The sequence below is a fragment of the Pleurodeles waltl genome, chromosome 4_2, assembly GCF_031143425.1.
Source record: "Pleurodeles waltl isolate 20211129_DDA chromosome 4_2, aPleWal1.hap1.20221129, whole genome shotgun sequence".
NCBI classification, from domain to species: Eukaryota; Metazoa; Chordata; class Amphibia; order Caudata; family Salamandridae; genus Pleurodeles; species Pleurodeles waltl.
In genome coordinates, this window is record NC_090443.1 from 27,924,677 (window position 1) to 27,985,624 (window position 60,948).

Below are 60,948 nucleotides of genomic sequence, written 5' to 3' on the forward strand. Positions count from 1 at the left end.
GCAGGCAGGCACATTGAAGAAATTGGAGCGGTTCTGTGTCAGAGCCATTTTAATGTTTTTTTTTTTTTACCACACAATGTTGTAATAGGTCCTGATCTATCCTTTTGCCAAACGTTCTATCTGGTTTCCATTATTTTGAGGATCTGATAGTACCAGTGTTTTATTCATTTTATACATCTGAAAAGGAGATGAATTTATATTCTCTCGATTTTCGCTGAGCTGTTCAATATATGTGACCCAATGCATCAACCTTTAGTTAAGTTGATTCTCTTTTTTGTTACTTTTGGTGCTTCTGGTAAGGGTTTTCATCCTTTCATCTGCTGATTCACGTTGGTTAAAGCTATCTCATCCGCCCAGCTTATTCCTCAGAAGGAGTTGACCCTACCTGTTCTGTTCCAGGAAGGTCGACAAAATTGAGTACCAACTTCTTAGGCTGTCGATAGTGAGAAATCAATGAAAAACGTTTGCAATGCAGCAACATGGTCATCCTCCATGCTTTCAAAACCTGTTATAGTGTTCTGCGGGGGTGGGGGGGGTGGGGGTGAAATGGGAGGGTATGGTTGGTATGCAGATTTTGGTTCACATGTGTTACCTTCAGTATATCATGATCTGTGTTTAAATGATTTTGATTTGTTATATGTGTGTAAAGGAAAAATGTAATTTGGGGCATATAATGCCTGCTTAGGTACTGCCTCGTAGCATAAGGAAGGGAACAAAGTAAGTAATGACCAAGTTACTTACATGTAATCCTCATTACTCGAAGTCTAGGTCTTCCTCATCACAGTCCTTCCTTCCGGCTTAAAATAAATATTTTTATTTTTACCATGATCCTTTCTTATTTTTTTCAGGAGATTCTGGTGACTGCAGGTGGAGTCGGGGGTATAATGAAGAGGCGCCATATTGGAAAGGTGTGAGTTTTTTTTTTGTTCTTGGCTGTTTAGGATAAGCATGCGAGATTGGATATTTAGCCATAGCTCAATTAAAGCGGCATGGAAGACATGGACTAAGGTGAGGAAGATTAATCCAGATCGACTCGGTCGCCTATCTATTGTTCGGCCAGTTATAATCCAAAAGGTAGGTGCACGGGGTTAGGGCTGTCGAAGCTCTGTCTCTCACCGATCACATAAAACGCCTACTATAGCTATAAAGTGCCAGACTCTCGAATTCAATTCGCTTTTAAATACATGACTAAGGGATCTGGTTTAGCTAAGTCTTGCCTTTATACTAGTGCTTCCCCGGGTGCTTCTGGCTTTCTGAATGACCATATACACGGTTTCCATCTGGTATACTTTTTTGTTGTTACCTGCAGTAGGGTTGCTCGGACCATCAGAATAAACCATGATATGGCTTGAGCACTGGAATAACTGTTGGAAATCACTCCTGTGTAAGGAACTCAAAAACACAGGAGGCTCCGGGCAGACCTCTGTCAGGTGGCAGAGTGTGGCCAAGTGAATGTGTAATGCAAAAACAGTTTGGCTACTAGCACAAGCACGCTGCAAGGGATGTGTGTGGGAGGAATTCCACCTGACTAGGTACTATTGTATGGAAGCGTACAGTGCAAGTCTTGTCTCACTTTCTGCCCGAGGATCTTAGGATACATCCAATCCTAGGGTCAGAAGCAGTGCTAAGGCCTTAACTGTCAAAGGAAAAGCCTGTGAGTGCAGCCTGAAAGAAAAAAAAAACGTATTGAAAAAAAAAAAAATTAGCCTTTATACATTAGTGTCCCTCCTGCCCAACAGCCTCTTGTGTCTGTCTTCCTCTCTTGACATCATTTTGAAGCTGAGCTTGCTTGATGTGTGTGCTCATTTGTTGTTGTATGACCTGCTAACCTACAGCAGTGAGATAACTTAGGGAGTCCATTCTCAGCCATTCCTAATTGTTACATAAACCAATGTAGAATTATCTAGTAGGGCACATCGCTTCTGCTAGTTCATTGCCCTGCTGCCATCTAGGGCAACGCTGAAGACTGAGTGAGATCCGTGATATCACTACAGTATTTGGAAAATCAGGCCAGATTGACCTTGAAACCGTAAAAGATTTTGTTGAACGAAAACCTTAAGAACACTTGATGTGATGTTTTCTTCCTTATTTCCACATAACTTTGTCCTCCTGTCACGGGGGTTGATATTAATGGTATTTTGAGGTTTCCTTCGGAGCCAGAAGCCAGATTGCCGGATTCCTTCAACAAGTTTTTTTTTTTTGTTTCCAGGATTGAGCAAAATCTGTCACGCACTTTCTGATTTACAACAATCCCAAAAACAGCACGTTTCCAGTAAATTAAATTACAGAGACAGGTGCCTGGAAACAATAACTGATGCGTTCACTGCAGTGCTTTGAGGATGCCCGAGACATGCAGTTGCTGAAGAACGAGAGACTCCTGATGGATAAAAGACTCCAAAAAGGACAATCGTGACTCCCTCCACCAAATCCATCAGCGAATGACTGAGATCCAACAATGTGGGACAGGGGCGCCCGTCACCAGTGACTTACGATGTGGGTCACAGGGCGCAAATCTGAGACATGCATACACTGGCAGATAACAGAAGCCCCCTAAAGAACCATAGAGACCTAGTGGCAAACAAGATACTTTAGAGGGCAGCCCAGACACTGAAACCAAAACCCACCGACAGTCAGAGTTTGAGACATGCATAGTTTGGCAAATGAGACATCATAGGAGCTTCCATAAGGTAGGATGGAGAGCTGCAGTTGAATGAAAGATCGCACCCCCACTTGTGCCTCATGATACAGGCACTGAATGACTGATAGTTGTGACTCAAGATTCATAAGAGACCCACATCATTGACCAGAATGTTCCCTTGATTGACAAAAGGTAAACGTTCAAACACTGACAGAGAAAGGAGACCCTTCATCTCGTCATAAACTCTGATTCAGGCAAGAAGGACCCACTGGTGGACACACGGATGAGACTTGCAGACACCCAGGGATGATTAAGACGCCGCAGCCGATGAAGCAGACACACTAGCAGATGATACAGACCCTGTGACGGACAATACATGTCCTTTAATTGACACACGTGAAACATGAAAAAAGTAGTACATGATCGAGACTGTTGAAATACTGATGAAAACCTGATGGGGGGTGTAAGGAAATGCCTCCTTGGCATGGTTACCCCCTAACTTTTTGCCTTTGCTGATGCTAAGTTTTGATTGAAAGTGTGCTGGGACCCTGCTAACCAGGCCCTAGCACCAGTGTTCTTTCCCTAAACTGTACCTTTGCTTCCACGATTGGCACAGCCCTGGCACTCAGATAAGTCCCTTGTAACTGGTACCAAGGGCTCTGATGCCAGGGAAGGCCTCTAAGGGCTGCAGCATGTCTTATGCCACCCTGGGGACCCCTCACTCAGCACATACACAATGCCTCACAGCTTGTGAGTGCTGGTGAGGAGACAATGACTACGTCGACATGGCACTCCCCTCAGAGTGCCATGCCAACCTCACACTACCTGTGGCATAGGTAACTCACCTCTCTAGCAGGCCTTACAGCCCTATGGCAGGGTGCACTATACCACAGGTGAGGGCATATGTGCATGAGCACTATGCCCCTACAGTGTCTAAGCAAAACCTTAGACATTGTAAGTGCAGGGTAGTCATAAGAGTATATGGTCTGGGAGTTTGTCAAACACGAACTCCACAGTTCCATAATGGCTACACTGAAATCTGGGAAGTTTGGTATCAAACTTCTCAGCACAATAAATGCACACTGATGCCAGTGTGAAATTTACTGTAACATGCATCCAGCGGGCATCTTAGAGATGCCCCCTGAATACCAATCAGACTACTACTGTAAGCTGACCAGTTTCTGCCAGCCTGCCACAACCAGATGAGTTCCTGGCCACATGGGGAGAGTGCCTTCGTCACTCTGTGGTCAGAAACAAAGCCTGCACTGGGTGGAGGTGCTTCACACCTCCCCCTGCAGGAACTGTAACACCTGGCGGTGAGCCTCAAAGGCTCACACCCTTTGTTACAGCGCCCCAGGGCATCCCGGCTAGTGGAGATGCCTGCCCCTCCGGCCACTGCCCCCTCTTTTGGCGGCAAGGCTGGAGGAGATAATTAGGAAAACAAGGAGGAGTCACCCATCAGTCAGGACAGCCCCTAAGGTGCCCTGAGCTGAGGTGACCCCTTCCTTTAGAAATCCTCCATCTTAGTTTTGGAGGATTCCCCCAATAGGATTAGGGATGTGCCCCCCTCCCCTCAGAAAGGAGGCACAAAGAGGGTGTAGCCACCCTCCAGGACAGTAGCCATTGGCTACTGCCCTCCTGACCTAAACACACCCCTAAATTCAGTATTTAGGGGCACCCCAGAACCCAGGAAATCAGATTCCTGCATCCTGAACTACAAAGAAGGACTGCTGACCTACGAGCCTGCAGAGACGACGGACGACGACAACTGCTTGGCCCCAGTCCTACTGACCTGTCTCCAGAGTCGAAAACCCGCAACCAGGGATGCATCCAACAGGGACCAGCGACCTCTGAAGCCCCAGAGGACTGCCCTGACCACCAGGACCAAGAAACTCCCATGAGCAGCGGCTCTCCTCAAAAACAGCTACATCTTTACAACAAAGAAGCAACTTCCAAAGAACTCACTCTTCCCGCCGGAAGCGTGAGACTTCACAATCTGCACCCGACGCCCCCGGCTCGAGATCCAGAGAACCAACACCACAGGGAGGACTCCCCGGCGACTGCGAGCCCGTGAGTAGCCCGAGACGACCACCCTGGCTCCCCCTGACCGCGACTGCTTGTAACAAGGGACCTGACGCCTGGACCAAGCACTGCACCCGCAGCCCCCAGGACCTGAAGGAACCGAACCTCAGTGCAGGAGTGACCCCCAGGCGACCCTCTGCCTAGCCCAGGTGGTGGCTGTCCCAAGAAGCCCCCCTGTGCCTGCCTGCCTGCACCGCTAGAGTGACCCCCGGGTCTCTCCATTGTTTCCTATCTAAAACCAGACGCCTGCTTTGCAGGCTGCACCCGGCAGCCCCTGTGCTGCTGAGGGTGTGTTTTGTGCACCTACTTGTGTTCCCCCTAGTGCTCTACAAAAAACCCCTGGTCTGCACCCCGAGGTCGCGGGTACCTACCTGCTGGCAGACTGGAACCGGAGCACCCCTGTTCTCCATAGGCGCCTATGTGTTTTGGGCACCTCTTTGACCTCTGCACCTGACCGGCCCTGAGCTGTTGGTGTGGTAACTTTGGGGTTGCCTTGAACACCCAACGGTGGGCTGCCTATGCCCAGGAACTGAGACTTTTAAGTGTCTTACTTACCTCACAATCTAACCTTTACTTACCTCCCCCAGGAACTGTTGATTTTTGCAGTGTCCACTTTTAAAATAGCTTATTGCCATTTTTACAAAGACTGTATAGGCTATTGCTTTTATTCAAAGTTCCTAACTTACCTGTGTGAAGTACCTCGTATTTTATGTGTTTACTTCAAATCTTGAACCTGTGGTTCTTAAAATAAACTAAGAAAAGATATCTTTGAGTGTGTGTTCCTCATTCATTGCCTGTGTGTGTACAACAAATGCTTAACACTACCCTCTGATAAGCCTACTGCTCGACCACACTACCACAAAATAGAGCATTAGAATTATCTAATTTTGCCACTATCTTACCTCTAAGGGGAGCCCTTGGACTCTGTGCACACTATTTCTTACTTTGAAATAGTATATACAGAGCCAACTTCCTACTATCGGCACCACAAATCCAGATCTGTCCCAATGGAGGGTATATGGAGCATTGAAAAATTCAGTATTTTACGGGGGCAAGCCCAATGGTGGTAAGGTACACTACGACCTGATGTTATATGGGCTGGGCATGGACTGTGTCCCATTGTGGTACAAGAATTATGAGGCTTTGGAAGCCTAATACCTCGGTGAGCTGAGTCCAGCTCTAGGCCCTCTGGGGAAGAAGCACTCACTTATGTTGGGAGAGATTACCACATGTGGTCAGCAGCCTGCACGGACCTGAGTGTTCTTTTGAGTAAGAATTTGCTCCACTTTCGGTCTGCCACAGCTCGGTGGCCGTTCCTTAATTTTCCCCAAGATCCTGTTGGATTGGGCACAAAGTGTCATCATCTGTCTTAAGAAAGCTAACTGCACCATATCCACAGAGCATTATAGGTCTCTTCACATAAAAGTAAACTCAAAGCAGGGCGACCAAGCCTCTTTAGAGACAGGTGCAGTTGCCCTGGGGGGCCTCTCTGGCAATCCTTACATTAAAGAGCTGTGGAGATTTGTCTCTATCTTCACTACCCTGACAAAGCCCAGGCTGCCATTAAGAAAGTCCCTGCCTCAAGGTTCTGGGGATGGACAAGGAAGGGGCCCTTGTTCTGTCACTTCTACAACGCTTCTCAGTGCAGAGAACAGACCAAGGGGGGCAACTGGCAAAAGCAAACCAGGTTCAGCATTTCCCCCCAAGGGGCACCTCTAACACGGAACACTGCTCCTATAAGTCTTCCCCTTTCTTCGTCTGTAAGGGTAGAGGGCAGGTTGGTAAAGGTCATCCTCAATTAGAGATGTTTAATGTAGGAAGGTATCCTCTTTCTAGCCTTGTTACCCCCACTTTTGGACTATTTGTGAGTACATGTCAGGGTGTTTTTACTGTCTCACTGGGATCCTGCTATCCAGGGCCCAGTGCTCTTAGTGAAAACCCTATGTTGTCAGTGTGTTTGTTACGTGTCACTGGGATCCTGCTAGCCAGGACCCCAGTGCTCATAAGTCTGTGGCCTATATATTTGTTCCCTGTGTGGTGCCTAACTGCATCACTGAGGCTCTTCTAACCAGAACCTCAGTGTTTATGCTCTCTCTGCTTTTAAAATTGTCACTGCAAGCTAGTGACTAATTTTACCAATTCTGATTGGCACACTGGAACACCCTTATAATTACCTAGTATATGGTACCTAGGTACCTAGGGTATTGGAGTTCCAGGAGATCCCTATGGGCTGCAGCATTTCTTTTGCCACCCATAGGGAGCTCAGACAATTCTTACACAGGACTGTCACTGCAGCCTGAGTGAAATAACGTCCACGTTATTTCACAGCCATTTTACACTGCACTTAAGTAACTTATAAGTCACCTATATGTCTAACCCTCACTTAGTGAAGTTTAGGTGCAAAGTTACTTCATGTGGGGGCATCCTGGCACTAGCCAAGGTGCCCCCACATTGTTCAGAGCAATTTCCCCGGACTTTGTGAGTGCGGGGACACCATTACACGGGTGCACTACATATAGGTTAATACCTATATGTAGCGTCACCATGGTAACTCCAAACATGGCCATGTAACATGTCTAGGATCATGGAATTGTCACCCCAATACCATTCTGGTATTGGGGGTACAATTCCATGCATCCCCGGGGCTCCAGCATAAAGCCCGGGTACTGCCAAACTAACTTTCCGGGGTTTTCTCTGCAGCTACTGCTGCAGCCAACCCTCAGACAGGTTTCTGCCCCCCTGGGGCCTGGGCAGCCCAGTCCCAGGAAGGCAGAACAAAGGATTTCCTCTGAGAGAGGGTGTCACACCCTCTCCCTTTGGAAATAGGTGTGAAGGGCCTGAGAGGAGTAGCCTCCCCTGGCCTCTGGAAATGCTTTGAAGGGCACAGATGGTGCCCTCCTTGTATAAGCCAGTCTACACCGGTTCAGGGTTCCCCCCCAGCCCTGCTCTGGCGTGAAACTGGACAAAGGAAAGGGGAGTGAACACTCCCCTGACCAGCACCTCCCAAGGGGAGGTGCACAGAGCTCCTCCTGTGTGTACCAGACCTCTCCCATCTTGGATGCAGAGGTGTGAGGGCACAATGAACATCTCTGAGTGGCCAGTGCCAGCAGGTGACGTTTAGTGGGCTCCTGCCCCCTCCTGGACCCTTGCGTGACTCTTGACTTGGTCCCCTTCCTTTGCAGGTCCTCAGGTCCAGGAATCCGTCTTCAGTGCTTTGCAGTCAGTTGTTGTCCTTGCAGAATCCCCTATCTCGACTTTACTGTCTTTCTGGGGTAGTAGGGTAACTTTACTCCTACTTTTCTGGGTCTTGTGGTGGGGTATCTTGGACACCCTTAGTGTTTTCTTACACTCCTAGTGACCCTCTACACACTACACTAGGCCTGGGGTCCATTCGTGGTTCGCATTCCACTTTTGGAGTATATGGTTTGTGTTGCCCCTAGGCCTATTGTCTCCTATTGCATTCTATTGTGTTCTACAGTGTTTGCACTACTTTTCTAACTGTTTACTTACCTGATTTTGGTTTGTGTGTATATTTTGTGTATATTACTTACCTCCTAAGGGAGTATATCCTCTGAAATACTTTTGGCATATTGGGGGTCATTCTGACCCCGGCCGGCGGCGGAAGCCGCCGGCCTGGCTGGAACCGCCAGAATACCGCTGCGCAGTCAAAAGACCGCCGCGGGTATTCTGGGTTTCCCGCTGGGCTGGCGGGCGACCGCCAGAAGGCCGCCCGCCAGCCCAGCGGGAAACACCCTTCCATGAGGATGCCAGCTCCGAATGGAGCCGGCGGAGTGGAAGGGGTGCGACGGGTGCAGTTGCACCCGTCGCGATTTTCAGTGTCTGCATGGCAGACACTGAAAATCTTTGTGGGGCCCTGTTACGGGGGCCCCTGCAGTGCCCATGCCATTGGCATGGGCACTGCAGGGGCCCCCACGGCACCCCTTACCGCCATCCTGTTCCTGGCGGCCAAAACCGCCAGGAACAGGATGGCGGTATGGGGGTCGGAATCCCCATGGCGGCGCAGCAAGCTGCGCCGCCATGGAGGATTCCCCAGGGCAGCGGGAAACCGGCGGTACACCGCCGGTTTTCCGTTTCTGACCGCGGCTGTACCGCCGCAGTCAGAATGCCCATGGGAGCACCGCCAGCCTGTTGGCGGTGCTCCCGCGGTCGTTGGCCCTGGCGGATTTTACCGCCAGGGTCAGAATGACCCCCATTGTCACTAAAATAAAGTACCTTTATTTTTAGTAACTCTGAGTATTGTGTTTCTTATGATATAGTGCTAAGTGGTATAAGTGGTATAGTAGGAGCTTTGCATGTCTCCTAGTTCAGCCTATGCTGCTCTGCTATCGCTACCTCTATCAGCCTAAGCTGCTAGAACACTTCTAATCTACTAATAAGGGATCACTGGACCTGGCACAAGGTGTAAGTACCACAAGGTACCCACTATAAGCCAGGCCAGCCTCCTACAGTTAACAAGCAAGGCTTCAGTTAATCAGTGGATATCACAGAGTTTTATGGCTCACCAAGCCAAACTTCTTGAACACATCCACTGTCTTTTACAGGGGACGACTCACTATTGATAGACAGAGAAGTGGTGGACCTAGAAGGAAAAGGTACCATCTTCAGGCCTTATCTCCATCCACTAGGATTTGTACGCAATCTTTTGCTGCTAGAAAAGAAAAACGAGAGCCTGTACCTTGTTAAACCTGTGGCAGTTCAATGAATGGCTAGTGTTCTACCACTTTAAAATGGAGGGCATCTACCTATTTTGGGTCAATCTTCATCAAGGGGACTAGATGGTTTTTCTGGACCTCAAGCATGTATTGAGCAATCCCAATCTTCAATACACACTGAAGGTTCAACAGGTGTATTTGGAAAACACAGGATCTATAATTCAAAGGTCTTCCCCTCAGCCTCTACTCAACCCCATGGTGTTTCACCAAGGTTTTGAAGCCAGTCACTTCAGCCCTCAGAGAACTAGGCATCAGCCTCATGATTTATCTGGAAGACAGGCTTCTGATTGATCATTCCCCAAAGAGGCTAATGGTCTATCTCACGAGGACGGTTACCCTCCTGGGAAGCTCAGCGTTTGTCATCAACAAGGAAGAATCCCTGCTGAGCCCTTCTAAGGAAGTAATGTTTATGGGATTTGTAATAGACCCTGCAAGAACCATACTCAGACTTGACTTGAAAAAAGTAGCCCAAATTCGACAAGTTAAGGAGGACACTCTTCAAACCAAGAACCTATCTACATTAGATTGCAAGGATTGTAAGCCTGCTCTTCTCTTTGATATAAACACTGTACCCAGGACCGCTCCACTACCGGGCTCTGCACAGACTCAAGGTCTCGCACCCAAGAAGAGGCTTCACCTACTTAGAAGCAGTTTCACTTTTGCAGGATGCCAAAGAAGAAATCCATTGGTGGCTTGCCCACATGGAGGCATGGAATGGACATTCCATCTTCACATCAGACTTAGATATGGTAACCAAATCACATGCCAGCAGAACTGGCTGTGGTGCACCACGTGGGGAGTGATTGGTGTGAACAGGAGCTCAACCGTCACATCAACTGTTTAGAACTCTTAGTGGGGTCCTTTGCGGTCAAGTGTCAGACCATGGATAAGACATAATGCTGTGTACTGCTCAAAATGGACAACATTTTGGCAGTAAGCTAGAGAAACCACCTCAGGGGGCAACAAAATTGAATATCCTGACAGATAGCCAAGGATTTCTGCCGAACAATGAGGTGACTGTGATGGCGGGGTACCTTCTCAGTACAAAGAACAGAGTTCTAGACTGGCACATCAAACACCTAGAAGATTTAAGCATCTCAAAGCTAGACCTGGAAGCTTTCCACAAATTGGACCACACCAGGGGTCCTATTGTGGTTGACCTCTGCATCATGGCTGGGCCATCAGATTAACAAATACTTCAACTGGAGACCAGATCCCAGAGCAACAGATGGTTTCCTACAAGAATGGAGACAGGTCAAGGGATATGCGTTTCCTTCCTTCGCCATGATCAAAAGAGGTCATGGCTCGTGCCAGGAGGCAGAGGGTGATTGTCACTCTGATTTAGAAATCTCAAGTGTGGTATGCAGTTCTACTGGAACTTTCCTGGGAACCTCCAAATTGTCTTTCCCCTATCATCTTCATATTCTGCAGAATCCAGAGGGTCTTCTCCATCACATAGTGACGGAGGGCAGTCTGTGGTTGATGGCATGGAGTACTACCGGGACACAGGAATATTTCAGGCCTATCCGTACAAGTTGAGGAACGCATAGGAAAAACAGAGAACATGGTTAAACTATATAAATGAGCCTGGAAATGATGGCTTAGTTGGCGTATGCAACAAAACCTGGATCCTGTGGGGACATTTTGGATTCACACTGGCTGTCCTGAGAAAAAAGAGGGAGCACAGGAAGTTTGAGATCCTCTTGAGGGGATAAGAGGACGCTGAGCCTCTAAGAAACTACTGTCTGTAACCAGTGTTCCTTGGGATATGTAGTTTGTGTATGTTGAAGTGCTGAAGTTTAGCATGCTGATCAAGAAAATAAAGAAGAAATTATTGCTTAAGCTATGTCTCTGTGTCCTCAATAGAATTAAAATATTCCTTTACGTTAGCCAGGAAATTTGCCATTATTGTATACAAAGAGCAATGTGATTTTTCAGACTTTGAGTAAGGGCCGCTATAGTTATGCAGCAGTGGGGGACTAAATTGTGCAGCAGGTTTGTGAAATGTATGTGATAATAAAAGGCAAATAATGTGGCACATCCTGTGTTAGCATTATTGTATTTTATCATTGTAACAACTATTAATACTGTCTGGAGAAAGTTGCACCTTATTAGTATTGGTTTAACACCTCAATACAGTAACAATCAACTGAAAGGTGACAAGATAACATTTGTAAACGGAACTACATGTGGCACTTTTCATTTTGTAACGTTTGATCTGTTTGAGGTAGAACACCTTTTTGGCGAAATCTGCCATTGATGGATTATGTAGCAAATGCATAATTTTGCAGAAATATTCTGCAGCCGCCTAACTGTATAGTTCCAGAGTTTCCTTTCCTATGGGCAATACTTTTGTTATGCTTTAGGCAACATTAAAATAATCTAACCCTTTGAGTAGTGCCATATTGGTGCTGTTTTATTCTGCCCTCCTGATGGCAGAGCATTTATTGTCCTACGTGAGTGCAGGCTTTTTGTGCCCAGGAAGCCAACCTGTTTGTACAGGACAGTATTGCAGCACATGAGTTTTTTGTGCTGCGGGAGCCAATCAATTTATTGTGCCCTACTGGTTAGTCTTTGGTTCCCCCTGTACAAGAGGACGTCTCTGTACCCAAGCCTCGCGACGATACGTACATGAAGAGGGTACCTTTTCCTGCGCCGCCCCTAGACTGTCTGCACCAGGCCGCCCCGCCACAAAGGCCACACAACCCAGTTCCTTCCAAAACGAAACAGCTAAAAAAAATGTGGATTTCTGCAATTCTCCTAATTTATGCAATAACTCGACCTGTCATGCTTTTTTTTTTCCAAAGGCATCCCAGACCTGCCTCTGATCAGCTCTGGAATTCCATTCAAACATCCAAAGACTTCCTGAATGTTTAACCCTTTCAGACCTGCAGAGAAGCCCCGACTCAGAAACCCACCATGTAAACTGCCTCTGGTCGCCATGCAGACACACCACACACGCTGTGCTTCAAGAGGGCTTTCATACTGGATCTACAGCATACAGACTTTAATGTGGGCTGGGGGGAATCTCCATTTCGTTTGTAATATTTAAGGTTGGGTGGGCCAAAGGTTAAGTCTTACACACTAAACTTCAGGCCTGCTTGTGCCCACTGTGACCTCCCCAGAGAAGCATTTTGGAGGTCATCAGTTGGGTTGAGTTTGGTGGTCCATCTCACCATCTACCTATCCTGTCGGACAAGGAGGACTCCTACCTCAAGGATGTTTTGGTGCTGTGGGGGTTAACCACCGCCTCCAGGGAAGGATATAAATTCTGGGAGCCCGGACCGCTTCCTATTCACTCACAGACCAGATGAAACCAGGCAGCAACCATGGGCCCTGAAGTGCTATTCAGCATTGCTGTCGTGATCCTGGCCAGCCTGGTCAACATCAGTGCGACATCAAGGGAGTCGCCAGGGAGCCTCCTAGACCTACTGCGCTCATTGTCAGGTAAGGCATTTCCTGCCTTCCCTAGAAAAATCAGGCCCATGTAGCTGGCTGTTGGTGCTAATCTATGCTTGTTTTGATGGATCCTTTGAATCATGTAGTCATCTATGTGGATTCAAAAAGGGGGTGGCAATCTGTTGTCCAGCACGCATTTTAATTCTATAAGCTGTTGTGGAGCTACAGGTGACTATTCTAGTACGTGACCAGGGTTGTATGTAGTAGCAGATTTGACTACGCTTCTTTAAACCCAAAAGCTGGTCAGGCAGATTGGCAGTGACAAAATATGTATTTTCTCATATGAAAAATGTACTGTGTATACGTTTTATTTAATTAGCTCTATTTATGTAATTAAAGGCAGAAAATACATTTTCTCCAAAAAGCTGTTTATTTTCAGTCTTGAAAACATACTTTTGAGGTCTCGAAAGAATATTATGTTTATTTATTTGAATCTATCCGCTTTGTTTTGTCGGCTGAATGCCTTAGGCTGCAGTCAAACATCTGACACGCGGCAGAGTACCCACCATCCTTAATTAGCGTAAAGCCGTAATCAAACGGGAGTAATCCAGGGATACTCGGCGATGTAGTAAATAATCTAAACCGACTCGCTGGCTTAAATGCTTTCTGGCAACATCTGGTCATCGTTCCCCAAACAGTCTTGGCCATCCATCAAATGAAAACGTTCTGCTCAAACAGACGATCAGGCGCAGAAGCCAAACGTTTCCAACAGAAAGTGACGGCAGAGAATGTCCACCACATGTGCCGGTCGGCGCCCGTCCTGCCTCATCTTCCTACACAGATGCTAAAGAGTCTCCAGACTTACACCTGCCTCTGCAGTTGTACGCTGTCTCTAGAAGCGGCATGCAGCAGTACAAGGCAATGCATTCATCCATCCATCCATTCACTCGGTCACGGCTGTGCCTGCCCCAGGGCTTCTTCTGTTGGGGGCGGAGCAAGGTTAAGAATCCGGAGGGTGTATGAACTGGTTAGGGGACAATGGGAGGTTATCCGGAGCATCACGTACACGTGCTGCTGAACAAAAACAAGCGATGAATTCTCATGAAAGTACCACAAAACCGACCCCGCTGCGCATCCGAACACCTCAGTCAGATTTCACGGAGTCATCCGAGAGTCGAGCATTATATCGAGGTCTTTCATAGGCCCAGGTTTGTAACGCCGTAAACAGCAGCTATCCAGGAGGTAGAAGCACTTCAGTCTCCTGTTCCCACCTTAGCGGTCAGCCAGCCAATCAAGCGCTTAAATACAACTGCCAACAACACACCACCGATCATTCAGTGAGATTCAATTTTCTAACGAGGCATTAGATGGCATGAAGCGCTACATAGGACACCAACGTAACCTAGAAGTTGTGCCGTCAGTACCATCATAAAAGGGGCCGCCCAGTAAAAAGAAAAAACACAGTATGCTTTACACAGTCATATATAAGCAACATTCGTTGGTAGCAAGGATTCCAGAGTCTGCCTTATGGTTTTTGGTTGGGATTTGTGTTACAAACTCCTATTTCCAGGAAGGCGTTTGGTTGGGTTTGTTTGCAGAGTTACAACAAATTGAGTTTTATATTCAGGAATGTCCCTTTGGTCATGGTGGCTCAGAATGTCAGTTGTTGATGTCGTGCTGGGCTTTGTATTCCTGCTGTCCTTTGTTGTATTAAGAGTTGTATCTCACAATGTGTCCATAATGTCTCTCTGTTTTACAAGGTCATGTTGAGATTTGTATTACAGAACCTGTTTCATTTGAGGATACATGTTTATTGTTTGTACATTCTACAATCGCTTGCTAAGATTATTTTGGGATAAAAAAACAACTTTTGTTTCATTGTAATTTGTTTGTTTTTGAATTCCAAAATGTCCCTTTGTTTGATGATCTCTGGTACGGCTTTCAAAATGTTCATGCCATAAATTGCAGGTGAACCATTAACATTCATGCACAAGCCTATCCCGATGCAAATAAAATTGTTATGCAAAAATATACAATATATGCAGGTCTGGAAAAAAACATCATATTCTACCGAGCTAAGTATGCTTTTCAAATTTGAATTTGAAAGTAAGTCCAGTAAAGCTATGTTTGCCATTCACTGAAAGAGCTTCTAGAATTTAAATAAGGCAGATTTCACCAGTGCCAGAAAAATAAATCATGGCAATACTTTTTAAAAAAGACTCTCTGCTCGTGTCACAGTTTTACTAAATGTAGACTGCCAAATCCACGTGCATAAATCCCTTGTTATTGTTCTTCGACGCCTCGTCAGGGGTAGTAAGCGCTAAATAAATACTATTACAATTACAATTATGTCGTCGCTTACTTGTTCATTGAATTTTTTAATGATTGTGAAATTGTTCAATCTATTGGGCTGGTGACAACTGACCCGTTACATTGAGACCCCCCATTTACAAGTGATGCAAATTTTTATCCTACTCAGTAATCATCAGGTGTGATAAAGATTGCACAATTTTTACATTTTGTCAGGTCAAACCTGTCAGAATTTAACAATGCAAAAAGGTCCGTTGTTTACACGGATATGCAGATTTTGGTGTAGTAAGCACCGAAATCTATAGGTTATTCCCAAAAAGTCAGCACAAGAGAGAATGATCGCATCTGATAAATCCCTACCATTTCAGTGTTGTATGTTATGAGATGCGATAATTATTGCATCCTACACAGGCCGTATGAAACCAGGCCCAAAGTCAGGCTTTGGGGACTTAGCATCTACACATATTGCTTTATGGTCTTGAAATAAAAATAGTGCTGCAATGCCCAAGCACTCAAAATAAATTAGTTAAAACAAATCCAGCGGGCACCACATGCCTTTCCACAAAATCCAACTCAATGCATGCAGGTATGTGGTGTAAAAATCCTGCGTAGCAGCTTTCAACAGAGTAGCTAAGCGCCATGTCTGACCTAAAGCCATGGCATTCCCATGATTGTCAGTTCTCGCTGTCCTTGCTCGTGTACTTCAACAGGCCAATTAGATTTGCAGCAAATTATCTGCGCGGCTTGGGTACAAGGTGCCAACATCGGTCACGTCCTTTTGGAGGGCAACCTGGGACAGTTTAAACAAAAAATGCCAGACTTGTAACTTTCGGCGAAATACAGCTGACAATGTAAAGTATTAAGTCTTCCAAATAAACAGAAACAAAGCCATATGTCTGTAGGTGAGGGGAAAGAACTAAAACGAACTAGACATGTGGCTGGATGTATTTACATGAACTGATGCGCACACAGAAAATACCTGTGAATGTGGAGGGCTGGATTTGAAAATAAGCAGCCTGGTTCTCGAGAACCTGTTAATATTAGCATCAAAGTCAATTCGTCAAAGAAAAATTGATCCAAAGTTAAAGGAGCCGATGCAGTCGCATCAAAAAAAACATCCCTCCGTATAACATTCCTAAACAGAGGAAGACACCAGTATAATCCCAAATTACAAGTATGTAATACCTCATGTCGGTACAACCTTTCTAAACGCTAACACATTTCAGATATATTGTACATCCTGCAAGTAGAATAATTCTATCCACTTACAAATTTCAGGTATTGAAACCTCGCGAAGGGAGAGCTTGTTTAGGCTCTCCCAAATTACAGGTATATAGCACCTCATACAGGAAAACCCTGTGTAGGCACTTCCACGTTACAAGTATACAGCACCTCATACAGGAACACCCGATTAGGCTCTTCCACATTACAGGTATACAGCACCTCATACCAGAAGAACCTGTCTAGGCACCCCCCAATTACAGGTATACAGCACCTCACACCGGAAGAACCTGTGTAGGCACCCCCAATTACAGGTATACAGCACCTCATACCGGAAGAACCTGTCTAGGCACCCCCAATTACAGGTATACAGCACCTCATACCGGAAGAACCTGTCCAGGCACCCCCAAATTACAGGTATACAGCACCTCATACCTGAAGAACCTGTCCAGGCACCCCCAAATTACAGGTATATAGCACCTCATACCGGAAGAACCTGTGTAGGTAACCCCAATTACAGGTATACAGCACCTCATACCGGAAGAACCTGTCTAGGCACCCCCAATTACAGGTATACAGCACCTCATACCGGAAGAACCTGTCCAGGCACCCCCAAATTACAGGTATACAGCACCTCATACCGGAAGAACCTGTCCAGGCACCCCCAAATTACAGGTATATAGCACCTCATACCGGAAGAACCTGTGTAGGTACCCCCAATTACAGGTATACAGCACCTCATACCGGAAGAACCTGTCTAGGCACCCCCAATTACAGGTATACAGCACCTCATACCGGAAGAACCTGTCCAGGCACCCCCAAATTACAGGTATACAGCACCTCATACCGGAAGAACCTGTCTAGGCACCCCCAATTACAGGTATACAGCACCTCATACCGGAAGAACCTGTCCAGGCACCCCCAAATTACAGGTATACAGCACCTCATACCGGAAGAACCTGTCCAGGCACCCCCAAATTACAGGTATACAGCACCTCATACAGGAACACTTCCGATTCTCAAGAATACAGCATCTCAATTTTTTCTTGGGCGCTCCCCAACGAGGGTAATTAGGCATCTTATGCAGGAAGAAAACTGCTTATTCGCACTCCGAAATCAGACTAATATCACTTTGTCCAGATAGAGCTCAGCTTTCAAAAGGTTCAACATTAGTTATATAGAACGATGTTGCCAGCAGGACGTTGCTTCTAAATTACAGCGGTTCGACATCACACATGGGGTGCACTGCTTCTTCGTACTCCCAGATCACAGGAATACAGCACGATTTAGACATAACCTTGTTCCATGCAGTCCAAAGTTATAGGTCTGTATAGCCTTATCGAGGTAGATTACTGCTTCCACGTACTCTCAAATTACAGGAGTACAGAACCGGAATAAAGTAAAGCGGCTTCTTCTGTGCACTCCCATATTAGTCACATTACACCCTGTGTGGGTAGATCCCAGGCTTCCATGTACCCACAAATGATATGCGGGGGCTCTATCACTTCAACAGTCTGACTCCCCTGAATGCACCGAGGAAAAAAAACTAGGAATTTTAGGGTAAAGCTCTTGATTGAGCTCTGATGAATTTCAGGTTCCAAACAATTTCAAAGCTAAAAAGTTATGTGGCCGGACACAGCAAATGAGATGTCCTTATTTTTGTCTGAGGGTTATTGACAGGTCACGTGACAGCTCGCTGCAATGAGGTTTTCTGTCTCTCAGGTTGAATCCAAGAAGTACACACAACTTTTATTCTTCTGAGATCGATAATAGTACACAATTGATTTGTTATAATAACATCTAATATTCAAGTGCCTAGAGGCAGTTTTGAAATTGTATCATGGTCTTTAAAAAAAATATTTTGATTATTTAACGGCCCTTAAAATGCCAAAGTAATGCTCTCTTTCTGCCAGCGAGGTTGCCAGCAGACCCAGGCACCTTTAGAATCCGATGTACACACAATACCACTTCTTCCTGTGTACTTCACAGTGAAGGTCTGAACCTACAGACACCACCATGCCAGGTGGCATGCCCAACTCTGCATCTGGATGCTTGATTCTGATCGCTTGGTCGCGTGTATGACCTGCCCAGCTGAACTGTTCAACCCGTCTGTCCGGCCTGCTCTCTAACCCTTCGCCGTGTGCGCTGCTGTCGGAATTGCTCAGTCTGTCAGTTCTCCTGCCGAATCGTTCAGCCGGTTTGCGGTTTTCTGCCTGTAATGCTCTATTTGAGCTGTTCAGTCTGTTCCAACTGTCCAGCCTGTCCTATCTGCGATCTCCGCTATCCTGTCCGAATTGTTCAGTCTGTGACGATCTATCTGAGACTTTACCTCTGCCTGTACTAGTCTGTGACCTCTCCGTCTGTTGTACTGCTCTGTCCGAGCTCTTCAGTCTGACTCTGCTGTACTGCCCTTATTCTTGTCTCTAGGGCCCATATTTATACTCTGTTTGCGCCATATTTACGTCATTTTTTTTAATGCAAATCCGGCGCAAACTTAACTCCATATTTATATTTTGGCGCTAGATATGTCTAGCGCCAAAATATTGGAGTTAACGATTTTTTTTGCCTGCGGAAAACTACCTTGCTTCAATGAGATACAAGGTAGGCGCTCCTGGGAAAACAATGACTCTAAGGCCCTAGCGCCTTATTTATCCTCCTTTGCAAAAATCACGTATGGGAGGAGGAGGGCCTTAAATAATGGCACTAAGCCTGCTTAGCGCCATTATTTAACGCCTGGGTATGGGCAGGCATAAGGGGACCTGGAGGCAGATTTCCATGGTCAGAGCCATGGAAATTGCCCACAGGTGCCCTTCGCTGTACCCAGGGACACTCCCACCCACACCAGATCACCCACAGATGGGGGACCCATCCGAAGGTACGTCCGGGTAGGTATTTTTTTCTTCTTCTATCCAACGCCTTGACTTGAGGCCCCCTGTATGGCGCTGGCCCCAATGGCCATGCCCAGGGGACATTCGTCCCCTGGCATGTCCATTGGGGTGGTGGGCATGGCTCCTGTCTTTACGGACACAGGAGCCATGTCCATGGGGGTTGTGTGCCAGAAAATAGAGCTACATTGCTTAGATGCAATTTCTTTGCCTCTAAACAGTGGTGCGCCATAATTTGCCGCACAGTCCCAGGTTCCCCCTACGCCTCCTAGGCCCTGTTTGCGTCCTTTCAAAGGACGCTAACAGGGCCTGAGCACCATTCCTTAAATATAGCGCCAGGCTGGTGTCTAGTGATGGCGCAAGCCAGCGCTATACTTCTTGACGCTAACGCAGGCTTGCGACAAAAAGTATAAATCTGCCCCTAGAACTCTAAATTTGTCTACGAGTGCTGCTCAGGCTAAGCCCCTCAGTCTGCCCGTCTCATCTCTCTGATCCGCAGTATATGTCTCTGCAGGTCATTGTTGTTTGTGAACCTCTCAGCCCGTCTGTGCCAGTCTCTTTGTACTGCTTGGTCTCTTAACAGTCTGTCTTTACTGCTCTGAGGCGGCGTCTCTGTACTAGCCTGTCCGAACCTCTTGGTTCTTCTCTGAGCAGTTTGGAAAACAAGTCAAACCTACGGGGTTATTTAGATTTTGGCAGATACGGGTCACCCACCAAACACTGCTAATGTTCCAACCACCCAACTAAGAGTGTATATACACTCAATAAATAGGGCAGATGTGTCATCCGCCACAGTCTAAATAACCTTCTTGGCCTAGTGGGCACAAAGCATAGAATCCCAGGACAAACTATGTTCTGTTTACCCACATCATCATCTTTAGATTACTTCAGTATATACAGAGCCTCACAAATGCATAAATGTATCATTCTTGTTCCTCCTTTTTCCCCCAAATGTTAACTTTATGGCTCCTCTGTGAACCCCCTGAATTTTTTTTTTTTAACATAAATCTGTATCTTCCTCACACTCCCCTTGTCTTTTACCTTCTTTTCCAAACCACAGGTTTTCCTCTATGCATTCAATTTCCTAACCGTGCGACCCCTTGCATTCCTCATCTCCCTATTCCTCTTTCACCTCCCAGACTTTTACTCTTCAGGTGTCACTTCTATCTCCTTCCTTTGGGTCTCTGTCCTCTGAGACTTCTGTTCTCTTCGGTCATGGTGATGCTGCTCTTGCATCCCACCCAACGCACGTTCCAGCTCTTCCATACTGACTTTTATTATCCCTTAACAGTTCTTATCTCCCCCTCTTGAAAGGTTTTAAGTCTCGTCTGCCAGGCAGCACTACTGCTTACCCTTGTGCATAGCTTTATTGTCACTCTTAGTTGTTTGCTACTTATTCAATGGCTTCCCTTCCTTTTCTTGTTTGTCCTTCTTCTGAAATATAGCTTTTTTACGATCCTTTTGATTGGCTGACTAATATACTTTCTCTGCTCATCTTTAGGGCACTACTTTTATCTTTTTCATTCAGCACTCTATGAGAGTGTTTGTGTTTTCTAGTTCTCTCCTTCGTGTAATTGTTCCACCCCACTTCCCCCAATACACCTCCCACCCGGACAGCACAGCAACAGAAATATTTTTGCAGGGGTTTGGCTGAAGAGTAGAATTTAAAGGTTACATTTTTTATATCTTGCATTCCATAGAGTGCATAAAAGCACATGGTGGCACACAAAGTCTTTTATGGCGTGGAGGAGGGCTATCTGCTGCACTCACTCAGCAGGCCTCTAAGGCAGAATGTATACTTAGCACAACACTTCTCCTGGAAGCCCACACATCTGTTCCCTAAGCCAGTGGTTCCCAACCTGTGGTCCGGGGACCCCTGGGGGTCCGCTAAGCTTCCACAGGGGGTCCGCGACTGCTTGAAAAATTAAATAATATAAACAGATTAGGTCCCAGCAGTCAGTGGAGGGGGTCCTTGGATTCTAATAATGATTCAATGGGGGTCTCCAGGTTCCAGTAATGATAAAGTGGGGGTCCACAGAAGTCAAAAGATTGGGAACCACTGCCCTAAGCTACTGCAGAGGACCAACTACTTAAATCCAGTGGAAAGCATATTAGGCCTTGACAAGTGCTTCCATTTACATTCTGACACTTCCTTATTTCTTTCTTAATTTTGTCCGAGTATCCGGAGTGAAAAGTATTTGAAAAATAAACCATGCCATTTATAAAGATTTAAAGCATATAATTCAATGTACAATTTTTGAGATACCACAAGATAGGTCCTTGCTTTTAATCCATTATTTTGAAATATTTTTTAATTTTACTTAAAAAAAAAAAATACTTTACAGACAAACGCTGGCTAAGCCAACAGCTCAGCAATCACATATTAAGTCGACATATTAGCTTTGCCCCAGCATAAACAGTTAGCAGGATTCTGTTTAAATTTGCGTTCTTATTTTGCATTTGTTCACTTTTGAAACAACTGCCGCTGTTCAACTGCACTGTGATATTCAAAGTTACTTGTGAGAGGGTGAAATATCTTTCTCAATGGTTGGTTTGCTGTAAAGTGTGCTGATGCTGACTTGTATCTAAGAAGGTAAGCACATAAATACTGTGCCAAGTGTGCAGAATCTTAGGGCCACTCACCAATGAATGGAGTACCAAGTCACATTTTCTCCCCTGACTCAATGATTACTCTTGCTTTATAGACTGGTCCAGTGGCACCGTGGCGTTTTACACACAGAGTGAGTCCTCTGATACATAGAAAATCCATATAAGCCACTAATGTGGACTTCTACCATTAGCACAGTGGCTGTACCCTGTTTGAGCTGGGATACCCCGATTCATAAAGGCACTGCACCAGACCTAGACATCGACACTTACACACACAGGAACAGACCATCCTCATAATTGTGACTCCACAGCTGGTGCCCAGATCATCAGCTATGTTGCTTTGCTATGACCTCGTCTACATCTATCATCTGGGAATGCACGGATAATAGCTACTTCACCTTTGATGAGGTCAAAGGCAGGGCAACTTAGCTTGGTGTAGTTCTACCCCTCTCAAAGACTACATTCAGCTCGCTTGCCATAAAAGGTATAAACCACAGAGTGTAGAGGCCCCTGACAAGACATGCAGTATAAATCATTTATCACCCTCAGAGCCCCAGAGACCGAACTTTATATTTCCTAGTTTTTGCGATACAGAAGCAGGATTGAAGGATTCTTGGGCCAGAGGGATGGTTACAAGTCAACTACTTAAACAAGTGGTAGCAAGACTGCAAGAACTCCAACCAACAACGCTTTTTACAATAGCTCCCACAGTGTTTGGCTCTTTCCCACCTGAATTCAATTAGTTAGACTGCAAACAAAGAGTATCTCATTTCATTTTGATAGTAATTCAGGAAGGTTTTGGTCTGTGAAACACGTCTTCAAAACTGGGCCCTAGCGTGCATCTCCTATGTAGGCACAAACAAACTGAAGCACTCCGAGGAGGTTTGATGGAAACTGTGATCATAAAGTTAACAAAATACTTTGCCAGTATTGACTGTTATTGAGTCAATTGCTGGCGTTTAGATTTATCTATGTATTTCTAAAGTGCCGCACTTTCACTCTTCTTGAGGTTAATGCTCTATTAGTGATTCGACTCACTGTATCTCTCTTGCTCTCTTTTTAGACCAGCGCTTGCAAAGAAGAGACTCCCAGCCCTCCCCTGCAGCTGAAGTGACCACAATGGTAGCCAGAAACCGCCAGAAACGCAGAGTGAATGGGAGCCGCCAGGACCGCGAGTGCCGGCTGAAGAGCCTCCTGCTGCCAGTGAAGGACCTGGGCTTGGGCTACGAGTCCGAAGAGAGCATTCTCTTCAAGTTCTGCGGGGGAACTTGCCCTCGGGCTCGCACCAACCATGACTTGACGCTGTCCGTGCTGCTGCAGAAAAGTGACATCCCAGCCATCATTGAGGACAAGATCTTTAGTGACCCCTGCTGCCGGCCCTTGCACTACGAAGACGTGGTCTTCCTCGATGACAGTCACCAATGGCGCACTGTGGACAAGCTCTCAGCCTCAGCATGTGGCTGCGTGGGCTGAAGAGACACCGAGAAAGGGTTTCTCTAGTGAGAGATGCCTGAGACTGCTCCAGCTCCTGAAGTGTAAGATGGTTCTGGATCCACGAACTGTATGGGCCCCCAAAGGCTAGGATACTCCCTACCTAGGTGGGACCACAAGAGGTCACAGCATTGTAGACCAGTTAAGTTCAAACTGCTCCAGATCTCAAAAAGCCAGACTGCTTGGTGATCCCAAAAACGAGGACAGATGCTTCTGAAGAACTCCAAAATACCAATGCCCTCTGCCCCCCAAAAAAGCAACACCCCAGAAGGTCTACGGAGTTTGCAACTCCAAAAGAGAGTCTAACACTGCTTTCTGTCTAAGAAGAGTTACTAATGCAAGCTTGCTTGAACTTTGTGCATAGCTCAACCTTAGTCACAGCTTCAGAAGTCTATAGACTGATGAAATGGGAGACACTGAGCACCCCTGTCAGCCTCAAGTCATTTTCTACAGTAAGAAAATACAAAGTACCATGAAAACTACAGTCACATACTCAAAAGACAAATTCTTACCCAAGAAGGGTTACCTCTTCCCCCGACACCTGCATGACGCTAGATTCTTGACCTTCATTGACCCCTTAGGTTTGTCAACAAAATTCCCCCGCTGCTACCCATAGCTCGTATGTCTCCTTACTGCAGATTAGGGCTCTAAAGAGTGTCACTCCAGTCCAGGTGATCTGCTTTTCTCACTGGCTTCGTCTCCAAGTGTCTTAATTTTGTACATTGTGATAAAACCTCAGTATTGTACAGTACGATAAAAGCTATTTATGTTTTATAACTTATTTATTTATTAAAGTGCTCTCTCCTGCCTGATTTTATTTATACAGCCTGTTGTCAGAGTCTCTTCTGTTATCAGAAAAAAACTAAAGTTGTACAAAAATAAAACGTCTGTGGAAATAGAGAAGCTTTTCAATGCCACAGGAAGGTGAGGCGGTGGAGAAGGGTCATCTTTAGAGGTAGGCAGACATCCTTTCGTTGCATATCCTAGCGGGGGCCTGGGCAGGGGGACAAAGGGTAGGCAAAATGAACGGTTTCATTGTCCATCCAGACCGAGTGTTGACCTGGTTTGAAATTAAAAACAAACCTGGATTCTTACAAGACCAGGCACCATGGTGCCATTGTTATCCTTCAGTTTATCCAAGGCCTGCCACCCCTGAGTACTATGGTAATCTCTGGGTCTATTCCAGACCTCACACCAGTGTGGGTGCTTGACACTGAGATGAGCCTCTGTGCTGTCAGGATGATGGAAATACACTGTCCCCGACCACCGCCTCTGGAAGGTTCCGGCAAATCACAGCAATCCGGCGCCCACGGGGGACCCGCTGCCCATTGAAAGTAGAGTCCTCATCCTTCAGAATTTCATGTGTGAATTCGTAGCGGGCTCTGCCACTGTGAAGAAAAGAAGAGAAGAGCCATCAGCCCAGGAAGGCACCTGTGCCCAGCTTTGCCTCCCAGAGGGAGAGGAGCAAAAGCAGAGGATCGCATGCACATAACTATGACAAGCGTTAGACTTTACCTTGCCTAAAGCATCTGTGACATCGGAACACAATAACAAAAAACACCTTGTCATGTAGGTAATACATGTGCGAAGGCGGGACTGTGAGCATATGCCTCGTCTAAACATCTGTATGCGAGATAGGACCCAATTAATTATGTTAAGAGTATTAGACACACAAGCCCTCAATCCTTCCCTCCACAGGCACATCAAAAGAACAGTGGATATGTTCACTCTCAAGAGACCAGGCGTAGCTGCACCCTCACCCAAGAATACAAAGAACTCCTGGGAACTGAAATATAAGGTGTTCATCAGAGGGAAGGGGGTGTCAGCTTGGTAGAGGACGTGTGAATGAGGCTCATGGACCTTGGTGCAGTAAAGTGCATTTCAATGTCTGTGAGGGGAAGGGCGCTGTGAGATGCACCTCTACCATGCACATTACACGCTATGAGCGCAAAAACACAAGCCAGCGTCATAGTGAGCAGTTTAGAAACCAGATGGGACGTAGGTGGTAGTAAAGTAGTAAAGACTGGCCCCACTGGGTATAAGCTCCCCCCACATCAGAGGGGCTCGATACTTTAGTAACATTTGTACTCTAAGTACTCTGTCATTCTTACAATCAAACACGCCGAACTCTGACACACATACAAAGGTCTGCAGGGCGGTACAAAGTCGTGACTCTGCGACGATAGCATCAAGCCGTTCAGAGACTTTTATAGTTTCAGTCACTTCTCCACCCTGATGCACATCTCCTAACAAAGGGAAAGAGTGAAGTCTATTGATGGCAGGCAGGGAAATTAAAATGTATATTTCTAAAGAGAGGGAGGCAGTGCTTTAGATAGCCAGGAAGTGGTACTGTCCAGTACGAATACTTGTGCTTCTTTTATTTCAAAGGAAGAGTATGTGCACTTTTCAGCTCTGCTGGGAGAGTACCCGCACTTCTCAGGAGCTAATGGGTACTTTGAACAGAGGGTACCTGCACTTCTGTATTTCTGTACTTATGGCTTGGAAGCGCAAAAGTGCTGTTGTTTCAAAGATGAGGGACCAGTAGGTGACAATGTCCCTACCAATGCCTATAAAGCAGAGTCCACGGGGGCTCAGATGCTCTATTCTTAGGCAAGCATTGAAAATGCTCACAGTTTATGTTCTAGTCATCAAGAGAAGTACCCTGTATACTGTATACTCCCATAAGCACCTGGTGGGATTGTGTCGTTACTCACCCGCTGCCCAACATTTTCCAGCGTTAGGTATAATCCAGTCTGTGCTCTTCGGCATGGTCTTGCAGTGGATTGATGTACAGGAGGTGAACCCCAACTGGCCCTTCACAGGTGGATGTGCAGGTACTTTCTGTCCGTAGTCATAATATTAAATGTAGTACATGAATGTACACACATTTAGTCGCCAAATCCGTAGAGAGCGCTCCCCTGGTGCTTAAGGGCGCACACCACATCCAAGGCAGTTACAGTCTTCCATTGCTTGGTGTAGGTAACGGCATCCTGTATCAACCTCCAGAAAAACCTTCAGCACACCACAATTCTCTTCACGGATGAGGCCGGAGTCAGGCGTAACTCCTCTGCGGCATGGTAAGTTGCGAATGGCAGGCTTGGTGATGCCCTCGATTTAGTCCCGAAGCACCTTCCTGTGCCTCCTGATGCCCCCTTTGCCAAGACCCTTTCCTCTTTTGCCTCGGCCAGACATGGTCTTCTCTCACTCAGAACACAGCAAAGAATGATACACATATGGACCAATCATTGCCCTCTCATGGAGGATGTGGAGGTACAATCTGTGCCACAGCCCAGGTCCCATCAGAGTAGGTATAGGCATACTCTCTTCCCACAGCCATGGTCAGATGGAGTAGGGGAAGATTGCTGATGTACAGGAAGATACCATATCTGGTTCCTCCCTGCACGATGCGAGGGTAGTCTGCGCCACAGCTCAGATCTTACCAGAGTAGGTACAGCTACTCTTTCCCCCAAGCCCTGGTGTTAAACGTGTAGTGGTGGTGGAGGTGTGATATATGGGATTATGCCTGGTTCTTCCATGAAGAATGTGCAGGTACACTCTGCAACAAAGTCCAGCTCTTGCCAGAGTAAATACAGGTACACACTGCCCACAGTGCGGACGTTAAATGTGGAGGGGAGGCGAGGGAGGTAGGGTGATGTGCTTAAGAAAACGGAGTCCCTTTTTCCACCAGAGTGTGTGGACTTACAGTTTGCTGCACAGTCCAGCTCTTGACAGAGTACATAAAAGGTACATTCTCTGCCACAGCCATGGGTATGTAGCGTGAAGGAGGCAGGTGGGAGAGCAGAGGGGCAATTTACATCAAAGGACTGTACCTGGCTCTTCACTGGAATATGTGAAGTCTCTGTCATCTCCAGCCCCACTCTTACCGGTTTACGTGCCCACAGCCACGAGGAAGGAAGGTGGGGTGGAGGGCTGATGTACAGGAGAGTGTTACACCCGGCCCTTCACTGGAAGATGTGCAGGTAAAGTCGGATCTACAACCTAGCTTTTTCAATCGCATATATAGGTACAGGCTGTATCCATAACCCTGGTGTTTGATGTGAAGTGTATGAGAGATGATGCACGGGAGTGGACTATGCCCACGTGCTTACTGGAGGATGTGCTGGAACAGCCTGTTTCACAGCCAGGCTCTTACCTGATAATGTAGAGGGAGCGTCTCTCGAGCAGGAGGTCGGCCCAGTGTTCCTTGTTCTGCTCACTCATGAGTCGCATTACGCTGGAGGACAGAAGACTCAACCCTGCAATGGTGCTCCCACAAAACTGAGGAGAAGGTGGTCTATAGTTAACAAGGGTCAACATTGCAACACAGTATCTACAACAAGCTCTCAAAAACTGTATTGGTGGGTTATGTGTAAGTCAAGTCACTGAAAGCTCAACAACAGAGGACTACCATACAACACATGGTTAACCACGCACCCTAGTCACCTTAGGAGACAATGGCTAACAGCAGTGGTGTTTCCACAAAACTGGATGGAAACGTAGGGGTGCTACTGACTCAACATCTGCCCCTTCCTCTTCTCTCTCACCACGCTCGAGAAAATACCAGGTTTGACTGACAAAGGTGTTTCCACAAAACCGGAAAATGGAGGAGTTTTCCACATGGTCCACAAAACATCCAACACAAGCCCCCTCACATCAAGGGCAATACAAAGCCTTGCTACAAGCCAAAACAGCAAATTATTCAACAACTTGGCTCCATAACACTTCCCCTTTAATACAGGTCCTGAATTGGAACAACTTATCCAGCCCTAAGAGGGAGACTTAGTGGCAGAGAAAAGAAGAAAGCAGAGTCTTTGGATTGTAAAAGCCAGCCATACTGCTTCAAAATCAGTACCGACTGGGGTACTCAGGGACAAAGAGACATAGAGCGAGCCTCATGGCTAAAATGCAGCACAGCAAAGATAGAAAGCCAGAAAAATAGAAGATGACTGCAGAAATTCCAGAATTAATTCAACTCTTTGGGGGTCATTCTGACCCTGGCGGTAATTACCGCCATGGCGTAGGTCGGCGGTAGCACCGCCAACAGGCTGGTGGTGCACCGCTGAGCATTCTGACCGCGGCGGATCAGCCGCGGCCAGAAACGGAAAGTCGGCGGTGTCCCGCCGACTTTCCGCTGCCCTTGAGAATCCTCCATGGCGGCGGAGCGCGCTCCGCCGCCATGGGGATTCTGACACCCCCTACCGCCATCCAGTTCCTGGCGGTTCTCCCGCCGGGAACAGGATGGCGGTAGGGGGTGCCGCGGGGCCCCCGTAAGAGGGCCCCAAAAAGAATTTCAGTGTCTGCCTAGCAGACACTGAAATTCGCGACGGGTGCAACTGCACCCGTCGCAACTTCCCACACCGCCGGCTCAATTCTGAGCCGGCGTCCTCGTGGGAAGGGTGTTTCCCGCTGGGCTGGCGGGCGGACTTTCGGCGGTCGCCCGCCAGCCCAGTGGGAAAGCCAGAATGACCGCTGCGGTCTTTTGACCGCGGAGCGGTCTTTCGGCGGGAACCGCGTGGCGGGCGGCGACCGCCGTCCGCCGCGGTCAGAATGACCCCCTTTGTCTCCTGTTGTTCCATGCTCCTTTGCCCGCTCTCTTTGCTAGATACCTTTATGCTGTCGATGTGTGGTTTGATGTACCCATCTGCCTTCAGGTCCAGGACGTGTACCAAGGGCAGCTGTGACACGCCTGAGGGGAAAGCCACATCACGCACCCGCTGCAAGATCTGTGTGTTCTGGCCTGTCCAATGGGCCTTCTCAATTTCCCGGAAGCCGTGGATCGCCTGGGAAGAGAAAATAGACTTAGAAATCCAGGCAAAGGTAGAATTGGGCAATTAAAAACCAACACTGATATCACGGAAGGTCAGCAGCCCGCTTCCACATGGTTGCAGGATTATATGAGATATTTGCGTTTAGGTTCTCCTTTAAAGGCCCCGAGTGTCTCACTCATGCCTGAATTAGCAAAAGTAAACATGCCCTAGCCTCAGACATTATATAGAACGCACAACGCATCACCACTTCTGTCGACATGCCACCCTGGCTAAGGGCGGTGGCAAACATTTCAAGAGGAATGTTTGCAGCAAGACCTTTGAGGCATGTCTGAGGACCGATACGAGGGGTATATGCACAGTTTAAGCTATAAAACACCCTAGCATTTAACATTTTGATTTTTGTGGACCCCCAGTGGAGCATTACTGGAATCTGGGGACTCACATGGAGCCATTATTGAAAGCCGGGGAACCCCGACTTAAGCCATTTCCATGATTTGAACCTCAGAACAATACACAAAAATAAGAATACACCAAACAAGTGTTCAAATATTTGTTTAATCCACAATCAAATATAGAAAATGTTTTCAAATTTTGCTTCTCTACTTGTTTATACTTTATTCATTTTAATTGAATAATTTTAGTATTATTTACATTTGTAAAACAGTCGCAGGCCCCCAGCTGTCCTTGGACCAGAGGTTAAGAGCCACTGCCCTAGCACATGGAAACAGCGACTAGAAGCAAGCTGTAAGGAAAGGGGGAAATAACCAGCAAAGAGGACCTCAGACTGATCACAGGCAGATAGTCTTTTAGTTCATTGCAATTAAAGTTTAGTCATTGGGTTACGGATTTTCTGCAAGTCGCTATAATCCACTCAAATTTGCTAAAATTGCTATTTTGTACTTTAAGCCATGTTGTTGACCAGCTGAAATATAAACTTGCAGTTGACCTACTCATAGATGATAAAAATGATGTCATAGGCATAGGAAATCAAAGACTATTGCACAAAAGCAGACTAACTGTTGTGCACTGAAGAGCACCAGATATTGGGCTTTAAAGAGGAGACCTCAGGTTTGGAGAGAGAGAACTGCAGCACACAGTGGGACAATAAACAGACTGGATACGTTTGACTAATGGTTAACGCCACGCTATTTACTTCTGTCTAAATGCTCTCAAGGGATCGGAAGACCGAAAATGCGTTGGTGCAAAAACTTGCATGGATCCCAGGGGCTGGTTATAAGCAAACTTGACACCCCTACATTTTCCTTAGAGTGAATCGTGATATCAGTAGAACAGGGACGTGTGCAATATTCCCTATATTACAGGGCAAAACACCTTTTCTGTTTTATTAATGACTGCTGTGGAACATCCCTATGCCCAATATTACATGACAGCTTCAGACATAGGGCCTCTTAGCCAGGGTTGACATACAGATGTCACATGAAAAGGGTTTAATGGGATGTTTGGTGTCTAGGGGAAATGATCAATCAATCAATCACAAGATTTATAAAGCGCACTAATCACCCATTAGGGTCTCAAGGTGCTGGGGAGGGGGAAGCTACTGGTCGTATAGCCATGTCTTTAGGGGTTTCCTGAAAGTTAAGAGGTCTTGGGTCTGGCGAAGGTGGAGCAGTAGGGAGTTCCAGGTCTTGGCGGCCAGGTGGGAGAAGGATCTTCCTCCGGCGGTGGTGCGGCGGATGCGGGAAACGGAGGCGAGGGCGAGGCTGGCGGAGCGAAGGTTGCGGGTTGGAAGGTAAGTCTTTCGTTGAGGTAGGTTGGGTCTGTGTTGTGGAGGACCTTGTGTGCGTGGACTAGGAGTTTGAAGGTGATCTTCTTTGGTATTGGTAGCCAGTGTAAGTCTCTGAGGTGGGGGTGATGTGGTGGCAGCGTGGGACGTCCAGAATGAGTCGGGCGGATGCGTTCTGGATTCTTTTCAGCTTTGTTTGGAGTTTGGTTGTTGTTCCTGCATATGCGTTTCCATAGTACAGTTGGCTGCTGACCAGGGTGTGGGTGACAGTTTTCCTGGTTTCTACAGGAATCCACTTGAAGATTTTTCGGAGCATGCGGAGGGTGTTGTAGCAAGAAGAGGAGATGGCGTTGACCTGCTGAGTATGGAATCTAGGATGAATCCCAGGTTGCGTGCGTGGGTGGTGGTGCGGATCCTAGGGAGGAGGGCCACCAGGAGTCGTTTCATGCTGAGGGGTTGGATCCGAAGATGAGGATCTCTGTCTTGTCTGTGTTTAATTTGAGGCGGCTTGCTTCCATCCAGCTGGCGATGGCGTGGAGGTTGTTTATTGCAGCTGTAGGGTCTTTTGTGAGGGAGAGGATTAGCTGAGTGTCGTCTGCGTAGGAAATTATCTTGATGTGGTGTGTTCGTTCGATGTTGGCGAGTGGGGCCACGTACACGTTGAAGAGCGTGGGGCTGAGAGATGAGCCTTGGGGGACGCCGCAGATGATACTGGAGGCTTCTGATATGAATGGTCGAAGGCGGACTCTCTGGGTTCTGCCTGAAAGAAAGGATGAGATCCAGTCAAGTGCTTTGTTGTGGAGTCCGGCGTTATGGAGGCATGTGCGGAGAGTGTGATCACAAACCGTGTCAAAGGCTGCGGAGAGGTCAAGGAGGATGAGTGCTGCTGTTTCTCCTTCGTCGAGCATGGTCCTGATGTCGTCTGTGGAAGCTATGAGTGCGGTCTCGGTGCTGTGGTGTTTGCGGAATCCGGATTGGGAGGTGTCGAGTGCCTTGCTGTCTTCCAGGAATCGGGATAGTTGTCTGCTCATGATTTTTTCGATTACTTTGGCTGGGAACGGGAGGAGGGAGATTGGTCGGTAGTTCTTCGGGTCTTCTGGGTCTGCCTTGGGTTTGTTCAGCAGGGCGTTGACTTCTGCGTGCTTCCAGCTTTCTGGGAAGGTGGCTGACTTGAAGGAGCTATTGCAGAGGTGGGGAGCGATGATGATATTTGCATTATTGAAGATATGGTGTGGGCAGGGGTCCGATGGTGATCCGGAGTGGATGGAGGCCATGGTGTTGGCAGTGTCTTCTATGTTGACGGGGGTCCAGGTGTGGAGGAGGTGGGTGTCGCTTGGGGGATTGGGTTTGTGGGTGTTTGTAGTCAGCTGGTGGGTTTGGGGGTTGAAGCTGTTGTGGATTTCTTCTATATTTCGACGGAAGTGGGTTGCGATTGAGTTGCAGAACTCCTGTGATGGCGGGGGTTCGTTGTCAAGTCTTGGGAGCATAGAGCTCTTTGATGATGCAGAAGAGTTCTTTACTGTTGTGAGCACTGGTGTCAATACGGTTTTTGAAGTGGGTCCTCTTGGTGGTGCGGATCAGTTGGTGATGTTTGCGTATGGCATCCTTGAATGCGATGTGGTTGGAGTTGGTAGGTTCGCGGTGCCAGGTTTTTTCCATTCTGCGGCATAGCCGTTTGGATTCCTGTAGGTCTGGGGTGAACCATCTGGCCTTGATTCTGTGGAGGGTGGTTTTTTTTTTTGGAGCGGTGCGAGTGTATTGGCGCAGTCCTCTATCCAGCGGTTCAGGTTGGTGGCGGCTGTGTTGGGGTCTGTGGTTTCGGGGGGTGGGTCCTGGGCGAGTGTGGAAATCAGTTGATCCATTTATAATTTTCTCCAGTTGCGTCGGGGGGTTGTGTGCGGTGGTGGTGGGTGACTGGCTTTTGGTAGGAGAAGTAGATACCTCGGTGGTCCGCCCAGCTGAGTCAGGTGGTGTGGCTGATATAGATGTGGTTGCTGGCTGAGAAGAAAGGGTTGAGTGTGTGGCCTGCGGAGTGGGTGGGTGAGCTTACGAGTTGACTGAGGCCGAGGTTGGTGATCTCGCCATCATTTCTCACTCACATGGGCTGGTCTCACTGTACCCGTGGCCCTGAGTAACCCTTGGGCCCAGTGCTCTGGACCCTAACTCAAATATACGATTTTTGACCTCCTCCGCACATACCAACTGACCAGCCCTGTCCATCCATCAACCCAGCCTTAGTGCCTTTCTCTCACATCTCCCTTCCAAGTGCCCCTCAGCACTCATCTGGTCCACGGTTTCCCGCTTTTCAACCCCTGTCTCCTACTCCACTGGTACCAATGCATCCATACTCTGCCCCACTCACTGGGTCCATGTGCCCTCATTCATTTGGTACCAAAGCCACTTTGAAGTAGCCCCACTCTTCCTTACATGGTCCAACTGCCCTCTTGCTACACTATCATTCAACTGGTCTAAAAAACACCCTGGTAGAATACTCTCACTGGTACCAGAGCCCACCCCATTCACTTGATCAGTGAATGTACCTGGTATACCTTGGTCATTCTCCTGGTACCAAAAATGCCCCTCCCACTATTTAGCCCATCACACCAGTCTCCGTACCGTTCTTTTTGACCCCTGCACCATCTAGTACTAGTACCCTCCTAGTTGCCAACCTCAAATAGTCTCCGTATCCCATCGACTACTGTCACTTGGTTAAGTGCTAAACTCATTAACTTATTGCCAGTGCCTTCTGGTAAGTCACTTTACCGCATAGAATCCCAGTGCGCCTAACCTGCTTCCAGTGCCCCTCTCTGTAGCCCCACACCCTCCTGGTCTCAGGGATGTTCAGCTCCTATCATTGGGTTCTATTGTCCCTCTTACTTACTGGATCATAGTGCCTTCCCCCTCACTCACCTGGATCAAGTGTCCCACCACAAAAAAAAACATGTAATAAAGGGGACCTCAAATTTCTGGTCTTTCATCCATCATCATTACGCATGATGGTAATTCACACATCACATTTCTCATTATGTAATTTGGTATTGCTACAGCACACTCCTGCAGAATGTCATGTCTCAAAGCACCAAGGGTTGCCTGAGGTATGCAAGAGGTGCACAGCATTAGAAGATCTTAGTGGTGTATCAATGCAATGTTTGTGGCTGGGTTTGTGAAAAGGGTCATAAGCAAGGGGTGCTATTTGGGTAGGAAACTAGTAGATGAAGGTGTGGAACGGACATGATTGTCAAACAAAGACGGATGGCAGAGTGCAGAAAGTTGAAAGGTGTTAGAAGTGGAAAGGTGAGGTTGTTTTTGTGGAGGGCTATATGGCGCTTGCTAGACATTTGGGACATAGGGCCAGATGTAGCAAAGGTTTTTACCCATTCTGTGTCTATGGGAAAAAGGGTTCGTACATATGGCCCATAGTGATTAGTATCACTATGGTGGGGGATGAAGGGAGGAAAAGTTTGATTTGGGTCTTAAAGGGCATTTTAGTGAAGTTTACAGTTTATGCTTGTCCTAATAGCACACAGCACATTTCAGTGCAATAGTGCAACAAGGAAGCCATGGGTCCTAAGGCAAGCAATGAAAAAGAGCCTCCCCTGCACCACATTTGGGGAATAAAAGACAACCATAACTGGACTGCAGTTTGTCCCTTAAGCCCCCGAGCACCAGTGCCACTTCATATGCTGCGCTAATGATGGCTACACCCGTTTCACTTCAGCTTGCTCCTGAGGTTTTGTGTGTATCCCTGCTGTGGCGCATGGACACAAGTACAGCTTCCTGTATGTGGCCAGTGTCCTTCCACTGGCTGCAGGCTTTTGCATTACTCTTTTTTTTTTTTTTCATTTTAACATACAGTCTTATAGAGTGCAAGTCTCTGCAGTCCCTTGCCCTACTCATCCTCCTCCTGCTGTTACTGCTCCCTCCCTTGTGTTGCTTCCTCCACCCTCCTCCCACTATTGTTCTCCCTCGCTCCTCTCACTGTTTGTTGTTCCCCACCCCCTGCACCTCTCCCGCAGTCTGCTGTTCCCCATCCCCCAGCCGTCCCATTCCCCATCACCCTGCCCTCCTCCTGCTGTTTGTTTAATCATCCACCAAGTCCTCCTCCCAGAGTTCAGTAACCCACCCCTGACCCTCCTTCCTCCAGATGTTTAGTTGCCCACTCCCACACACTCCTCCCTTTGTTGGCTGTTCAGTTCCCCACCCCCGCCCTACTCCTGCATTTCGCTTTCCCACTCCCCTGCCCTCCTCCTCCTACTGCCTGCTGTTTGGTTACCCTCCCCACACTCTCCTCCTGCGGAAAGCTGTTCGGTTCCCCCACCCCCTGCCCTCCTCCCACCAGTTGCTTGCCCCGATGGTGTTTTTACATATATCACACAGCAGCGTGTTCTGCTAAGCAACTTGGCTTAAAGACAAAAAAAGCGCTATGACGGTCCTACGCTGGCCGCATCATGGTACACATGGACAAAGCCAACAGGTCTCGCATAGGGAAAACCCAATGGCTTTGCTAACACTTTTTTGGCTGTTTGTGGGCCTGTTTTAAGGTCTGCTGGGTCAGTTTTCACTGTTGGCTCTTCCAACATTTAATCAAAAACTGCCTGCAGCAAGCTCAAATCCATGCAGTTGAAAACTGTGCCAATTTGCAAATATAAACCTCTTTTTAGCTATCTAACTCACCAATGGTACCAACTTCTATTTTGATGTCCGTTGCTCTTTTCTGTCTCTTCCTTCCAAAGCTAGCAGAACCACTCAGAGCTAGAGATAGGTGAGCCAACAAATTCACAGAGTAAGCCAAGCCAAGGGTCTGGCTCGGATCACAGAGTCAGTGCACAAGCTGAGCCCAGAAAGCGTTTGCTATGTAAATCGTACAACAAACATCACATAAAATAGGATAAAGTCCATTCAAAATTTAAAAAAGTGCATTTCTTTAATATGTTGAAGCGTCGACATTAATTAGCCACTTTATAGCACTGCACTGATAGGTACTTATTATAAGTGATAGGTTTTTAACATGAACCATCATTGAACTGTGAGGCAAGACAGTTATCAGGTAAAGCATGTATGTGGCCAAGATTATTGTCCAGCAACATTATATAGTCTATTGAATCAAACACAATACATTTTTGTACAACTGGTATTCTGAACTCACATATTTGAAAGTGCGCTTATATGTGATGATGAAAAAAGTATTGGTGAAATAAAGTACTTGCCGAAAATCACACAATTTAAGCTAGGAAACTTTGATTTATCCAGGCTTTCTGCATTTACTTTGCACAAATGTGCCAGTAAATAGGTACTAATTTGTCTTTTCTTATGTTACGGCTTTGTTTTCACTTCCCTGCATTTTTTTTATACAGCGCAAACTTAGAGTGCTTTACATGAGCACCAGTTACATTCATTGTTTATAATATATTAAGTAACTTGCCCAGAATCACAGGATGTTGATCCAATGCCGCAACTCAAACTTGGATCCCCAGTACAAGAGTCGGCAGAACCAGGTTTCAGCCTCGAGCTTTCAGTGGCTCGCCAACCTCTACCACCATACACCAAGGTCCTGATTGCAAGTTATGCAGAATCTTACTACAACTAGTAAATACCATTATTACCAGCTGAGTTTTTTTTTTAAACAACTGTGGTAAATACCTCCTCTTGTAAGTTTTCAACTTGCAAATGTGACATAACACACAGATAAATTATATCATATTCAATTCAGCATGTTTTTTTCCTGGACCTTTCCCTCCCAGATAGATTGCTGCAGGTCAAACCTGCTGAAATTTATCATGGGAAAACACTGATCCATATACAAGCTTCTGTTTGCACAGGGACTGGAATTTAGCTCAAAAGCTATTTCTGTAATGCCTTTGTGTGTTTCTTTTAGGTCACACCTAGGAACTAGTTCTTCAATTCCAACCCATATGCATTGCTCTTTTGCCACTCCTGGGTGGGCTCCTGAGCTTAGATTCCTCTAAGTATGGCTCTTCTGCCACTTCTGGGTGGACTCACCACAGCACACACGATGGCTTTATGTGTGTTGCCAACTCCTATGGATTGCTTCTCTGCCACTCCAGACTGGACTCCTCATCCTAGATCATGAGTGGTTGTATTCCCACCCATATTGCTGGCCCCCTATCAATCCTGACTGAACCTCATAAGAGCAAATACTATGGTCAGTGAAGTAATCTCCATTTTTTTCGGATTGACTCTTCAGAAAACATACTGCGATTGGTCATAGGATGGTTGCTCCTTTATCCCTCCTAGGCTGACTTCTCTGAGTCTATAAAATTTCCTGTTTTACAGCAATCATTTTATTGGTTCCTCCCTGTCGTTCCTAGATGGACTCCTCAGAGCATATACTACAGTTCGTGCAAAATTGTGCAGTTGAAGACTGGCAATATTGTTGGGACAGAAATTTCTTCTGCATAGCATACGGACATGTACTCCTGTAAGAGTGCGTCCCTGCATGTGACACTGGCATCCTCACTATTGTTTTTACCCTACCATCAAGCAAACTGTGATAAAATGTTCCTTTCTGCATGATCACTCCCATTTTGTGCTGAATTTCACTGCTGGTTTTTAAACTCTGCACACTGGACCACTTGCCCAGTGCCCATTGTATGTGCACTGCTCCCTACAGCATGTAGAAATTGGTCAATCTCTGACTGGCATATTGAATTCTCCCATAAGGGCATATTGTATGGCACATAAATACACCCAAGAGCTGGAAAGTTAAGTGTCACCTATGGACTGCAACACTTACGGTGTCATCCACTAGTGAGACAAGACAAACATGAATTCATACTTAGCTTTGTAGTCTGACTACTGCAGTTTAAGCCTGCAGCTACACCTGTCAAAATACCTTGTGACAGGGGAAAAAATGTTACATATTAATAAGTCACCCCTGTGTAGGCCTTGCAAACCACAAGGTAGGGACAAAGTATAAGTTATTTAATAGTGGAACATGTTGAAATGTAATGTTGCTGTGTCCCTACAGGGACAAGCCCGCAAAAACTACTTTCACTCTGGATGGCCATGACTGTCTTATTTAGAAAACAAGAATGCAGATTAAATATGTAATTTTGCTCTCTTCGGTTTGGGACCAGGTAGAAAAATGATTTAGCCACTACTTTTAATATATATTAAAAGCTCAATTCAATGGTAAAGTCTGATTTTTAATAAATATTTATGAAAAGTAGTTTTTAGAAGCTCCAGGAGTCTAATTTACATGAGCTCTCCAGCAGATGCTCAGCCAGTGCTCGACATTAATGAGGTGTTAAAATGGCACCCTGATTAGAGACATTGGCCAGGGTGTGGGAGGTGATTTCCTTTCTCCTGTAGTAAGACCAGTAATGTAGGCCAAGGAACTTTATTACCATATAAAAGGGCCCACCCTTTCCCAAGTAAATGTAATGGGAGATCTAGAGAACGCAAACTTTTAAACCCCAAGCCAGGCTGGCGTCAAATCCAGTGGGAGGGGAGCTACCCACAGACATTTGAAGATACCTGCAGGGCTAGGCCTGCTTCCACTTGTACCCAGGACAAGGAAGTGGACTCTAAAGAATAGCTGGTTGACCATCTGTGTCACTGCAGGGATATAACAAACAGCAAGAGGCCTTTTCCCTGAATTGCTCACCTGAATAGCTGTAACTGGACCTGGACTGGACCCTGTTTCCAGCTTCTGCTGGGTTGAGTCTTGCTCTCTAAGCACTGTGGATGAGGTCCCGGGACCTCTGGAGTTGCCTATCTGGACCTCTCTTACAATTTCTGAAAAACTGTGGAACTTATTAAAACAATTATGGCTGACAGCCACAGGAGGACTGGGGCCTACAACCTGATCCAATCAGGCCAAGAAACAACTTCACTGGGCTGAAGTACCAGGGTTCTTACGCTTGGAGTGTCTCTGCAGCAGCAAATCTGTTTCAGCAAGCCATTGTTGAGAAGGTATCTGGCCTGTGGAACCTTTTCCTTGATACAGCCTGCAGACTTACCCCCCTGGAACATTTCCACTTCAAATCCAGAGACTAAGTTGCAATGTAAAACCTCCTAACAGGAATGAACCTGCCTAGTGTAGGCAACCCGTGCTCCACTGTAGTTTGCCTGAAAACCTGCTTAGGTCCCGCTCTATTTCTTCCATAGCCTATCATTGGCCCTTGGTGCTTTTTAGTGCTATTTTCTCTTAAATCTTTAAAAATAATATCTCCACTCCCTCCTATTGGGTTTGTGCCATTTTGTTTATTAGATTTTTTTTTTTACTTGGGGGTATTTATTTTTATTGTGTTGTGTTTTTCACTCTGTTATTGTTTTGGTGATTCTAAATGTTTTACACATTTTCTTTATATTAAAACCATCTTCCCTGCGCCATATAGCTACAAGGGAATGAGTTCTGGTTTAAATTACTGAAACCTGTCTGGACATAACAGGTTAATGAATTTATTACTTATAGAGGACCCCATACAACTCAATTGATAATTCACTAACATAGTGTGTGAGCAGAGGCCTAGGCCTGTCCTTGATGTTGTGATGTCAAGGGACTATCCTGTGAACTAACAGGAAGCATCAAGGCTTTCCTCATAATAGGCAGTGGACTTCTGTCCATGCTCTTGGTACAGTATGTAAAGCGGGGATTGCAGTGTGCCATATTTTGTGATGTTGTAGCACTACCATATATTTTTTAACCTGTGTCAATGAGAATACAATTTAGTAACCCTCTTTGGTAAAATTTCCCTGTTATGTTTACCATGAAGGAGACATTCTCGTTCTAACAGATGCCTCTACCAGATCAGACTACCTGGAAGCTCACCCTAGTATTGGAAAATTCTAGTGGGAAGGAAAGTCCATCTGCAATACCATGATACATTCTGGCTTAGTAAAGAGACAGACAACCTCGGAAACTTGAGATTCTTTCTTTTCATTGACTTCAACGATTTGAGTGGCGTGTGACCTGCATGGACAGCAAATCTGGTACCAAACAAATAAAGTTGGAACCACCTCATAGCTCACACTACATTTACATTTGCAGAGCGCATTCCAGCCATAGCATTGAAGTGCTAGCAAGTGAGACGAGCAGAGTGAAAATAACAGAACAAGGAGAACAGATTATTGGGAGAAATGTCAGCTTTTGAGATGTTTACGAAACAATATATAAATGTTCCAGCTTTGTAATATATACCAGAAGGGAATTTCAAAGCCTAGCTGCTGCAGCAGCAAATGCCCGGTCTCCCTTTCTGACTTTCTTGTAGCGGGGAACAAGGACCTTGTAAAGACCTGCTAATCTTAAAAGGCGGCTAGGAGTATACCACCTTAAAGTGGATTAAAGATATTCAGATCCCTGGGAATGAAGAGCCTTATATGTAAGACATAAAACCTTGAAGGAGATGCGCTTTCTAATAGGCAGCCAATGTAGCTGTCTAAGACTCTCACTAGCTGAGGCCGACCTTGGGAGACCCAATACTACGCGAGCTGCAGCATTCTGTATGAGCTGAAGCTTATGTAAGGAGCCTTGATTAATGTTCAGTAATAATGTGTTGCAATAGTCCAGTCTAGACATGACCAAAGCAAGTACCACAGGAATTCTAAGCTCGTTGGGGAGAAAGGTAGAACTTTCTTTAAGGTTTTAATCATCGAAAAAAACAGACTTTGGTGGTGTGATGAACCTGCAGGTTGAAATTTAAAGAGCTATCAAACAGAATGCCTAAATTTTTAACTACTGGTATTGGAGATGGTAACGCCCCACAGTATTTGGGCCACCAGTGAGTGCCCCAAATGAGTCTGTCTGTTCTGAAGACCAAGATCTCGGTCTTCTCACTGTTAATTTTTAGCCAATTCTGGCTCATCCATTTGTTCACCTCCCTCATACAATTATGGAACCTGTCAGCAACCTCTTCCCAGTCCCTAATAGAGGCAATAAGCTGCGTATCATCTGCATATGAAGAGACCTGGAAACTGTGTGAGTGGACCAGTTTCGCCAAGGGAGCCAGATACAAATTAAACAGAGTAGGGTAAGCGATGATCCAGAGGAACACTGCAAGGAAGCTGAAATGGGGCGGCTCACAGCAGTGGATCTCCCACTCAGAAAGGACTCCAAAATACAAAGTGCAGCGTCCCTCATCCCTGCCTGTTGCAGAAGCTGCACCATCAACTGTGAAGAAATAGTGTAAAATGCTGCCAAGAGATCTAATAATACCAAGACAGCTGCTCCTCCCTGGTCCACTTGTCTACGCATGGAGTCAGAGATGGCAATTAGGGCAGACTCCGTACTATGAACCTTCCGGAACCCACGCTGAGAAGGATCTAGACAACCTTTTTCTATAATAAACTTTGCCAACTCAGTATTAAGATGGTTTTCAAGTATCTTCGCTGGGGCGGGTAGGTGAGAGATTGGGCGTAGATTCTTCAGATCAGCCGGATCACCCCCAGGTTTTATTTTTTCCAGTGGAATGACAATTGCCTCGTTCCAGGTAATGGGAAAAACCTTGGTCTCCAACACCTCTGTGAAGATGGTTTCAAGAACCTTCGCGATATAAGATCTGGGGCCAACTGTAGCATCTTAGGTGGACATGGAGGATCATCTTGCAAGAAGCGACTTAATCTTATCCACTGGAAGCGGGAAGAATCTAGTTAGTAAACGTTCACTATCCGCTTCTACCCCTCCCACTGATCAGTGGGAGGTCATGTTTATTTTGTCCTTTGGACAAGTAGGCCCAACCTGCTGCAGCACAAACCCTTTGGTTGCCAGTTTACAGGGAAGGGAATTGTCTGCAGTTGAGGTAATATTTTTGTCCTATTTTAAAACTGTTCAAACTTGTATTTATGGTTCATTAATGCAAAGCCTTTTATTATTAGGGTGAGCAGTCTAAATAAATGTAGTACGGTCACACTGCACTACTGACAGTGGTTCCAGTAAAAAAAAAAAAAAAACAATTGTTAATGTTTGAAAAGTTTAACAATATGAGGCTGTGTATAATGCTCCCAGAATGCAATCTGATAAGATGCAAATGTTTGTAGAACCTTGTAAGCAAGACTGACTATTCTTTGCTTTCATAATAAAATGTTCAGAAAAAAAAAAATGTAAATAGGAAAAAATCGTTTTGCTAAATTACGGTGAGATTTAAGGAACTATTAGTTTGAATCCCAATTTAGTCAAATGTGCTGATGCATGCTAGTATTTCCAAAAATATTCATAATGGAAAATCAGTGTAATCATTTTCAGCAAGATTATGGGGAACATTAAACTAAACCAGCACTGGCAAAGTCAATTGATCCAACGTTGGTTGTCAGTCTTTTGGTTTTGTCACTGCATGTCTTGTTTTGATATGGCTTTTTTAACGCTTTATTGTTGTAGCAGCTGCCAGGCCCTCACTATTGTAACAAACATTGGCAAAAAAGCAAAACATGTTTTCTGGTCTCAAAAAGCACACATTGTCACAGTCGTCCCTGGCAATGAACAAAACTACTTTGTGTGCTAATATGCTCCGTGCAGAACAGCAGAATGTGGTTGCTCACAGTAAAGCCAGCCAATAGAAGAATAGAGAGAGAAATATAATTTTAATAAAAACAAAATGCATTGGTTAATGCAAGACATAATTGGGGGCCCAATTCTTAAAGAAAGTCACAAAAGTGCACCCATGGTAGATGTCTTTGCATTAGTGACTTTCATGAATTCACAAGAATTTACAAAAGAAGACCAGGAAATTGTACTCCTAGAAAATATTTGTGAGCTGTATTTTAATACAAAGAAATATGTATGTGTAGATTTGCTCATGCGAAAATCTATTGAGTATTTACAAGTTCACTTTCTCTCCAACCACTTTGTTCCCAGCTCTAGAAGAACTTCTGCTTCTGGCCTTGTCAGGAGTAAATTTCCAACCTTTCCCACTATGGGAAAATCCTTAAAACATGCAAGTTAGTAGGTCTGCAAAGACTTAAAGGCATTCCAGCCCGGGAACTATTGCTTATTGCTTCCTCCAGCCCCAGTATGTAGATCTGCGGGAAGGGGCCAAAATAGGGAAATTGATATAGTAGGGCTCAAAATTGGTAGTATTCAAGCCCTACTATAGTATTAGCCCTGGCATAATCAGAGAGGCTGTTATCAGAACTCTCACATATTGAGATTGCTGCCATAAATTGTCGCCACTCTACATGGCAACAAAGGGACAAGTAGATTTTAGAAGCAACCTGTCCCATGGACAAGTAGATATTTTATTAAATTCCACACCCCTGGTCTGCAGCTAATGCAGCCCACTGAATACCGTTTACCATTGTCATCATGTTTAGCAAGTACTGTTCCAACTTATTTGAGGCATCAGTCAGTATGACTGAGGTCTAAACATAGGCTGCTGCTTTCATCACAGGTGCAATACAGAGTTCTTCTGTCTTCCGGTCCTCAAAGCCCTTCTGATACTCCAAATGTGAATCACTATCTTAGGGTGCTACCTCTATATCATTGTTGTCAAAGGTGCAACTATCTCATAGTTGCCCACAAAGTTCCCATTGTCGCCTTTAAGCCCTCAAAGCCTTTCACTTTAGTCTGGGTGGTGGGAACATCCCACTCCAACATAAACTGAATCTTATCATCCATTGGGCAGATCTTACTGTTCCTTACCGACTGCCCAAAGTAAACAACAGAGGACTGACCCCACCTGGCACTTGAGGGCCTTGATCCTTGTATCCTGTTTTAAGAGTCACAGATGGTCCTTCCACAAACTGCTAAGCTTCTTTGGTTTCCCTATGGCACTTGTATCTACCAAATAGTTTATCTCTGAAACCTACTACCTTGTATGGCCCACACCACTTATCCTCCAAAGCTCTTAGACAAATGGGTTCAGCACCAACACCTCCTGACTCTTCTGGTTTCCGGTCAGCATTACTTCTTTGGTCATACCATCCCTTCATCAACTTTTGGTCTGCCTGAAGATTTTTCTTCGACTGGCTCGTGTTTTGCAACATCAACTTCCAGAGGCGAATCATAAAATCATCTACATCCTTTTGAGTTGACTCTGAAGTTTCTCCCCCACTCTTCTCTAAGTAGAGTGAATGGGCTGCATACTGGGTGCTCAAACATAAGTTTAAAGGGACTAAACCCAACTCCTTTCTGTGGAACTTCTCTACAGGAGATCAAGAGTCCTGGCAACAGAGGATCTCACTACTTCCTGAGGTTTGTCGGCAAAGTTCTCAGCTCGCTCTTAAAAGTCTTATTAAACGTTTCCACAAACTCATTGGTTTGTGGAAAGGTATGCAATGGAAAAGTAGTAGATCACACCAGCTTACTCCTGCATCTCACTCACATATGAGGAGATAAAGCGTATTCCTTGGTAAAAAAAAAAAAAAATCACTGTCTTAGGAATGCCAACCCCGTAAAAAAATACCCAGGAGGCCATAGCTACTATCCTCACAGTCAGGCTCCTCAGAGGTACTGCTTCTGCATTCCTGGTGGCATGATCCACCAAACCAGGATAGGTGTGTTGCCTAATGCAGGGGGTGGCAAATGGACCAAACAGGTCAATTCCTACCTGCTCAAATGGAACACCTACTAATGGCAGTGACACGAAGGGTGCCTTTGTCTTATCTCCGATCTTATCATTCAAATGACAAACAGGACAGGTTCTAGAAAACCTCTATGTTACTATGCACAAGCCTGACCACTAATGCAAAATATCCCTATCTTGGCTCTTTAATTTAAACCTGACTGTCCTTCTAAGGGCAACTTGTGGGACAGTGACAATAGGAAAATCCTGTGCACTAGGGGGAATCACTAGCTTCTTGCTATCTCCTGGTTCAGGATTCACGGTCTCATTATATAGCAGTCCATCGTCTCACCCAACATAAAGTCTGCCACCTGCAACTTTGTTGTCCTATTCCTAAGCTTCCCTCCAAAGTCTCCCAAATTTAGGAAACTTAATCTGTGCCTGTCGGAATGCCTCCCAAGTAGGTTGTCCAACAGCTAGCAAGCCATGCTATCACCTGGTTCGCTTGGGGTGTCATAGCCTCCTCTTCCTCTGGAGCAGAAGTGATGATGCTATGGCCTGTGCCTTCTCAGAACCAACCCTGCTCTGCTTTTTACCTGTTTCTGGTCTTTGCAAATCTGGGATGGTCCTTGATTCTTCGTCAAACTAAATACACAAGCTGCACTCTTGTCAACACAGCTGATATGATCCAATCCACACAGACTTCTGGAACTAAACCAGGGACAATCAAATCACTGCCCAAGAGCTAACCATCATTTTGCTTCTCTCATTCCTACAGCAACCATGTCCAAATTGCTATTTACTCATGCAATCAAGGATGCCATGTCATCCCCACTTGCTACAAAGCTTGTGAAATCAGTGAAAATCTCCTCTAGTTTGAGATACTTTCTGTTAACCATAGTTCTTGAAGCACATGTATCCACCTACCCCCATTTATACTAGCCTCGAACATACACACAATTGTGTTTGGATGGATGTGCTTAAGGGCATCTAGGCCCCTGCTCCAAATATCTTTTGCAACTATGTCGAGTTCAACAGGGCCCTCGTGGGTCCCTTCACCCACAATCAAAACTTGCTATCTTGGATGCAGCTGGTACAGGGTCTTTTATCTAACAGTTCCTTTTCTTAGTGCCCCTCTGTGTGACACCTATAAGAAGTAGTTACTTTGGGCTTGGAAGTACCTTCTTGTTCTCTCATTTCCTTGTGTTCCTGACTTGGAAATTAATTCCTTTTGCCATTGTTCTTTCTTGGATGCTTGGGGATTGCCCTGGCCCTCATCATCTGGTTTGAAACCAGTAAGTTGTCACTCTCCCTCTAGTTTACAGCCATGCTGCTCCAACCCTCCGTTAACCCTTTTATCTAATCATTAGTCAGACAACACTGCAAGCTTCTCTGGATTATTTTCTGTCAAATCTGACAGGCATTGCCTCAGTGGGTGGGACACTCCTGCTGGAGTGGCTCTATCACCATTTACTGGTTAATGGCATGCAATTCCTTGGCCTTCATCCTTATCACCCACTTATTCCAATCACACTATCACACAACATGCCATGAATCCAAGTTTCACATAGAACACTATCTGCTCTCATGATTTTTCTGAATCTGAAGATACCGAGCTGGCTTCATCCAAAACCATCTGATCAGGGCACCATTCATTCACTCATAATTGATTTTATCAGCTACAGGTATTCTCCCAATGTCTGTCATTCCTTCTACAGGCAAGGAACTCACAAATGTGGCTACCTTAGACACATCATTCAAAGCATGCGCTTTACAAGCCATTACGAAACTCAGAAATCATTCCAAAGTACCCTGGCCTTCCATAAGTGCACAGGCTTTTTTGGAACCTTTGCAGGTACTCCCGCAAAGTTGTGTGTTAAATCCCCTTTTCAAGACATAGCTGTCTCCACTGCCACCCTGAGCTTTTCTTTTCCAAAGCTATACTCTATCTAATTGTCTCTCTTCCTTTTCTTTCTTCTCAGTCTCATTCCTCCTGTCTTTCCAGCCTCCCTTTTCTCTAATTCCAGCTGAGCTTATCTCAAATTCTCCCTCTCAAACTCCCTGGCTTTCTCCTCTTCCTCAGAAACCAGCAACAGTGATATGCTTGTAACTTTATGTGAGGATTGAGACGTCTCGAGTAAACCATGGAAGGCAAATGTGGGGGACACACTTGTTTGTCTGGGGAAAATACTGTGCAATTTAGCTAAGAGAACCTGAAGCTACAGCGACAGCACTCCCTCCTCGAGCTCCTAACATGTTGCCCTCCCCGGAGCCCATTGGTGTGGAATTGCAATAGCCCCTCACCCAGGACATATTGTTTGGTGTCAAGGGAAAAATGTTCTCATGTTTATTTTGCCCTTGGGACAAGTAGGCCCAACCCTTGCAGCACATACCCTTTGCTGCCAGTTTACAGTACATTAAGGATCTGGAAAGGGCAGTCTGCAGTTAATGTAGGTTAATGATGTTCGAACTTGTATTTATGGTTCATTAATGCAAAGCCTTTATTATTAGGGTGTGCACTTTAAGGAAATGTAAGCTTGGGCTGCAAGGATGACAGTGGTTCCGGTATAAAAATGTGTACACTCGTTTGCAAAGTTTAACAATATAAAGCTATATATTATGCTCCCATAATGCTCTATGATTACATGCAAATATTTACAGAAGCTTGAAATCAAGACTGATGATTCTTTGCTTTCAAAATAAAATATTCTTATAAAATGCAACTGGGAAAAACCTGTTTTGCTAAACTACTTTGACATTTTAGGTACTATTTCTTTGAAGCATCATGTAGCAAAATGTGTTGATGCATGCTAGTATTTCCAGTAAATATTCAGAATGGCAAAAATACAGTGTAACCAGTTTCAACAAGATTATGGGAAACATGAAAATAAATGAGCCTTGGCAAGCCAATAGGTCAACATTGGTGGACAGCCTTTTGGTTTTGTCAATGCATGTTTTGTTTTGTCATGATTTTTGTAAAAACAATTACTGTGGGAGTTGCCGGGCACCAACCATTATAATAAACATTGGCAAAAAGCTAAAATATTTTTTGGTCTCAAAACTCACACATGTCCACAGTAGTTCGTTACTGGCACTGAACAAAATTACTTTGTGTGCTGATATGCTTCTTGTGAATGAGCAGAAAGCTGTCACTCACAGTGGAGCCTATCGACCTGCCTCTTAACTCGCTACTGGCAGTGCCATCAGCACGTGGGGGGAAATGTTTCCAAATTCATGTTTAAAAACTATCGCTTTTAATAAATCCTGTCAATACAGGGATATAATCTGACGTACAAAGTCTAAAGTGGAACGCTCCAGCATAATCACAACTACATTTTTTGGGATTCTGAAGAGACGTCATCCATTTTTGTATGAGGTTTGTTGCAAAATGACATACCAAACATGTTCACGGCTCTACTAGTGCGTGGCCTTTTAAAGCAGCGCCAGACCATTGGCTCAGCACTCCTTGTTAATTTGTTTGCCCGGCCACAGTTAAGGAAGCCCCGATGATGGCGTCATCTAGTATTGTCCTGACAACCCACTCCTACCTTGCCCCTAGTGCCCCAACCTTCTCCATAAACATTACTCCATGCCCACCTTGCATATTCTCTCCCTCACCTGGTCCCAGTGGCCGTCCTGGTATCGCCCCTTCGCCAGGGGGCGCTCAAGCTCCTTCAGTAGGGATCCCTCCTCCTCGGGGCTCAAAAAGTCTCGGAGTAGCCGTACACCTCCAGGGAGGAGCAGGGGGAGCACAGCGGGACAGGAAGGCACAAGGGGAACGGGAGAGTTAGTACAAAACTTCATATGTCCTCGGAAAACAGACCATATAGCGGCGGAGCGGCAGAGCCAAACCCGCAGCGCCATGCTGAGGGCACCGAAAGTACCGGTCATGGGCGCCGCCATCTTAGAACAGCGCGGAGCCTGTTGGGACAAGGGGCAAAGGGCAGCACGCAAGTGCACCTACATGGCAATAGAAGCTAATGGAAGTACCTGAAGAAACTTTTGGAGGCACACATGTCCGTTTTAAATTCTCCCTCGTAAACTCTCCGAGATTCCACTCCAAATGTTATGTTGTTTTTTTCTGTTGCAAAATCACGTTCTTGGAGGGAGTGAATTGGGTTGAAAAACGTATGCGATACAATCTTGCCACTAGTAAAAATAGTCGTGGATGCAATAGGGTGGAAAGGGACGCATCTTAACTAACCACTGTTTGAAGGTGACAGACACCAATTTTTCAAAGCTTTCATGCGTGTTGTTTTATTTAAAATACAGGCCAAATTGTACTTCTTTTCTGAACTGAAAAAAACATTCCGATTTTGAGAGGCAAACGAAAAATATCGTTTAAAAAATAATAATCTGAAAAGTGGGTCGTACTAGTTGTATTATGTCACATTATATAGCACGCTAATCACACTTGAGGGTATCCAGGCGCCTGAGCAGCTGTGTAGGCGTGTGTTCCCTGCAGCTTTATCTGAAGAGCCAGGTCTGCAGCTTCCTACAGGACTCGAGAAGTGAAGAGGAGCTTTGATGTGTTGTGCAAGGTTGTTCCATGCTTTGGGTGCTATGTAGGAGAACAAGCCACCTCCAGGTCTGCTTTTGTTAATGTGAGGGATGTGTGTGAGTGAAAGTGAGGCTGAGCGTAGGTGTCTGTCAGGCTGGTGAAAGTGTATGCAGCTGTTCAGATATGCTGCTCCTGTGTTGTACAAGGATTTGTATGTGCACCTGAGGAGTTTGAATTGGCTATGTTTGTGGATGGGGAGACAGTGGAGCTCTCTGAAGTGGGGTGAGATGTGATTGCGGTGTGGGAGGTTGAGTACAAGTCTTGTGACTGCATTCTGGATGGTCTGAAGTCTATGCAGGAGCTGCTTGAGATTCTGATGTAGAGTGTGTTGCAGTAGTCAAATCTTCCTGTGATAAGTGCTTGTGTGACGGTTTGTCTGGTGTCCTGTGGGAACCTTTTGAGAATCCTTCTTAGCATATGCAAGATGTGAAAGCAGGAAGCGCTCCCTATGCTGACTTGTGCTGACATGTTGAGATTGGATGATCCCCAGATTCTGGCATGCTTAGTGGGTGTTGGTCCTAGATCTGTTGCCCATCAGGTGGCGTCCCATGGGGAGATCTTGTTTCCAAAAACAAGTACTTCCGTATTGCCGGAGTTGTGCTTCAAGCAGTTGGTACTCATCCCTTCTGCTACCATGGTCATGCTGTTCGTTATGCAGACAGTCTTGTTGGACGGGGAGGGGTGCCAAAAGTGCTACCTTTATAGTGGTGGAAGGTTACTGCCTTCACCAGGAGTTAAGCAGCACAAGCCTGTTGGTGGCAGAATACTGAGTAGTGATCAGTAGGAGGCAACAGGACCATTTTAACCTATGTCACTGGAGTGAGGCCTACAGGCTAGTACACCTTTTAAAGGATCCACTGCTGTATGCTTAATTCACCCTTGGCTTACATCATGTTGGTGTTAAGTGCTGCGCAGCGCAGAAGTGGTGTACCTGCATTGTGGGTATGTGTGCCGGGGGAGGGTGCCTTACAGAGATAATGCAGTACTAAGCATTGCATGCACGGTACACAGATGTGCTGGAGGTGCATGTGCCTATGAAAGGTACAGTACCTGAAGGATGTAGTGCTGTGCAGTGCTTGCAGGATAAATGCATGTGCTGGTTGTATGTGTGCCTGTAAGTGGTACAATACATGGAGAATACAGTGCATGCATGTTAGAAGCACATGCTGAATGTATGTGTACCTGTGAGTGGTGCAATACACAAAGACTGAAGCATGTTAAATGCACACGCTGGATTTATGTATGCCTGTGAGTAATACAGTACATAAAGGATACTGTGCTGGGTAGTTCATATATGTTAAATGCATATACTGGTTTATGTGCAGGCCTTTTAGTGGTACAGTACATGTCGAGTGGACTCCCGCTGTGAGGAAACAGCTGCTGCACCAATCAGGTAAATTGCCTGTGTTTAGGACTAAGTCATCAACCCCCGTATGGCAGGAGAGTGCTGCAGTGAAGAAGCTGTGAAAAAGACTGTCCTGGGGTAAGGGCTGAAGCCTTGCATGGTGACGTTGTGACAAACCTGTATGCCAGGAAAGGCCACCGTGGTAAAGATTGTTGTGAGGTAAGGGGGCCGAAGCCTTGTGTAGCAGCTGCACGGCAACCCCGTTTGCCAGGAGGGGTGGCCTGGAACACTTGTGACATGTTGATTGAGCTGGAGCCCACAGACTATGAGCAGTGGTGACCCGTAGGTCACTCGGAGTAACGAGGACTGCAACTGGTCCAACCTTCTTGAGCAAGTGAGGATGCCATGGGAGCATTGTCACCCAAGTTTGGGATCAAGGACTGGAGCTTCAGAATCACCCCCTAATCAAGAGCTTGGGGGGAAACCCCACAGGAGGAGTGCTGGGAACCTACGATCGCTGCTAAAGCGCAACCGTGAGGGAGAAAGATCCAGCACCTGCAGAGTGCAACCACTGAGTCTGCATGCAAATGATTCACCTGATTAGGACCTGAGCCCCTACAAGCGCTCGCAGACGGGGCGCACTCCAGAACTCTGCACACTTCACTCTTACAAAATGAGTAAGACTTATTATTTAAGAGTCAAAATGCACTCTCGAGACACGGACTGCTGAATGGCATTCCCTGGAGGTTACAACAGTGAATGGGGAATAACCACTATCGCTAACATGAGAAGGGAGTGGGACAATGAATTGCCATTGAAACACTAGAACCTGGACATCAAGGGGAAGTGTGTTATTGTTTGTGAATGTCATATTTATTCTTGGTGTGGCTAGCGGTAGAAGTAAAATACTACTCTTCTTCATAAAAGTGAGTATTTGGCTGGACATTGATTTATTGCTGCTGTGTGCATTTTGAGTTGTGAACCCGTGTTTGCTAATCTGTTTCCACACCTTCCCCCAGAGGGAGCGTTGAACTCCTTGGCCTCATTTGCAGCTGAGAGTCTGAAAGAAGTTCTAACACCCGCATTTTCCTCTCTGTACATCTTATTACCACTCTGACTCCAAAAACTCTCTCCAAACTTGCTTGTACAATGTTCTAGTAGATTAGGCCAATTCATTTTCAATCAATTCCAATACCCTCACTTTCCTAGTGACCAAATTTCCTGGGGAACCACTGTCTTCTCCATATTCACTCCGATACCACCCCACTGAATCTCCCTTATCTCTTTGGACCATAGCTACCAAGCCACAGCATGTTTGACTGGACTCTATATACCAATGCTGAGCCCCCTTGCCAGGTCCTTTGTAGAGATATCAGCAAAGTCGAACAGACTCGGGGGTGGTGGTACTGCAGAGGCCTTGCAGTCCAGCGGTCTTGTGTAACTTTACAAGCTGTATCCCTGGTGCAGTGGCGTCACACCACACTCCTGCACTTTGGTACAGATGCAGCCTGCCTATTCTGGCCTGCTTCTCCTCTCTACTCTCTCCCCAGTGCCGTACCTGCACTCAATTTGCATCTCAAATTGGAAAGGAGCATCTTGCCAAGATCTGCTTCCATATCTCAGCGTTCTAATGACAGAATTGTGTCCAGGAGAACACAACCTCCACCAGGTAAGATGCCTTCTTCCCAGACTACTACCACTACCAGGGACCAGCATCCCCAGTGGCCCTTATGCTGATACACCCGGTAAGATGCCTTCTTCCCAGACTACTGCCACTACCAGGGACCAGCATGCCCAGTGGCCACCATGCTGATACACCCTTTACCCTTTTTTCTGCCACAGGGTGGCAAGCATGCCAGTATCATGGTTGCCACCCTGCCTGCCGCCTCCCTGGCAAATAACCTTGGCTTTATCAAATCCTCCCTCTTGGTATCCTGTAAAGTGCTGCACTCTTTCCTATACTGATAATGCTTCCTTAGCTATCAGCTATGAACTGACAAAACTCCCACTCATTATACCACTGACCAAATGCCACTAGCCTTCTTCTCCCAGGGCCACAGCGTGCTAGACAGAGGTGAACCTAGCTCTAACGTTTCTTAACTGTCACTGCACTCTATGCCTGCCCTAAACTAACCTATCCCCTGCTATCATGTGTCTGGGCTACGTCACCCATCTGAAAACTCAAGGAAAAGACGTCATAGAGACTACTCTCTCCCCAAGTATGCTAATCCATGCTGCCCTTCTCTGGGGGTGATGTTTTGCAGCATGTGGCAAACTTGGGTACAATAGAGATAGGTGAGGATATAGGGGAACTATAGGGGAGCTAGGACAACCAATGCGCCGAACCCCCGTCCAACAACTGACACCAACAAACCCACAATCTCCACCTGGTCACCCCTCTCCACCGAAGATACATTGAAAACCATGAAGTCCATCCACTCCGGGGCCCCCACGGACCCATGCCCCCATCACGTCTTCAACAGAGCTGCAGACACCATCGCCCCAAGCTCTACCTCACCATCAACTGCTCACTAGCTGTCGCCACATTCCCCGATGACTGGAAACACGCGGAGATCAACCCCCTCCTCAAGAAACCATCGGCTGACCGCACTGACCTCAAAAACTTCAGGCCCATCTACCTTTTTCCATTTCCTGTGAAAGTAATAGAAAAAGCAGTCAAAAGCCAACTCACCACGTTTTTAGAAAGCCACAACATCCTCAACATCTCCCAATCCAGATTCAGTTCAAACCACAGCACCGAAACATCCCTCCTGTCTGCAACAGATGACATTCGCTCCCTACTGGACAAGGGAGAGGTAGCGGCACTCATCCCACTTGACCTCTCGGCAGCATTCGACACAGTCTCCCATCACACCCTGATAAGAAGACTCCATGAAGCCGGCATTAGAGACAAGGCCCTCGCCCTGATCTAATCCTCCCTGTCTGGCAGAACGCAACAAGTGAGACTCGCCCCCTTCCTTGCAGAACCCACACCCACCACCGGCAGAGTGCCCCAAGGATCCTCCCACAGCCCCACGTTGTTCAACATCTACATGGCCCCGCTAGCCACCATCGTCAGAAGCTACCGAATAACATCATCTCCTATGCCGACGACCCCCAACTCATCCTCTCCCTCTCCAATGAACCAGACAAGGCCAGACACAACTTCCACGAGGGCATGAAAGCAGTCGCCAACTGGACGAGAGATAGCTGCCTTCAATTCAACACAAACAAGATCGAGGTACTCATCCTGGGCCCCCAACCCAATGCATAGAGCGACTCCTGGTGGACACCCACGCACCTCCGCCAGCCATGCCCGCAACCTCAGAATCATCCTGAACTCTGACCTCAGCATGAACCATCAGGTCAATGCAGTCACCTCCACCTACTTCCGCACTCTACGCCCCCTATGCAAGACCTTCAAATGGATCCCCCTCAGGCATAGAAAGACCGTCACACATGCCCTCATCACCAGCAGACTGGACTACGGCAACACACTCTACACCGGAATCAACAAAAAACTCACCTGCAAATTACTAAACATCCAGAATGCCGCAGCCAGATTGATCCTCAACCTACCCGACACTGCTACATCTCACAACACCTACGGATACTGCACTGGCTCCCTATTGAAAAAAGAATCACTTTCAAAATCCTCAGCTACGCACACAAAGCCCTCCACAACACTGGACCTGCCTACCTTAACCAGCGACTCAACTTCCAAGTACCCCACAGGACCCTACGCTTAGCCCAGCTCTCCTTCGTAGAAGAACCCTACATCAGGAAAACCAGAACAGGAGGTCGCTCCTTCTCCTACCTCGCTGCCACCACCTGGAACACCCTACCAATCCACATCAGACAAACCACCTCCCTCCCCAGCTTCACAAAGGAACTGAAGACATGGCTTTTCTAATCCACCACTGGTACATGCTACCACCCCCCACCAGCGCCTTGAGACACCCGACATTGTAATGCTATTAAAGTGTTAAAGTGTTTTAGATAACTAGATTGTTTATGTTTTTTTCATTGTCAGCAGCACAGATGGGAGGAGGGCAGTCATTAACCGAAATGGATTTTTGGGTCTGGCCAGACAACGCAACTGTCACTTGACCTTTTAACCTACACCAATATTATATTACATTTCTTTGCTTCCATATCCATTCCTATCCTATCTACTTGTAATGCTTCACATTATCATACAATATTCCCTGAAAACCAGACCTATTGATATTGCTAATGTTGTTAATAATTTTCTCCATAGGAAATATTTCTAGGATCAATTGGAGGATGTTGCCTCTGATATTTGTTGACCCTCCTTAAGTCCTCAATGGGGCAAGTGATATGGCTGCAATTAAAATTAATATTACATCAGTATTTAATATTCTTCAAACCTTGAGATATCTGAATAAGCTTCTTGCCAGTATGGAATTAAAAATCACCAGGTATTATATCAAAGAATCCCTAAATAGCATACTAAAATGGGCTCAGGATCTAAGAAAGCAGAGTATTGTGGTGAATGGGCATCTTTTCCAAACTACCAAGTTAATATCACATCTTAAATTGTCTTAACTGGAATTACGAGCTCTGGCCACAGGGAAATCCAAACAATGTGATCTGATTTATCTGGAATCAAATAAGTCAATAACTCTGTTCAGATCCTCCTGGAAGGTGGAAAGAGTATTCTTTTACATTTCACAGCTACAAAATCTAAATCTTAGAAAATATATTTTACAATTTTGAATAGGTTTAAATGCATTCTATGCAATCCTAGAAACAGAAATGAATCTACTTAAAAATAATGGAAATAGTTGTTTGTGTTGCGAATGTTCTGATGCCCACATTTTGCTTGATTGAATGTTTTTATGGGATATAAGATGTTGCTTTTTACAACCTCTCTTAGCTAAGTACATAATTAGAACAAGGGCTGCAGCTAAACATTTTTTTTTTAAATATATGCACTCTTTAGAGGTGTCTTATGTGCATTAGGACAGTTCTTAAAGAGTTTGAAAAATACAAAGTTTTCATTATAATTTATTTTTCTGGAACTATGCTTTTATGTAATGTTACTAATTTTGTTGTAAGTACTTTTATTATGTTTGACAGACTGATGGTCTACTCTAAACAAAATAATTTTGAATATCAAAATCCATTAATTTTGAAAATAATCTTTCATAATAAGATTTAGGTTGTTTGTAGAATTAATTCTTATTTATTGCTAAGTAGGTAGTTATGTGATTTGTATAGATTTATTTGACATATTGAACACAGTGTAACAATTTAGGGTCAGAAGTGCAATAAGTATTTTTGCAACTAGTAAAGATTTTTAAGAGCCGACCTATATACTAAGAAACCAGTTCTTAAAATGCATAATTGTATTGGGTCGCAATCAGACCTACCTTGTGAAAATTAATGAGGTGTGTCACAAATTACAACCCACTACAATAGGAGGACATCACAGACAAGGTGGCTTGTTGGGGCCAGCAGATCACGATGTCTGTGATTGCTTTTAAATTGAGCAAACTTTTAAAAAAACACAGGCCATTTTAGAAATGGGACTATGTATAAAAAAATAATCTTTTTTTTTTCTTAAAGTTTGTTGAAGAGCTGACTGTGGTCCCATGGAGTTACACAGGTGAAAGAAAGTGTCCCAGGGAGCCCCTTCCCTTTTGTGAATGTATTACCACCTCCTTTGAGGTTTTGGTATATTTTCAGTGTTTTGCTACTGGATTTCAGTAGTCGGAAAAACGTTTCTGACTCCTAAAATTGGATTAGCATAGAGGAAAGAAACATTTTAATGGTTGCAAATGCCAAATTGGAGCGTTGGTGACCATTAAAATGCTTAGTATATCTTTTCCTAAGTTCTAAAAAAGAAAAAGAAAAAAAAACTAAGTAGCAGGCATTATCCTTTCATATGAGTCTAGAGACGAACGTTAATTCCTGTGGTTGCAGATCGTGTTAGGAAACCTCAGCTGACGTCTCAGCTTCCATACAAAGCCAAAATACACGATTCTGAGCAAACACCTTTGCGTCACTCCACTCTATTGTACTAAACTGCTGAATTTGGGAACACCAGTGAGTAGAGCAGCCCAATGTTAGGACAATGCAAAAAAAACCTTGATTCATATATAGTGTAATATTGTCAATTATATTACCTCAACAACAAAATAATCAACAATTATTTTTACAAAAAGCAGCTTTGCAGATTTTTTATAAGGGGTTAATTGTGTGAATGACATCATACGTCTTTTGATAACCCAGCTCGTGTTTTAGCTCTGGTCTCCCTAAGAATTTGATGGCTTGCTGGCCACAAGCAGGGTGGCCACAGATTTTGAGGCATACTCTGTGGTGGCACATGGAGATGGAGAGGCTTTGGGGGCTAGAAGCAGATGTAGGGTGGCACTGCAAGGTAGCAGGATGAAGTGTAAGGGCACTGCATGGCAGCAACAGATTTAAGGTCACTGTGGCACTGCAGGCAGGGATAGGGCACTGAAGAATGCTTCTTGCGAATATGGGTGCCCTTTGGGCTAGCAGTAGGTGTGGGCACTGCATCGCAACAGCATATGTAGGGCTGTGGTACTGTGATACACTAGCAAAGTATCTGGGGTCACAGTAATGCAGTACCAGATATTTTGGTACTGCAAAACAGCTTCAGGTTTGGATATGCTGAGAGGTAACAACACTTTATGAGTTTATTGTGCAGCAACAAAGGAGGTGATAAGGAATGCACTGTGGTGAAGTAGCAGCATGTATGTATGCATGTATATGGTATTTCTATAGCGCAAACCGAGCCAAAAGGCAGCAGATGTGGTGAGTGAGAGTGCACAGCAGAATCAGATGTAAAGGTAACGTGGTGCTCTGTGCTGGCAGGACCATAGCTTCAATTAATGCAGCAGGTGAAGTGGTACCGAGGCCCACAGTCATGGGTGGGGGGGGGGGGAGTCCCACGGCCTTAGCTAGGGAGGGGGGTTTGCGGAGAACAGGGCCCAGGCAGTCTATATTTTTGAGTGACCCCCTCCTAAACTTAAAGGCCTCAAATTTGTACATTAGTCTTTGCCGGTTTTTGTTCAGCTATGGCATTTGTACCACCAGACCTCACTTTCCTCGGGCTGGTGTAGACTGCTGTCTGAATACTGGAAGATTTGGCTGAAATGCAGCACACATAAACTGTAAACTGTAAACTTCATACTTGTATAGGGCACTACTCACCCGTTAGGGTCTCAAGGCGCTGTACGCATACCGCTGTGGAACCCCTCCTGGCTTTTCCCTGTGAGGTGCCCACTCCTGGGCAACCTCCAAGGTGAAGCCAAGCATCCCAGCGCTGTTGGGGCCGTTGTGGAGATTAAGCAAGCTATTGCCCAGAGTTACAGAGTGGGACCCATGAATTAGATTAGGCACCGATGCAAGAATGATCAGGTCCAAGGAAATTGAGCCCAAGACCCGCCAAGGCAGGAATTGAACCCTGGTCCTGGGCCAAAATTCTGCATCAGGGTCTGCCGCTCTAACCATCGAGCCACACTTCTCCAATAGAAAGAAGAAAAAACGGGGAGGAATAAAGATATTTCTCCCCATGGTGTCACTTCTATGCCACCCCTGGAGTGGCGTAGGGATTTGACGCATTCCCAGGTCTACAAATACTTGTAAATCTGGGAATGTGTCATAATCCATGGGAACACCCACGCAAAACCCATGGAAACTCCGATCCGACACAAAGTCAACGCAGCGTCTTGCATGCATTGCCTTACTCCATATCTACAAGGCCACGTAAAGCCATGCAACGTGGCTTTGCGTGGCCTTGTAGATATGGGTTAGCAGTCTGCGCCGCCAATGCGTCAAACAAATGAAGCATCAGCGGAGCAGGCCGCTTGTAAATCTGGACCTTAGTCTCTTTAACCAAACAAAATACTTTTTTTGTACAGCAAAAATGCTGAACTCACATATTTGACGGTGCACTGAAGGAAAAAGTGACTCTTAAAATAAAATACTTGCCTACTCTCACACATTTTGAGACCTGTTTACGGGTCAAGTACATTATAGTTAGGTCAAGTAGATTATTCACGTTTTCTCAACCTGCAGGTCTAGTAACAAGTTTATGATTTTTCGAGGCATGGTTTACCTCCCAGGAGCCAGTCCTCTAGCCCGTAGGCGGGGTCGTCCATTGGACTGCACATTCAGTCATTAAAAACTAAGAGATGAGGTTCTCTATAGTATAAGCAGAGCCACAAGAATTATGTGATTATGTGGCTGCTTCATAAATATGAAGTAAGTTGATGCACTTGCCACATAATACAACGTCTGCTGCATAATCTGCAGAATTTAGGAAAAACATTTCTAGCTCAAACTGATCGAATGTTACTTATCAAATGTTACTAAAAACTTTGCAACACATCTTCTTGACCAATGGAAAGCGAAGGTTGAATGGTCATCTTTAACAGCTTGTTGCTGTATTTAGGTGTTAAACTAGTACTAATAAGGTGGAATCATTGGCCAGACAGTTTTGCCATGTGTAAAAGTGAGAAAATAATGAAGTAATACTATCACAAGAATGCAGTATGCTGCAAAATTTGCATTTTCTTGCGGTATAATTTTGTCAACCCTGCTGCACAATTTGGTCTGCCCCTGTTGCATAATTCCAGTGGTCCTGAGTATAAGGCAGTATCCATCTTTGCCAGGCTGCCATCATATGTTGACTTACAACAATTTGTAAATACTACACTGTGTGGGCCAAATATTGTAGTGGACTTTAGTGGCAGGTTGGACACACCTGTTTTAGTTAGTTTCACAGCCTGTGCCTTTAAAAAACATGCTTATATTTTATTCATTGCCATTTATTTAGCAGAACCTGTTTTAGTGCATTATTTCATATTCTTACTCAGCTGCCTTCTTCTAGGAAGACAGAGTACATACTGTACATTTTTATCACTCTTTAACACAACATGCATGCTATGCGTTCTCCAATGCTGTTACATTCAGTACTTGAGATGCCAGGTTGGACTGCTGGCTCAGGAGACTGTTCCTATCCTCTAGACTCATTGTGACATCAGGCATACTTTCAAGACCTGTGTAGGGTTTATTATATAAACAACACATAGGCCTAAGGAGGGCAGAGGGCATTCCAGTCATGACTGTCCTGGGACGTGCACCATATTGCAGCCAGTTTGGCTGATCCTGACATTGACCTTTCAGCCTCCAGTGAGGATTGCCACCCAGACAACGGGTAGACCCCCACTATCCAACTCAGGTATGGAGTCGGAATTCCTCCCTTAGATCAGGACGAGCAGATGGGTTACTACCACTATGCTCTCAGACATAGAGGTTAGGCAGGAATCACTAGACATTCTAGAGCCATACAAAATGGTGGAGTTGTTTATCTTTTAACACTCATTGTCATGATGAACACTATAATATGTTTCATCTGCCGTATTATTGCAGATTATTCTTTTTATACTAGGATGCAATTGCTTCAATAAATATATTGACATCAAGTTTGCATCTTTTGTGTCACTAAATAACTGAGAAAAGGGTGTATGATCTGTTTCCACGACTTCCCTTCGGAGTCCAGAGTGTCTGGTTTAGGTTTCCACAAACCACTACTGCCCTGATTGGGGTGGGTGAGGCACTGCGATCTAGCCAGAAGGTATGCCAACAGTTTCAAGGTGGTTTGGGGTTGACCCAGTCTCCCACACTCAGTGGTGCTGCCGCCCTAAACACACAGTCTTATTACCATAATAACAGCCATTCCATATTAAAGTGCAAGCAGTTAATTGAAGGAGGCTACAGTCTTCTGTATATAAAATGGTTGTTTCTGCAACATATGCAGTATTTTGGTAAAGATAATCATTTTGCCACTTTCCCCAGAATGGAGACGAACAGTGTCATTCATCGTTGTGTGTTTTTTCCTGATAGCAGTGAGTAAGGGTGTTATATTGGCCACCCTTGCATTCTTGATGTTGTCCGCGATGTGTATCCTTAGGTGGCGGAATCCAGTGTGTATGATAGTCAGCCCAATCTGATTTGCCTAGGCCAATCTCTGTTTCACTCACCCTTTCAAGAACAACCTTACCCCAGTTGACTTTCAGGCCAGATAATCTCCTAAATGTAGTCAGGAACTCCATTATAATGGGTCCAGATATCTCTGGCCTGCCCACATAGATGAGGTTGTCAGCATAAAGGAAAATCCTGTCCTCATATGTGTCTGACTGTCGGGTGCCACACGCATAATGCGGTGGCCCCTTTTTTTATGTTGAGCGCGTAGCATTTAAGGCTATGCGCTGCACCAGGACGACTGCTTGTTGTCAGCTCCCCTTCCCCTGTACTCACCAGTGTGGAGGGGTGGTCCTCCTACTGCTTCTTCTCTGAACGCTCAGCATCCTCACACTGCGGTTTCCGTCTCCAATAAGTCGTCGGGCTCCTTTTTCTTCCGTACTGGTTTTCTGCTGCCATTATCCTGAAACAGGCAAACAGAGAATTATTTCAAGCTGCAACATCGACAGATCAGTAACATTTACAATATATTAAAAAATAATGAGAGACTACTTATCTTAAGGACTCCTGTCTTCAGTCTGGTGAAGTCAACCATTATTTTTCTGTTGTGTTCCTACGAAAGAGAGAAAAAACTTTTGTTATTATGTGTTATACACATTGCAAGCATCCTCGGTAAGGTTGTTATTTGAACTTGTTTAGACACGATTGACTGCATATTGACTT

At 45.7% G+C, this 60,948-nt stretch overlaps 1 protein-coding gene across 2 annotated transcripts; it reads right to left on the bottom strand.

Moving 5' to 3' along the window:
* Positions 1-24,132: 24,132 nt before the first annotated feature.
* Positions 24,133-48,284, bottom strand: ALKBH7 (alkB homolog 7). 2 transcript variants are annotated; one of them, XM_069230468.1, is made up of 4 exons: positions 47,936-48,284; positions 28,976-29,149; positions 27,523-27,647; positions 24,133-24,757 (listed from the first exon to the last, which is right to left on the bottom strand). In XM_069230468.1, exons 1-4 carry the CDS (start codon positions 48,239-48,241, stop codon positions 24,604-24,606), a joined length of 759 nt encoding a protein of 252 aa, XP_069086569.1. In that variant the 5' UTR covers positions 48,242-48,284; the 3' UTR covers positions 24,133-24,603. The 2 variants fall into 2 exon arrangements, with proteins under 2 accessions (XP_069086569.1, XP_069086570.1); XM_069230469.1 differs by having other exon boundaries at positions 47,957-48,281.
* Positions 48,285-60,948: the final 12,664 nt, after the last annotated feature.

What these genes read in the sequence shown, in the direction of transcription:
- ALKBH7 (XM_069230468.1), bottom strand. Translation starts at nt 48,241, where the DNA reads ATGGCGGCGCCCATGACCGGTACTTTCGGTGCCCTCAGCATGGCGCTG. An exon ending in CACACATCGACAGCATAAAG is followed by an intron (nt 27,648 to 28,975) that starts GTATCTAGCAAA and finishes CCTTCTCCTCAG; the next exon opens with TTTTGTGGGAGCACCATTGC. An exon ending in CGCTCCCTCTACATTATCAG is followed by an intron (nt 24,758 to 27,522) that starts GTAAGAGCCTGG and finishes TTTTCTTCACAG; the next exon opens with TGGCAGAGCCCGCTACGAAT.